The sequence below is a fragment of the Drosophila ananassae genome, chromosome 2R (assembly GCF_017639315.1).
Source record: "Drosophila ananassae strain 14024-0371.13 chromosome 2R, ASM1763931v2, whole genome shotgun sequence".
Taxonomy (NCBI): Eukaryota; Metazoa; Arthropoda; class Insecta; order Diptera; family Drosophilidae; genus Drosophila; species Drosophila ananassae.
Window position 1 is genome coordinate 15,280,037 of NC_057928.1, and position 72,089 is coordinate 15,352,125.

The 72,089-nt window shown below is 40.1% G+C and overlaps 2 protein-coding genes, 3 long non-coding RNA genes and 2 other non-coding genes across 11 annotated transcripts; 2 read left to right on the forward strand and 5 right to left on the reverse strand.

The window, feature by feature from the left end:
• Positions 1-312: 312 nt before the first annotated feature.
• Positions 313-6,887, reverse strand: LOC123257132. Its single transcript, XR_006507105.1, has 3 exons — positions 6,775-6,887; positions 6,024-6,626; positions 313-1,915 (listed from the first exon to the last, which is right to left on the reverse strand). It is a non-coding gene; the product is annotated as an uncharacterized LOC123257132 (long non-coding RNA).
• An 18,218-nt stretch (positions 6,888-25,105) lies between these two features.
• Positions 25,106-25,203, reverse strand: Trnai-uau. The gene is made up of 2 exons: positions 25,166-25,203; positions 25,106-25,141 (listed from the first exon to the last, which is right to left on the reverse strand). It is a non-coding gene; the product is annotated as a tRNA-Ile (tRNA).
• Positions 25,204-25,974: 771 nt separating this feature from the next.
• On the reverse strand, positions 25,975-26,072 carry Trnai-uau. The gene is made up of 2 exons: positions 26,035-26,072; positions 25,975-26,010 (listed from the first exon to the last, which is right to left on the reverse strand). It is a non-coding gene; the product is annotated as a tRNA-Ile (tRNA).
• Positions 26,073-29,329: 3,257 nt separating this feature from the next.
• Positions 29,330-38,408, forward strand: LOC26514869. Of its 5 annotated transcripts, none has more exons than XR_006507109.1 (4): positions 29,330-30,210; positions 30,275-31,305; positions 36,490-37,008; positions 37,167-38,403. It is a non-coding gene; the product is annotated as an uncharacterized LOC26514869 (long non-coding RNA). The 5 variants fall into 5 exon arrangements; XR_006507110.1 differs by having other exon boundaries at positions 29,331-30,314; positions 30,373-31,305; positions 37,167-38,402; XR_006507108.1 differs by having other exon boundaries at positions 29,333-31,305; positions 37,147-38,408.
• Positions 38,409-46,325: 7,917 nt separating this feature from the next.
• LOC6493265 (protein extra-macrochaetae) lies at positions 46,326-50,499 on the reverse strand. The gene is made up of 2 exons (XM_001957358.4): positions 49,604-50,499; positions 46,326-47,592 (listed from the first exon to the last, which is right to left on the reverse strand). The coding sequence occupies exons 1-2, from the start codon at positions 50,156-50,158 to the stop codon at positions 47,557-47,559; spliced, it is 591 nt and encodes a 196-aa protein (XP_001957394.1). The 5' UTR covers positions 50,159-50,499; the 3' UTR covers positions 46,326-47,556.
• Positions 50,500-61,799: 11,300 nt separating this feature from the next.
• Positions 61,800-63,302, forward strand: LOC6506702 (putative uncharacterized protein DDB_G0271606). The gene is made up of 2 exons (XM_001957357.4): positions 61,800-62,023; positions 62,180-63,302. The coding sequence occupies exons 1-2, from the start codon at positions 61,891-61,893 to the stop codon at positions 63,091-63,093; spliced, it is 1,047 nt and encodes a 348-aa protein (XP_001957393.1). The 5' UTR covers positions 61,800-61,890; the 3' UTR covers positions 63,094-63,302.
• A 3,099-nt stretch (positions 63,303-66,401) lies between these two features.
• On the reverse strand, positions 66,402-67,339 carry LOC123257133. The gene is made up of 2 exons (XR_006507111.1): positions 66,659-67,339; positions 66,402-66,604 (listed from the first exon to the last, which is right to left on the reverse strand). It is a non-coding gene; the product is annotated as an uncharacterized LOC123257133 (long non-coding RNA).
• Positions 67,340-72,089: the final 4,750 nt, after the last annotated feature.

A 72,089-nucleotide genomic window follows, 5' to 3' on the forward strand; every position in this document is an offset into this window, starting at 1 on the left:
CGCCCATTAGCGGTCGCCGCCGCTACTAATGGCAGCAGCAACAGCAACAGCAACGGCAGCAACATGTGGTGCACAGCTGCAACACATCAGCGGCAGAGTTGTCAGAGTTGCCACCCACTGCTGCAGGCGACTTTTAGTGTGTCATCAGGCGTTTCCCTTCACCAACAGAGAAGTCGGCAACAGCCTGTCATTTTCCCAACGTCGTCGTCGTCGTCGTCGCCATCGTCTGCACCTGTTTTAATGCATTTCGCTTTTATTGATTGCAGCCCATGAATTCGAATCTCAGCCTCCTTTACCTTCGAGTATCTGCATTTGTATCTTTTCTCTTTCGTATCCGAATTCGCGGTTCGCAATTGCAACTGCAACAGCCACTACAACTGCAACTGCTGGCTGCGGTCATTGAGCCGCTGATTTGTGGCGTTTCTAAATTGTTTTTCATGTTTCGACGGCAGCTGCATAATATGTGCACTTTATTGACAGTCCGCTCTGTCCCCCCACTGCCAGTTTGATTTAGATACCACTCAGCGCGTTTTTCGCGAGTGCGTAGATTGTTTGGCAATTAAATGAGCGATCGAATCGCACAAAAGATGCCAGTCTAATGCACCGGAATGCATTAAGGTGTTGGGCTGTTTTAGTTTATTATTTTTCTGCCATTGCCCCAATGATTGGCTTCACATCCCAGAAATTATATGTAGTATATGGCTGCGTCATCAACTGTGACAAAAGCCAGCAGCAACCATTGCTGCCCACCCGCAACAACTTGTGGTGATAACAGAGCCAGACTCATAATCGTAAAATTAGTGCTCCTATATACAAACATAAATATATAATATTTTAATGTACGAATTAAATTGATAAGCCCTTTAAGTTCACATTCGAAAATTATACAAAAGTTTATTGTATTTGAATTGTAGCATGAACTTCAACAACTTTAGTTTAATATTTATGGCTAAAAACTTTTCCAGATTTAAAGTAAACTAAAACATTAAATAGATCTAGATTTGAGTTATTATTTATACTATTTATACTGGTACCATAATTTAAATAATGTGTTTCTTGTATCGCTCTCAGAAGTACTGTCTTAAAGATACGATCTTTACTACCTCTAAAGCACTTTCTGCCAGCATTGATTCCGACAATGCTTTTTTAATAAAATTATTATTATATGTGTATTTTAGTCTTTAACTAATATTCTCCCTAATAAGCTCCATTTCCCCCTAAATTATTCATAGGTATGTGTGTGGTTTTTATTTTTTTTGGTGGTTGGGGATATACAACGGATCATGGTGGAGTAGTATAGGGGCGCATGGTGGCATTGCCATGACTACAAATACTATAAATACAATACCGCAAATTCAAGTGCAAAGCAAATGGGGCTCGCACTCGTACTCGAGTTGTTGTTGGCTTTGTTGGGTCTTTATCGGTGTGACGGTTAGTGTACCCGTCCTGCTGCGCAGTCGACGAAGGCAGCGCCAACGACAGCGACTGCAGCTGTGACGCCGACAGCGGAAGCGTCGCTGATAGCCCGATAGATGATAGCGTCCGGAGTCCGGACCAAATGCCGAGTGCAAGGTGGGCGGTGGAAAACAAAACGGGGCGTGGCCACCGGGGGAGCTAGCCACACACCATCCAGCCACCTGTTCGAACCCGGTGGTGCGATATGCGATTCGCGATGTGGTGCGCAACTTGTTGTATTGCCAATGACGAGCGATCGTTAGGCATTCTTTTTGTTGGTGCGCTTAATTTGTTCAGGTGTTATGCACCTGATTTGCGCGCTATCGACCGTCCGACTGCCAGATAGAGATAGGGTCGCATCTGGGACAGAGAGGAGGAGCAAGCACACGCAGAGAAAATATTGTGATTCGCACAAAGATTGTGGAACCATTTTCAGCCGCAAGCTCCTTAAGCCACTCGTCTGAAGCAGAAATAAATGGAAAGTAAAAAACATGTAATACTTTAAATATTTATGGTTAAAAACAATGGTGATTTCACGAATAACTCTTACAATATTCTAATTTTAATCGATCTATATTTATAGTATTATTTTTACTTTAAAATTTTTTAGGAAAAAATCCCTAAAATATTAGCTTTCCAAGTTTTTAGCTAAAAAGTATTAACACCTTAAAAGTACAATAGACATAAACACTGTTAATTAAAGAGTTAAAGGTACCATAAAGCTGTTTAATAAAGTATACATTTTAAATCTAAATTTTAATATATAGTGTCCCTCACTTAAACCTTTTCCGAGCAGTGGAGCAGGTAATTACTCAACTAACTCAGGCTTTGTTGTTTGCTCATCAATTTCCATATGCAGGGAATCAATTACCGGGTGGGGCAACAATAAAATGGCGGTCTATTTATCTATATATTTACGTATATTCAATTTCTATAGATTTCCAGTGAAGCAGGAGATTCCCGTAATTTTTAGTTCCAGGAAATCAACAATGAAATATTAATAATTTTAGACAACTAGTGTCAGGTTTATCTTTTTAATTCCACCAAGAGCCTTTGTTTTCTAATGATAATTGCTCGATTGTTCCTTAATCTCTGTTTAGCCGTTGAGTAGCTTGTGGATTGATAAAATCTGGGTGAAAGTGCTCAAGTGGCGTCATAAAAAAATAAGTCACTTGTTTGTTTTTTGCCCCCTACTGTTTGGCTACTTTAGTGTTAGTCAATGTTACTATAAAGTCCGGAAAATTACCCAGAAAGATGATTATAGAAATTATAAATACAATCTTGCGTGTTTTATTTATTTAGAGAGATTTTTTTAAATTAAAAACGTTGAAAAATAGTTACGAAGATTTTTATCGCAATTTCGCAATTTTTAAAAGGAATTTCGCATAATTTTGGAAAAAACTTGAACCAAATTTTGTCAATCTTTTGATGCAAATCTAAGGGGAGTGGTTCTTTCGTTCTTATATGGTATTCTATTTTACAATCGCATCCATAACAAAAGTTTGGACTTTGTCCAAATAAGAAAAATCGAGAACGAAGTTAAATTTTTTGAATGTTCTTGAGGGAAAAATGTGTATAACTCGGCTAATACTTGGAAGATCCAGAAATGTGATACCTTCCCGGTTTCAGAACTCAGAGTAGCATAATTTCCAATCAAAACCTGGCAACAAAAATTTGGACCCATTTTTCGAAATTTTTTAAAGGGGTACCATCATGATTTTGGCCAAAAAATGGTCCACATTTTTTTCGTTCCATTTTCCGATATTTTAATGCAGATCGAAGGGGAAAAGTTCTCCGATTCATAATTGGTATTCCGTTCGGCGATCGGTTTTAAAATAGTTAAGATATTCGCTAAAAACTGAATGGAAATTTCAGATTTTGGGAAAGTAAAAATATATTAGTAACGGTGTTCCAGCTTTTCAATTTTCCTGGTGGAAAAATCTGCATAACTTGGCCAATACTTGAAAGATCCATAATTGCTTTACCTTCCCGGATTTAGAACTCCGAGTAGCATCATTCTGCATCAAAACATGGCAACAAAAATTTGGACCCATTTTTTGATATTTTGTAAAGGGTGTACCATCATGATTTTGGCCAAAAAATGGTTCAAACTTTTTTCGTTTCATTTTTCCATTATTTTGATGCACATCGAAGAAGAATGGTTCTAGGATTCGTAAATGGTATTCCGCTTTTAAATCGGTTTAGAAATAACCAAGATATTGACTTTCAAAAGGAAGAAAAAAATATGATTAAAGAATTTCAGATCTAGATGATTTTTTCATGTAAAATGAAAATGTTTAAACATAAATATAAATAAATTATGTTTTTTTTTTGCTGTAACTTGGTTATGATATTTTCAGAAAATCCTTTCTATTTGAATGCAGGTGTAGCTCAAATTTTCCCTTCAACTGCTGCCTTTCGACATGGCATAGTTCCAAAAGTCAAAGATTTATGGATCGATGTAAATTCCCGGCCTGACTTTTGACTGACTAACTGAATGACTGGCTGGCTAGTTGGTTGGTTGGTTGCCTGCTTGGCTGCCTGACTAACTGACTGAGTGACTGACTGACAGCCTTCGTCGTTGACTGGCAACAACAACAAACAAATGACACAAAAGCGAGCTCACAAATGTTTAACAAGCAATTCAATGTGGTTGCTAATGTTATCACTGTGGTTGTTGAATATGTGTTGGACATTTTCATTCGGCCAGAGTGAATATAAAAATTGGTATAAATCTAAAACAAAGTTTTAAGACTTTGCCAAATGTTAATGCGTTGAACACGTCTTGGCCATTAACTGAAATCGAGATGGCTAGGCTGGCTCGCTGTCGGGCAGGTGGCAGGTGGAGAGGCCCACATGACGTATGCGTTATGACAAACCGAAGCTGCTGTTTCGACTGTTTTCTGTTTTTCGTTTCTGTTTCTGGTTTCTTGGCCAGTTTCTCTTAGTTTCTTAGCGCACCCATTCAAATGAGTCTCGCTAAGGCACACCTGTTGTGTGTTGGCCATGGCAATAAGGTTTCTATGCGCTTATAAATTGCCACATGTGTCTCGGCTAATGCCATTGTTTTATGCCTCTCGAGATCTATATGTGTATTTTATATTTTCGCCAACAGCTGACAGCATTTTTCGGCCTGCGCCCCTGATGATGACATAAAATGGAACAAATGGCCTATGAACGTCGCAAATTAAGGCAATGCAAACACTGAGATATCCAATTGGGAAACAAAGCCTCGCAGGCAACATTCGGGCATTTGTTCGAATAGCACCAGCCAGCTTTTATCTTGCCATTTTTGTTTCCCACCCCATTAATATGCTGTCATCTGCCTTATAACTCGTGTTAAATTTATTCAAAACCTCTTGACTCCAATGCCATGAGGAAGGACTACATGGAGGAATACTACATCATATCAACCCCCTGACAGACAGTCCGTTCTAATGCGGTTGTTTCCTGTCCGCGCCAGTTGGCCGAGGGGTGTTGTTTTGTGTGTTCCCAGTGCTGTTTTGAGTGCTTGAGTAAGTGCTGCTGGTGCTGCCCCTGCCACAATACCCACTTCACCACCCTCTTACCATTCACGGCTTTTTTTTTTTGATTTTCGATCCCCTTCTCGTCCTGCCTGATGTTATTATTACGATTGTTTGCACATTTGTCGCCCCGAATCGGCGGACAAATTGCGGGGCGAGTTCATAAATTTACGCGTTGCGGCAATTAGATGACTGCCACGCCCCTCACGCACCTGCCATTCGTACACCTGTTTCCACTCGAAGTCAATAAATCTGGCCAGAAAGAGTATCTGGAATGGTATAAAGTTGAGTTCTATTTCGAGATTGGTACTTTGTAGTTTGGCAAGGTTAGTTAATCAGTTTAAATCCACACAAATCATTATTTAACAACTTTTATCAGCGAAAAACTTATCGCAAATGACAAAACAGAATATGCGTTCTAAAAGTGTTTAACAACCCAAATATAGCTTCTTTTTATGAAATTTATTTTAAAGCTCTAGAGAGTGAATACTATTTCGGTTTAATCGTAATACTTAACACAATTGCGTCATTGTTTCTAATCTCTGGAATATCATATCTTTAAAGTGTTAAATTCAAAAATCCCCTAAATAAAATATTATATTTCATATCTTGACTTGAGTACCTGTGGACGAAAGAGCCCCAAATACCAGAAATACCAAAATTTGTTACCATTTCCGTTTGCCCTCACTATCGATGTTGGCCAAATCTCAACCCGAAATGTATTCCGGATTGGCTGGAGAGGCCATAAATTAATTAGAGTGACTATCGAAGAAATAGTTTCGATTAGTGCAAAACACCTGTAGGCCAAAAAAGCAAACCGGACCCGATTGTAAGCCTGTTTGGCCAGACGACAGCCAAAAAGCTGCTGACGACAAAAAAATATACAAATAAACGTACAAGTGAGGAGATAAAAAACAGATTAGAAATTCAAATGATGACATGTCTGGGGCCGAACGTTCGCGCCCATTCTGATAGCACTAGCTTACACAAAAAAAAAAAGTATATGGAGTATGGGGAGGGCAAAAAAAATAAAAACAAACAAACCGAATGCGTGGCCATAATGTGAATGGATCGGAGATTGCCGGTTAGACACCTGTGGCCACTTAGGGGCCTTTTATGACCACATCCAGGCCAATCTGCAATCACCTTCCTGCCGTCCCGCCAGCTCCATCTGCCTTCGTATTTTTTACCTTCTTCTGGGTGCAAAGCAATTCCAATTTCAATTCCAATTCCCGGCTCTTGTAGCTTTGGAGTGTGTGTAAACAATATTTATCAGTTTGCACTCGGGCTCCACGCGGCCGCCTTAGCTACTTAAAATAGACCAGGCCAACTCATTCTCCGGGTGCAGCCTGGGTGCTCGGGCACCGTGTATATCGTATCCATTGTACTCGCACTCGATTCGGTTCTCAGCACTCGGTACTCATCGCAACACCTTGGCACCTCACTACCCTGGCACCTTGGTACCTTGGCTCACCTGGCTTATCAGCTATACGCATTACGCCCGCGCAATTCCAAAGGCAACAGCCACAGCCAAGAGCGCCTTCTGATAAGCGAACCGCTGCCAGATGGCCGAGAGCCAACCTGCTGGCCCCAGTAAGTGGAGTAAAGACAACTCACTGTCCATGGCGTAGTACACTTGAAATTATTCTGAAATAGTTTTGTTTTAAAATTGTTATCTAAGTAATGATCAGTCCTTTAATTATTCAGAAAACATCTAAATATTACTCTAGATACACCCTTTATTTTAATATTTTAAGCAAACCCCCTGAAGTATAATTTTTAAATTATAAAGTACCTCTATTTCTTTTCACTGCATAGGCTTCTTCGTTATCAGCTCTGATTCCGCATGTGTTGTGACTTTGTGAGTTAACCCCATTGCCACAATGGCCAATCCCACTACCAATTCCCATTCCCATGCCCAAGCTCTTGCCAACATGCCAACAGGTGGTTGCACCGAAGAGCCGCAGAGCCATGACTGTTTTTGGTTGTTCGGTCTGGCCCCCATCCAGGCCCAAGGTTCATTACGTAGGTTCCTTCTTATCTGAGGCACGTTCTTTTCTTTCCGCTTTTTTAGCTTTTTGCTTGCTTTTAAGTGCGTTCCCTCCCCTGGCTCTGTCTGGCCCCCCAGCACCGTCCCGCTGCGGTTGTGTTTGCCCGTTGTAATTAGGCTGATGAATTTATGGTAGTACGCCCCACTCCGCCTCTTGACCCTAAGTGTTTGCTTATTGCCTGATATGGTTTGAAGTGCCGTGTGCTTTGGTTTTGTACATTTTCGCATTTATTGTTTTTGTATTTAATGCTCATTTGTTGTTAGTGCGACTGTAAAAAAAAATAAAAACGAAAAATTTAATTGAGTTTGCACGGATTGTTGATTTTTTACATTTTGGGTACAGGTATACTTTTTTTTTAGCTCCAACAATGTCGCACGCCTTCCCCAATTGATAAAGTGACAATTTATAGTCCCTTTTAATTGATATCGTCATGCGATGAGTGCCCCTGCCACACTCTGCCGGATTTCTGTTTACATGCACCGAGAGTTATCAGTGAAAAATGTGCACTTGAATTTCCGACAGGCAACATGGAAGCTTAACACGATCTGTATATCATGTGGTGTGTTTTCGATTCGATTGGAGTTCAGTTTCGGTTTCGATTTGGTATTTGTTTTCGATTTCGATTGCCCTCTAAGGGTGCCAAAAATGATCTTGATGAAGCTTTTAACTGACCGGATGTGCCAGAGATTGATCGATCGACTCTAAATCAGTATAAATAAGGTGGTTTTTTTGATTAGAATTATTTTTGGACTGGTGTAAAGCGGTGTCGTTAGGGAAAAGCAACATAACTACGGGTACGACATCCAAGAAAAGTATGTCATTCTTAAAAATTGCGGATCTACACATCGAAGCCATTTTGAATTTTCTTTGTAGGGTTCTTTGATTTTTAAGTATTTTTCTAAAGATATTGGTGTTATACCAAAGAATAAACCAATGAACTTTTATAAGCCAAGTTTATATCAAAGATTTCAATGTTTAAAGTACATATCTTGTTTATTTTATGTCTTGAAACGCCATTATTCTAAATTATAGATTAAAATAATAATTCTACCAACCGGATACAAGCCAAAAAAGTTGTATTCCAGTTTCAACCAGCAACCCAGTCGCCCAAACAATTCAATTTAAATATCTCAATGGAGTGACCAAACCGCTAACGGCAGCGATAAGTCGCGAAACAAATTTCTTTCAATTAAAACAGAAAAAAAACTCAGAAAGTCAGATTGCATTTAAAAAGCAATTCCAACCGCTTTGGCTCACCTACAGCTGTGGTCTGTATACAATATAATAATTACTTACGACTGCATAAAGATAAAAGCCAAATTAGACGCTAATTTTCAGCCAACAACAAAAGCTGGCCATAAAATTCGAAGCTGAAACTCTGAATTCGAGCAAGCCCGAATTGAAATCGAAACCGAAAGCCGAAAACTGAAAAACTGAAACTATAGCAGGAAAATTAGGAGGGGGAATTTGGAAACGTTTACGAAATGTTTTACGCCACCATCGAGAGCAAATAACTCAATTGAAATGCCAACGGAACTGACGCGCAGCGACAAGAAATTGAAAATTAAAATTGAAATTGCGCAAAGTCGGTGAAAAAACAATTGAAAAGGTTACGGGTCGGAGTCGGGAAGGAATTCGAAACTGAAGTCATGGACTAATTAGAAAATGCAAAAGCCAAAGCAACGGCAGCAGCTAATTGCTGGAAAAAAGTCGATCTCAGATCACTGAAAACATTTTGGTTTCACTTCAGAGACTCTATGTTGTGTAGCAGTATCGAAAGATAAAAAAATTTTTTTTTCTGTGTCAGAAGGAGAGCGGCGCCACGTTAGTGGGCTGAAGTAGCAACAGCAACATCGAGGCAGCTGGCTGGCGATTGGCGCAGGTGCAGCTGCCTGGCGCTAAGCTAAAAGCCAAGCTCCAAAGCTGGCTAAAAAGCAGCAGCTCCAAAGCCAAAACCAAAACTGAAAATGAAACTGAGACCGAGACCGAGAGACTGAGACTGAAACTGACGTCGTCGCTTGGCGCACAGGTGGCTCGAGCTTGAGCGGCTGACGGGTGGGTGACTCACACAATCTGCGAGACTCTAACGCCAACCCAGCAAACCTGACCACATTCTCTTAACTTATTACAACTAAAGGATACCGTATTTTAAGGATGGTATTTAAATTATTTAGAAAGAAAAGCTTCAGAGACAAAAAAAAACTTTTTGAAAAAATTTAGAACCTGTCTTGAAGTCTTAAACAAAATTTGTTCGACAGTAGTTTATGTTGTTACATTTTTATTTAAAGACTCTTATATATAATTCCATAGAATATTGTTTTAAAAGCATAAGTTTTAAGTCCAATCCTTTCAAATACTTAGTTAAGTTGGATTTTATATATCTAACATACATTGTATTATTATCTAATATTTAATTTTATGCCTCACTTCAAACTGATCACAAGTAAGCTCACCAGCTACCATTTCTCCTTGTAATCAATACACCCGACACTGAAATTAATTTATAGGTATCTTAGACATATAGCAATTATCGCAGTTGCTGGCAGGCGGCTCCAGCTCAGACTCCGAGACTTGGCCCCTTGGCTGCCCCCTCTTATTGTTTGCTATTTGCTTTGCATTAGCCGACATTTAAGCACGGCTATCGATTTAATTTGAGCCCCGATCCGATCCGATCCGTCGTCCGGCAGGCCTCCCCCGCTAACTGAATTTCTTGCCAACTTTGCCCGCCCGCACATCGGAAAAAAATAAAATAAACAGCCAGTCCAGACTCTAGCCCAGACTTTGGCAGCAAACAAAAAACAGAAAAACCCCAGTTATTGGAGTCTTTGGTTTGGCAATTTGTTAACTGCACCTAGTCGAACGCTTTTGAGCGGAGTTCTCGTAAATCTTGGCCCAGTCGGCAGGTTGACAGATTCGTTAAATTTTATAAGACGCTGCCTCCGTCCCACTAATTTGTGTTGCGTTAAATGTCGCAGAATTTCTGGGAAATTTTCATGCCATTGGCATGGGCACATTTTGAAGTTTTTATGAGCCCACGGTTCAAAGGTCAGAATTGCAAATTAAGTGACGGCTCGTGCGATTTGTGGGCGGCACACGAAGCGACAATCATTATATAATTCTATTTTGAGTATATAATTTTCTGGGAATTGTTTTGGTTTAAAATCTTTGAAATTTACTTATTTTCGTTCCTGGAATTTTCGAATAATAATGCCCTTTTGGAATATATGTATAATTTCTAGGTCTTTTTCGAAATCAGAATAATTTTTGTGTTTTATAAACATTTCCTAGGAAAATGAAATATTGGGTCCAAAGTCTTCTCCCCAGGGAAGTGTAAATTTCAATAATAATGGGCAATGAAACTGTTTCAGATTGTGGAATAATAAAGAATTTATTCAAAAACCGCTACTTTTTTATTAGAGAGATATAGTCCGATGTTTTGATTAATTAAATGTGAGATTTGGCATCTCTTGGAATTTTAGAGTAAAATAATAAAGTTTCTAATAGTTTTTTGATTTATAAAAAATTAAACTGCATTTTCTTTCTAACTCTTGACCTTTGACAACTGAAGCTCAAGTGTGCACTTTGAAATCGTTTTGATTGAATGAAAAATTAAAGCTCAAAGAACCGAATTCGTTGACTCTGACAAATTTGCTAATTTCGAATTTAAGATAAGGCACGAGGGCAATCAATAATGAAAAATCTCCCACACTCGGATGGAATCGAATTCGCAGGAATGCCGGAGTCGGCGACGATCATCAAGGTTTGGAGAGCGTTTCCGCTGGCATTCGCAGCTGCCAAGACAAATTGGCTGCTCATCAGCTCATAAATTTGAAACAACAAGCGTAGTTGTTGGTGCTTTTTTTATTTTGTTTTTAATTTTATTGCATTTGCAACTGCAACGGCAACGGCAACCTTCAAAAAGCCAACATGAACATGAACACGAACGTGCGATGCACTTTTCCGCAATGCAACGACATGGCAGTCGCCGCCGCCGACGGAAAGTCGAGCTTACAGTGTCTCAATGAGATGAAAAACAGGTGAAAGAGACAGATGTATACCAGGAGAAAGAGACAGAACATTGAAGATGATGCATTTATAAATATAAATTAAAAATTCTAGCTATAAATTCAATTCAAATAAAGCCAATTAGTAAACAAAAAGTTTTATTATCTTAGGTGTATGTAATAAATAGCCTATACATGTAAATATATTTTCCAGTGTAAATGGGCGTGGGTTGATGGCAGGTGCGTTCCACAAATGATTGACTAACTGAATGACTGACTGAATGACAGATGGACAGACAGAGCCGACAGACAATGACATTGCAATGCCGACGTCGCGACTTGCCAGCTAAAATGGTTTTTAATTTTTTTGTTTTTCTAAACTACCTTATGAAAATAACAAAACAAAAAAGCACAACAACTAATGTTAAATATGCAAATTTTGCGATAGATAAACAAAACAATTAAGGCACGTGCTCCCGTGGAACAAGGCTGGTGGCCGAATGACCATAAACCCATCTCATCTGACAGCTGACAACTTTATCTTTATCAGCGATGTTGCACATCCCAACCCCGAGCACCGAGCCCCGAACCCTGAACCTCAGAAACCCTTAGAACCCCTCTAAACCCTCAACCCCCTGAATGCCTCCGCACCTTTTCATCTCGCTAAGCGGAACACGTTTCATCGCTCAAGAGTCCATTGGGAAATCTTAGAGTTCTTAGCTCGAATCTGAATAATTCATAACTGTCGTAATCGGGAGGTGAGATGGGGAGGAGGGAGGCGGATGCCAAAAAGCTTTTAGGGGTTGCCCCGGAGTTGTTGTGGCAACAACACCGCCATATGTCGCAATGCCAAGAGCTGCTGCCTGATAGCTGAAAGTGTTGCCACAACACAGACACGAGGCGTATGCGTAATTCAAGACTCTCTTCCACATTCGTCTAATTGAGTTGCAGCAAGCGGCGAGTAGCAAGTAGCAAGTAGCAGCAACATCTGCAGATCAGAGGGTTGAGGAAAGGAGGTGAGGTGGCCAGGGAGGGGGTTACTTATTGGGTTACAATTTGAATGCAGCCAACGATGAACCGATTATGACAGATGGCCGGCCGAGTTGCCAGGTCTCAAGTGCCCAGGCTCTGATGCACTTGGAAAAATAGTATGTTTTAGATTTTTAAAGTTTTAAAAACTGTATATGATTTTTAATAGTCACTTCGTAGGTAACTTTTTTAAATCATATTTTTTACTGAGAGTTTTTTGTGGGATTTCTATGTGAGAACCATATGGGACTTACCCTTAACTCCATTTGGTTCATAAGGATACGGTATAATCTCAAATAAAAACGTGGATATTTCCCGAGTTTAAAAACATTTCCATACTACATATATATTAGAAAACCTCCACTGAATAAGCCATTTGGATATATTTTCCCATTTACTGATTTTAGCTAATATTTAATAATTCAAATATATTTTTAAAAATCCCCTATTTTCAAAGTGTGTACTGCGCTTTTTTTGGCATGTGGCAAAACAGCAGCTTTGAGATGCCTGCTGCTCACCGAGGCCCCGCTGCTGCTGACACTGCCCCGTGCCCCGTGCCACTTGCGACTCCATCTTGGCCACATGTTATGATTGGTTTGTGGGTGTGCTGAAGTGACTCATGGTACGTGCTACTGTTCGACATTGCAAAAAGTTATTAAATTTTTATGTACAATATATGCATTTATTGGTACGGATATGCACCCGATAGCCCGCTCCCCCGCCCTGCCCATCGTCCTTGGGGACCGTTCACGGTAATGGTCGGAAAGGGTTAAGCCAGTTCGATCCCAACACGTGTCGGACGTAGCCGCCATTAGTGTAAACATTTCCAATGCGTTCTTGAGGGTCTGCCAAAATGCAGTGCGATTTTGTTGATTTGGCTTTCGTTTTGTGCCGGGTCAGAAACTTAATAACATTGCCAATTTTCCAAAAAAGAAAAAAAATCAACATGGAAAAGCGAAAGGATGGTTTTTTCGGGGTGGATCGGACGAGACATAAACAAATTGAATTTATTTCAGCTTCGAGGCCTTTGGGACTCCTTCGTCAGTTCAAAGTGTTCAAGGCGGAATATAATGGAGTCAAGGGTCGAATTAAAGGTTGATCTGCGAGATAAACAACTTACAAAAAGTGTAATAAACGAATGGAAAATAAGATAAACTGAATTTGCATAAAAAGATAATGAATGTGTGGGGGTTGAAGATCAAGGTATCACAGTTCGAACCCAAAAGTTTCTGCTTTTAAAAGTTTCATTTTAATTTAACATTTTATATCACTGTGGACGGAAGTCCACGAGGTGACGACCTGCATGCCTAGGCGTGCGCGAGGAAACTCTATATATAGCCGAAGAATTAAAAATTTTCTGTAGGCAACCGATCTAAATGAATGATATACCAATCGAAAGGTATTGTTTCAATTAGATAATTTTTGTCAAAACATATTCCAAAAGTTATTTGGTTTGGGAGAAATTAGGGTGAAAGTAAAAAAAATTTTTATCACTAAAATGAGGCTGGTGGACACATTTTAGCCCGCAGATAGAATATTTTTATATATTCGCATTCTAGAGCTAAATACGCGTCGATTGGTACCTCAATCGACCCGATCCGACATTTCTTTCAGAAGTTATTCGAAAAATTCGATTTTTTCTTCTTCTTCAAAATGAAGCCAGTTGTCTGTTTGTCGGTTTGTCTGTTTGCACTATTTTTTACTTAACAATTCTGAAAAAAATTGGAAAATGTTTATTACTATCATATGAGCAACTATTGTTCTACAACTTTTTGAAATACCTTAAGCTTACGTCAAAAAATTAAAAAAACTTTGTTAATGAAAAAATTCATAACTTTATAATTAAGAAAGATATTAAAAAGAGCTTTACACCGTTGAAATGGTTTTTTAAATATCAATTTCACTTTCTTTGAGACCAAACGTCTATATAGTAAAAAAACAAAAATACACTGAAAATAAACTTTTTTTTTTAGAAAAAAAATTATTTTTCAAAATTTACTCGACTGATCCTATTTTTTTATTGCACGTGTAGATAGCTTTTGAGATGACGCAACTTTTGATATATCGCTCATATCTGGCAAAATCCGTTAACTCAAGATATAGTCCTGTAAGTGCAGCTACCCATTTTGTCCAGCCTCCTGTGAAGCTTGCATTTACTTATACATGTGTGTGTATTTGATTGGCAACTTTGCTTTTTGGAGTCTGCTTATATTTGGTCAATACCCTACAAAATACGGAGTATATCTTTTCAGATTTTAGTTTATTTATTTAAAAATAAAATCCAAATAAAAAAGGGCTTAAAAAGTAAAACGTAAACATTGACTCAACTTGGACTCGAACCCAGGCCCTCCGTGTTAGGAACCACGACGCTCTCCACTCGGCTAACCTCGAACTTTGTTGCATGTTGGCAACTTTTGATCTAATTCTGCTTTGTGTTTCAGTGTCTCATGTCTTAATGAGAAGACTCAGAAGATTGGTACTTCAACCGACCCGGTCCGACATTTCTTTCAGAAGTTATTCAAGAAATTAGATTTTTACAGTTTTTTCAAAATAAAGCCAGTGTGTCTGTTTGTCTGTATTTTTTTCTTGGCAATCCTGAATAAAATTGGAGATTTTTGTTATTGTCATATGAGCAATTATTGTTCTACAACTTTTTGAAAAAGCTTTAAAATTCTAATTTCTTGAATAACTTGTGAAAGAAATGTCGGACGGTCGGTTGAGGTACCAATCTTGAGGTCCCAAAGAAAAACAAGAAAGGAAAGCTAACTTCGGAGTTAAAGCCGAAGTTGATATACTTTTGCAGTTGTGCCATTTCCGATCGTTCAGTTATATGGCGGCTATTGAATATAGTTGGCCGTTCCCTATGAAATTTGGCCAATAAGATTATTTTGCCCAAAATGGAATCTGTACCAAGTCCCATCTTTTTAACTTAAAAAACACCAAAGTTATGCCAATTCCGATCGTTCTATGACAGCTATAGGATATAGTCGGCCCATCCTTATGCATTTTTGTACATAAGATATTTTTGAATATTTCTAAAATAAAAAATCCAAATAAAAAAGGGCTTAAAAAGTAAAACGTAAACATTGACTCAACTAGGATTAGAACTCAGGCCTTTCCGTGTTAGAAACCACAACGCTCCCCACTCGGCTACAAATGCACAATTTTTAGAAAGCTTTATATGCTTATGCCCCCACTGAACATATAATGCAAAAAACACTGCTTAACTTAAATTACAGCCACCACCATTTTTGGGCCAAATCATGAATTAAAAGCTAAAAAAAAACTAGGCAAACCAATTCCGCCAATACTTTTCTAATATTTATTATTTTATATCGCACACCAAAAATAAATTGATACATTCAACAATTGGTTTAACGATAAAAACTGGAAAAACATTTTTTTTTTTAATTTTGCGCATTTATTTTAGATATAATACATTTTTATTATCGGTAAGCCATAACTTTGTCTTTTTTTTTAAGTTGGAAGGATGGGACTTTCTATGAATTCCACTTTGGGAAATAATATCCGATGTGACAAATTTTGATAAGGATCGGCCGACTATATCCTATGGCTGCCATATCGGAAAGGCCATAACATTGTTGCTGTTTAAGATAGAGGGATGGGAGTTTCTATGGATTTCACCTTGTGCAAACTTATTCGAGGAGTAGAGCGCAGATCAGGAGCAATGAGCACTAGCAACTGGAACAGGAGCTGTTGTTAGCTAAGCATGGTCCAGAGCTGGAGCAGCTCTAGGTGGTGCAGAAGTAGAAGTGGTCAGATTTGGGTGGGCCATAGGCCTCATGTATTTATTTAGCCCTTAGGCATACATATGTATATAAATAAGATACATTATACTCTTATATCAAATTTAAATGTAATGTAAGTAATATGTATACATATATCACTGTGGACGGAAGTCCACGAGGTGACGACCTGCATGCCTAGGCGTGCGCGAGGAAACTCTATATATAGCCGAAGAATTAAAAATTTTCTGTAGGCAACCGATCTAAATGAATGATATACCAATCGAAAGGTATTATTTCAATTAGATAATTTTTGTCGAAACATATTCCAAAAGTTATTTGGTTTGAGAGAAATTAGGGTGAAAGTAAAAAAAAATTTTATCACTAAAGTGGGGCTGGTGGACACATTTTGGTCCCCAGATAGAATATTTTTATATATTCGCATTCTAGAGCTAAATACGCGTCGATTGGTACCTCAATCCGACATTTCATTCAGAAGTTATTCGAAAAATTCGATTTTTTCTTCTTCTTCAAAATGAAGCCAGTTTGCGTCGGTTTGTCGGTTTGTCTGTTTGCACTATTTTTATCTTAAAAATCTTGAAAAAAATTGGAAAATGTTTGTTACTATCATATGAGCAACTATTGTTCTACAACTTTTTGAAATACCTTAAGCTTACGTCAAAAAATTAAAAAAACGTTGTTAATGAAAAAATTCATAACTTTATAATTAAGAAAGATATTAAAAAGAGCTTTACACCGTTGAAATGGTTTTTTAAATATCAATTTCACTTTCTTTGAGACCAAACGTCTATATAGTAAAAAAAAAAAAATACACTGAAAATAAACTTTTTTTTTAAGAAAAAAAATTATTTCTCAAAATTTACTCGACTGATCCTATTTTTTTATTGCACGTGTAGATAGCTTTTGAGATGACGCAACTTTTGATATATCGCTCATATCTGGCAAAATCCGTTAACTCAATATATAGTCCTGTAAGTGCAGCTACCCATTTTGTCCAGCCTCCTGTGAAGCTTGCATTTACTTATACTTGTGTGTGTATTTGATTGGCAACTTTGCTTTTTGGAGTCTGCTTATATTTGGTCAATACCCTAAAAATATGGAGTATATCTTTTCAGATTTTAGTTTATTTATTTAAAAATAAAATACAAATAAAAAAGGGCTTAAAAAGTAAAACGTAAACATTGACTCAACTTGGACTCGAACCCAGGCCCTCCGTGTTAGGAACCACGACGCTCTCCACTCGACTAACCTAGAACTTTGTTGCTTGATGGCAACTTTTGTTGTAATTCTGCTTTGTGTTTAATGTCTTATATCTTAATGAGAAGACTCACAAGATTGGTACTTCAACCGACCCGGTCCGACATTTCTTTCAGAAGTTATTTAAGAAATTAGATTTTTACAGTTTTTTCAAAATGAAGCCAGTGTGTCTGTTTGTCTGTATTTTTTTCTTGGCAATCCTGAATAAAATTGGAGATTTTTGTTATTGTCATATGAGCAATTATTGGTCTACAACTTTTTGAAAAAGCTGTAAAATTCTAATTTCTTGATTGAATAACTTGTGAAAGAAATGTCGGACGGGTCGGTTGAGGTACCAATCTTGAGGTCCCAAAGAAAAACAAGAAAGGAAAACTAACTTCGGAGTTAAAGCCGAAGTTGATATACCCTTGCAGTTGTGCCATTTCCGATCGTTCAGTTATATGGCGGCTATTGGATATAGTTGGCCGATTTCTATGAAATTTGGCCAATAAGATTATTTTGCCCAAAATGGAATCTGTACCAAGTCCCATCTCTTTAACTTAAAAAACACCAAAGTTATGCCAATTCCGATCGTTCTATGACAGCTATAGGAAATAGTCGGCCCATCCTTATGAAATTTTGTACATAAGATATTTTCAAATATTTCAAAAATATAATCCAAATAAAAAAGAGCTTAAAAAGTAAAACATAAGCATTGCCTCACCTAGGATTAGAACTCAGGCCCTTCCGTGTTAGAAGCAACAACGCTCTCCACTCGGCTAATCTCGAACTTCATTGCTTGATGACAAATTTTGATGTCTTAATAAGAAGAATGCAAAATTTTATAAGTAGAAAGCTTTATATGCAAATGCCCCCACTGAGCATATAATGCATATAAATTTACTTAAATTACGTTTTTGGGTCAAATCATGGATTAAAAGCTAAAAAAAAACCAGGCAAACCAACTCCGCCAATACTTTTCTAATATTTATTATTTTATATCGCACACCCAAAATAAATTGTTACATTCAACAATTGGTTTAACTAGAAATTTTTTTTTTAATTTTTTATCTTTGCGCATTTATTTTAGATATAATACATGTTTATTATATGATTAATCGGATATGCCATATATTTTTATACCCTTGCAGAGGGTATTATAATTTTGGTCAAAAGTGTGCAACGCAGTGAAGGAGACATCTCCGACCCTATAAAGTATATATATTCTTGATCAGGATCACCTCCTGAGTCGATATGAGCATGTCCGTCTGTCTGTCGGTTTCTACGCAAACTAGTCTCTCACTTTTAGAGCTATCGAGTTGAAACTTTGCACACATCCTTCTTTTCCTTGCAGGTAGTACATAAGTCGGAACGGCCGGGATCGGTCGACTATATCCTATAGCTGCCATATAACTGATTGATCGGAAATGCCATAACTTTGGTGTTTTTTAAGTTAGAGGATTGGGACTTTCCACACATGTTTTATTTGACCAAAATATCTTGTACAAAATAAATTGTACAAAAATATGTACAAAATTTCATAAGGATCGGCCGACTATATCCTATAGCTGTCATAGAACGATCGGCATTGGCATAACTTTGGTGTTTTTTAAGTTAGAAAGATGGGACTTGGTACAGATTACTCTTTGGGCAAAATAATTCAATATGCCAAATTTCATAAGGATCGGCCGACTATATACGATCCGCTATATATTTAATAATATAAGATGCGTGGCGCCACCTAGCGGACTGCAAGGGTATATAAACTTCGGCTCCGCCCGAAGTTAGCTTTCCTTTCTTGTTTTATTAGAAGTTTTGTTGATGGTGAAATTCTCATAAGGATCGGACAACTATATAGGATCCGAAATATATAATAATAATATAAGCTTCTGCTTAACTGCAAGGGTATATCAACTTCGGCTCCGCTTGAAGTTACTTTCCTTTCTTGTTTTTTTTTTTATAATTTATTATATAGTGGAACTCTCATAAGAATAGGCCTCTCATCTGTTAATTTGTTAAAACAATTTGGTTTCCCACAACTGAAACAATTTTGGATTTAAAATACATTTTTGGGCAAATTTTTAAATAAAATTTTTAAACTAACCAAATTCTAAAACCTTTGTAAATTAAAAATACGTATAACTTCAGATCCACTGAAGCTATCGAAAAATTCTTTACGTCTTTGGAAAGGTTTTTAATTATTCCACCTTTTTGAATGTCAAAATCTATAGAGTTAAAAAAAAAAAGATTTTTGATGTTTATCCTTACAATTAAAGTATTGCTAACTGTGTGAATCGCCTGTCCAGAGGTTACTTCCATATATATATATATATTCTATATATTATACGTTCTGTTTTAAATAATTGAAGATCAATATATACAAAAAACAACTGATATCATATAAAAAAACCTCTTGACGAGGTAAAGTACCGGTGACGAACCTGCATGCGAAACCCAAAATATCTGATATCAATTTTAGTGACGAAAATATGCTATATAGGTGTACAAAATTGCATATAAAAAATATTCTTGTTCGGCACGTGCAAGAAAAACAAAAAAAAAATCAGTCACGTGCCGAACAAGAATATTTTTTATATGCAATTTTGTACACCTATATAGCATATTTTCGTCACTAAAATTGATATCAGATATTTTGGGTTTCGCATGCAGGTTCGTCACCGGTACTTTACCTCGTCAAGAGGTTTTTTTATATGATTTAAGTTATGTTCGTATATTTACAATAATAATAGTATGTTTTTGATTTGAATTTAAAAATTCCTATTCATCCACAAAAACATAGCCCTCTCCCTTCTATAATTTCTCCACCAAATTGATATTGATTTTGAAATATCCGCCTTTTCTCATTGATTCGTCTGTGTGACCCCAAAACGTCGTCGGAAATTTTGCACACTAATTGCACGGGGAACGCCCATGGTGATGACCCAGTGAAGTCGGTGCCAACGAAAACATTTGGCAGAGATACGATCAAAGCGAACTGCGACCGAAAGATCCATATGTTGGGTAGACAAACTGCAGTTAATAGCCGTTTTTCAGTGCCCCCAGCTGGATGAGTTGTGGGGTGTGTGTGGAGCCACCGGAGGGAGCGTGGCACGAGGGGCAGACTCTGCGAATTGGACTCTGCGGCGCATCAACGTCAACAACGTCACTTTTTTCGATCGGAAAGGGAAGTTGGAAGGGGTACAACCTACTTCTGTGTGTTTGCAGAGAAAGAAAAGTTCCAGACAGAGTGCCATGAGCTTAATAAATATTTAAAATTTATTAGATAGTTTTTTGTACAGTGCATTGACCACTGCAGCTGCAGCTAAAAGAACATCAATCAAAGCCTGAGCTTTGTGCCTCTGGTGATGCGACGTCACATCTGCGATCTATCTAATGTTTCCAAAGCGCCACCTACTGACCGTCGCTCTACCCCTCGAACTACTCGTAGAACACTCCCCTTCAATGAAATATTCACACACGAAACGTTTTCATCAAAATTTACGTAACGTAAAATTGGAATAATGAACATCTGTGCAAACACGCAGGCGAGTGAATTGGGGATCTCTGCCCCCGAAAAACCTCCCAATTGGCGCGCGAACAGATGCGGAATGCGCCTCGGACTTTACCCATTTTTTTCCCCGGCACGGTCCGGTTCGATATGGTCCGGTCCCTCGCTTTTCCATCCCCCAGACGGTATCCGGACTGTTCCCATTTCCAGCCAGCTGCCCATACGTATAGCCAGTCGATCCATCCATCTGTCCATCCACCCGACGGTCCGCCGCTTTGGCGTGCTAATGAAATCGAGCGCGTTTATTTATTTATATGGCATTTGTCAGCGAGCTTAGCATTTGAAACAGTCCGACCCTGATATAAGAAATGCCTCCCAGCATTTTGACGCGGAAGCTTGAATTACTAATTTGAAGAATGGCTTAACCTAACATACTTTGAATACAAAGTAAATATGCCTTTTTTTAGGAATTGGTCTAGACCTCTAGCATTCAAAACTCTACCTTTAAAAAAAAACCATATATACTTTTATTAAATAATCATAAAGTAAACATTTTTGTTCGCAAAATATTAAGAGAATTATATTCGCAAAAATTGTACTATTTGAATAAAAATAAACATTTGTAATTTTTACAACTAGATAGTTCAGATTAAAAATTTTGATACTTTATTCCGTTTTCAAACGTAATTGAGTCTAAAGCTGTCTATGAGCCGTTGCTTCCGCCAACTCGCCGGTGGTTTTTTACGAGTATTACCATATAGCTGGCTGGGTTTTAGCCGTCGCTCTGAATTGGCCACCAGCGTCGATCGTCACCCGTTGATTGGCCAGTCCGTCACTCGAATTAGCTTTATGTCGCCGAAGCCGATGCCGAGATGCTGATCAAGATCGGTATCTGTGAGTGCAACTGTATCTGTATCTATCGGACGCAGCTGTATCTTGCCAATGCAAATTCTCTAATTGTTTATTAACAATTGCCGCCGGCCAGTAGTTAAGCAATTAAAAGGCGCAGCCACAAAGCTTGGTAATAGTCTTGGGCTTTATATTTTTGGAGTTGCTGCAATTTGTCTGCTTTGATTTTAAGTTTGCCACCATTGTTGGTGTTTGTTGCCGGTTTCTGGCCATTTTCGATTGAGTTTTCGGTTTCGTATTAGCGCTGGGATTATGTCATGCAATTAACAATGGCATATTGTAGTGGTTGTTGTCGTTGGTGCTGCACATGTTGCTCGTGTGCCAGTTGCTACCGTTTTTGGAGTCTTTGGAGCTGCGGATTTGCCTGTGCTCGTTGAATTGTCGTTGTTGCTGTTGCGTGCACTTTGCTGAACTTTTGCCGAGCAACAGCAGTTGCCTCTTGGCTCAGTTTTTGTTGCAGCTTCTAGTATGATTACCCCAGCAATTGCTGTTGCTGCTGCTGCTGCTGTGCATGTAATTAACCAACATTGACATGTCTAGTTATGCGTTGCGACAACAAATTGACGTAAGCGCGTGCGTCAGCGCCAGCCATCCCGTGGGTCTATGGGGGCTATATGGGGTCTGTGGTTTGTGGTTCACATCTGCGATCGGGGCGTGACTTATTGCCATATTTCTTGGCACCTTGTTAGCGGACAAGGCTGGCCGAGCACGTTCATTAGATGAAAGTGCACCTGGTCTCACCCGCACATAACTGAGTGGCTACCTCACCGCGCCTTAGTCGAGTAAAAGTTTCAAAAATACTGTTTCCTAGAATATTCCCTTTCAGTTTTTAAACTTTGTTTTCACTTCAATTAAAAAAATCCCCATGTTTGTAAATATAATATCCCCATCACTTGTGTATCAACCTCGACAAAAAACAAAATGGAAATAAACGATCAAAATAATTATGTTAATGCAAACCAATAATTTAAGACAAAAGCACTCGAGCGTAATTCAAGAAAACGAGCCAGTACAGGCCTTAATTAATGACAGTAATTGAAATATTCCGATTGCTAACCAAATTGAATTTTCATTCCCATGACAAATAAATATTGTTTTTTTCTTTTCAAAAAAGTGTGTTTGAGCAAATCATTTTGACTGTGCGATCGGTGTAAGTGTCAGTGTCATCTCCCGGATTTTCACACATCTCCCCTCCTTGAGAGTTGGTGGATCAGACACCTTTACCTTCGATTTGACACCTCTTCGGTGTGGTGTTGCAGAGGCACAAGCCTGGCCGCCACTTCCACTTGAGATGCAACGCACCGCACGTTGCAATTAGTGTTAAAAGACACAAACATGCCGCCGCAGACGCCGCAAGCTGATGTTAGCCAGATACCAGACCCGATAGAAGCCACATAGCCACGATGATAGCCGCGTCCCAGAGCCAGGAAGAGGAAGAGCCACTAATTGGCCTAATTCTCACTTCTGTTTCGGCCCACGCAGCATAAATAGAGATGCCCATGGTGGTGCAGAGTGAGAAAATATTAGAAACAAATACTTTCTTTTGCCTGGGAATATTTAAAAAAAGTTTCAATCCATTACCAGGAGGGTTTTATGATCAAGTTGATACCTAAAATTTCTTTCAGTGCCTTTTGGGCAGCCAACTCATCCTCATAAATAAACAACACGGCAAACACGAAGCAGAACAAGCGGTGAACACGAATGTCAGACCGCCCAACCGCACAAACATCCCCCCCAATATGCAGATGAGGATCTGATCCGATCCGATCGGATTGGAATGGGAAAGGGGCAGAATAATCCACGCGATCATGTTGCGGGCGGATCCTCGATCCGTTCCGTATCGTTCCGGTACGTGTGATCTGATGGGCTGGGTGGTCTGTTCCAAATCAATTGCTGCCCTCGGAAGAGGAAAAGTTTAACATTTTTTTTTATTCTGGGGCCTGTGAGGAGTGAGAAGCCATGCTGCGGCCCATGGCTCTTATGGGTTGTTTATTTTGCATAAATGTTGCCCCAAATATTGCAGCTGTAAACACATAATGAACGCAGTTGGACCAGATTTCGATCCCAAGTCAGATCCGATCCCATCTTTTATGCTGCCTCCGGATGGTGGGGCATTCCTCGCATCTCTCCATCTGCATCTGCCCCAAAAGTTTCGGCTGTGTAAATATTTGTTTAAAATTCCGCACGCCTACCACTCCAAGTCCAAGCGGACCTTAAGCCCTCGAGGGCCAAGTACTGCCTCCACCCCACCCGATGCCTCCTATTGCCAGTCCATCTGCGGGGACCACCAAAGTTTGTCGGACCGTTGGAACTTGGACTGCGATCGGCTGCAGCTGCTCGGAAAATATGCAAAGTGCCACGGGAACAGTGGGTGGATCATCATTATTACAGTGAGATATATAATAATATATTATTATTTAAAATGAAATGGTTTAAAATTTAATAGAAGTATACTTTATAAAATTGTATTACAAAGTATTACAAAGACCTAATAATTTAATATTTATTTCAGTCCAAATAGGATGGAATTATCTACACATTCTTGATTTTTTCTGGGAGTTAAAAAGAGGATATATCCTTTTTGTAAAACCACTGTGCCATCGATCGTTACGGACGTTGTCGTCATCATCGATGCTGTGTAAACAAATCAGCCGCCGGACTGCAAACATTTTATTGGTGTTGCCTGGCTGCGCTTTGCTCTCGCTTTTGGCCATTGCCGCATATAGCTCTTGCTTCTGCTGCTTGCTTTTTATTGACTTCACTCCAAACACTCGGCACTCCACAACGCCCACACCCCATCCACAGCCACATCGACAGCCACATCCACATACACGTCCATATCGAAATACCCATCCCCATCGTCATGCCCATCGAAATGGAGAGGGGATCTCTTTTTCAACACCTTCTTGTGGCCGCATCTGTTTGGCGTTTGGGAATTGTTGTTTAGATTTAGCCTCCTTGGCTGCAAGATCTGTTCATAATTTCAATTGACTTGGACCGGGTAGATCGTAAAAATTATTTATGTAGATAGACGAATACTCGCCGGAGCGGATATTGTTCGATTTCCAAGTGATTAATTGCTGCTTTCTACAACTCAACAGCGTTCCGGAGATCTCCATATCCACATGGCCAAGACTATGGCCACATATGATTATAATGTTTAGGTCGGATAGAGTGCCGTTGATGTTGTTGAATTTTCAAACAAACTTGCCTGTCTGCCACTTGATTTGTTTGGGTGGGATGTACAGCCTCAGCCCAGAGACTTTGGGAGTAAAAGAGATACATCTTCAGCGATAACTTTTGGAGAAAGATAGTTTTTGACAGATTTCTGAAATGTTTACAAGCAATGGGGAAGTGATTGGAAAACCCTTTATTAAATAAATGGCTAATTTAAAAATATATTAATTAATAGTTTTTTGCCAAAAAGGATATATGAAAGAAGGGCATCTAAGCAATCAATTCAAAAAAAGTTTTTAAGAACCCAAACCTTTTACTCAAATAATTCACACTCTTATTAAGATATCTATAAAAATCCGCATTGTAGCTCATGAAGAAAGGTATTCTCAATAAAGTAAAATAAAAGTAGGGTTATGACAAAAAGGATATGTCCCCCATATGGACTTGCTCCAGGTGAGGCTCGAACTCACAACCCCGGCATAGCTCATACACACATAATACTGATTATAAGTACCGTGCGCTAACCAATTGCGCCACTGGAGCTGTTGGCCGGCGGCCGCCAAAAGCTCCTGGGAAGCTTCAGTGCTCAGGCTAGAACAACCTGATATCCTTTAAGCTCTCCCAAAAACTTTCTCTTTCGTTTCTATCCCCAATATACAGATTATACAACAAAGCCAGACTCAAAACATAAAATTTGTGTCTCTTCAAAACAGCTTATCAGTAAATGAGTGTTATGAAATAGTTTTTAGAGTACAAATTACAGCCCAAGCACATTTAGAATTTTTCGTACTTAATTTGGAATTATAGATTTATTATTTTAGTCATGAGCTCATTAATTTTTAACAAAGTTATTGGCTTTGCCTACTTATACAAAAAATTATGTAATATTTGAAAAAGAACATATTCCCTATTTTATTTTTTCAATAATAATTTTATTAAATTCTTTAAAACTTATCATTAGTTATATCTTATATAATATTAACCAAGAGTAATGAGAAATTAAAAAATAAACATTGAAAATAAACTATATTCTTACTCATAGATTAAAAATAACTTTCATATTTATATTTTTAATATATTTAATTTCAAAAATATTTTTTTCGAAAAATCAATAACCAATATTATTATTACTTTTTGTAAGTGTATAAAAATCCGCAACAAAAAATGTTCTACCTCGAATCAATATTATAAAACTTTCTTTAAGCTGCTCAAAAAAAGTCCAAAACTACTTTATATTATAAATAAAATAAAATAAAAATGAAAAACTAAAATAAAATATAAAAGTTTAGTAAAAAATTAAGTCACCATGCGACTTGCTCCAGGTGAGGCTCGAACTCACAACCCCGGCATAGCTCATACACACAGAATACTGATTATAAGTACCGTGCGCTAACCAATTGCGCCACTGGAGCTGTTGGTTCAGCGCCGCCAAATGCCCAGTATGAGATTCGACCCTCAAAATAGAACTTTGCTCTCAGCTCTCGCTCTTACCGGCGCGCTCTTGCGGCAGCTGTTTTCTCTTCGCCATGCTCTTTGTGCGAATTCTGTGTGCGTGGGGATGAGCGAATAAATTTGAATCTCGATGTGGCGCGAGGAGGCTCTCCCCAACTGTGATAAGAAAATAACATTAAAATTAAGCTCATTAATCCGAAAATCTGGGCATCATCCGAATGTCGGAATCTGTGCCAAGTGAGTCAACGAACCGGGTACAACATTACTTTTCATTTAATTAAAATTAATGCATTTAATTAATCAACAATGGCAATCGACGGCAATAATGAAACCGAAAGCCAAGAGATTGCAAAAATTATTAATATGGATTAGGGCAATGAAAAGTGAATTTGGTCGGGTTTTTACTTTCAATTAACCAGCAGTAGGTCTCCCATTAAACAATGCAAATTATTTGCTTTTCACTTTCGTTTGGCTTGTTACCTAGAACAGGTGTGCTGATTACGAAGAAGCCCGTGAAATTGCGGTGCCCCCTTGGCCAATACCATTACAATTGCCATTACCATGTCTACAGTCGGAAAAAACAATAACAACAACAATTTCAACAGCCGGACTTCATATGAAATTCATATGTAATTGCAAAATCCCAGCTCAGATTAATCGGAATAAACACAAAAGGCATTATATTCTGAAACCGATTTCTCAAATACACTTAAAAATTAAAAAAATATTATTAAATTATTTTATTATAAACAAGAAAGGAAAGCTAACTTCGGGCGGAGCCGAAGTTTATATACCCTTGCAGTTCAGTCGCAGTCCGATAGGTGGCGCCACGCATCTATATTATTAGATATACAGCGGATCGTATATAGTCGGCCGATCCTTATGAAATTTGGCATATCGAATTATTTTGACCAAAGAAGCATACATTGAAAATCCCATCCTTCTAACTTGAAAAACAACGAAGTTATGCCATTTCCGATCCATCAGTTATATGGCAGCTATAGGATATAGTCGACCGATCTTTATGAAATTTGGCAGATCGTATAAGTTGGACCAAATAAGAATCCATAGAAAGTCCCAACCTTCTAACTTGAAAAACAACGAAGTTATGCCATTTCCGATCAATCAGTTATATGGCAGCTATAGGATATAGTCGACCGATCCCGGCCGTTCCGACTTATGTACTACCTGCAAAGGAAAGAAGGGTGTGTGCAAAGTTTCAACTCGATAGCTTTAAAACTGAGAGACTAGTTTGCGTAGAAACAGACAGACAGACGGACAGACAGACAGACGGACAGACAGACAGACGGACAGACGGACAGACGGACAGACGGACATGCTTATATCGACTCAGGAGGTGATCCTGATCAAGAATATATATACTTTATAGGGTCGGAGATGTCTCCTTCACTGCGTTGCACACTTTTGACCAAAATTATAATACCCTCTGCAAGGGTATAAAAATAATATTTTATATTTTTCAGAGAAATAAACCACATATTATTTTCTATTTTAGGAAAAAATTTTATATTTTTTTATAAAGAGGAATAACCGCATATTATATTCTATTTTAGGAAAAAGGAAAAAGTAATTTTGAAAATTTCCAAAGAAAAAGCTACCATCTTTGGAGAAACCCCAGAAAAGCCAAAGCCAGGAAATGCATATTTCGCTAATTAACGCTGCAGTGCCTTTGGTTTTTGTTGCCAATGTTGATGTTGATGTGGCCATAATCGCTTCTAACTAAATAAAAAGCATGCAATAACAATAAAGTACAAAAGGCAATCCCCGTTAGCCAAACAAAAACAACAACAATTACAATATTAGCGGCAACACCTGAAGCCATGACAAATGACCACCATATGACATTAATAATCATAACTCAAAAGTTAACACAAAAAAAAAAAATACAAAAATATATGTATAAAGTTTACAGCGGAAAAACTTGGCGAAGCATGCAAAGTAAATCCCTTGTCATGTCATGTTGTAATTAAAAATTATTAAAAAATTATTTCCATATGACAGCCGCCGTCTCAGCTCCAAGTATTACTCGGCAATTATGTCCCGGGCGCTGAGAAGTGAAATACACAAAGTGACGAGAAACTTCCTCACAATGGGTGACAATAACAAATTCATAAAATGTTAATTTATAAATAAAGATCGATGTGCCACATACCTAAATACTGGACTTTAATGCTCGTCTAACGGCTTCTATTGTGTAATTGTAATTCATGGAATTGAACGAAATCGAATTAGAAGCGAACTCGCGGCAATCAAATCAGAGAGTGTATGTAAATATCAGTCCCATGAAGGAGCAAAGTAGAGCACGCTGCTATGTCGGAAGCCAAACGGGGGCTTACAGGGGGCGGCGGGCGATCGAAGGTTACCATTGACGATTCTGAGACTGGCGCCAACGGAATAAAACAAAAAAAATAAATAACAATGACTGACAACAACAAAATAGGCACAAATTGCAGGCGCTATAATACCCATCAAGGCGGAACAATAGACACCACCAAGAATCGATTGGTGGGTCAATCAAAGACAGTTTATTCCTGGGCAAAGATCATCCAATTAAAAAAGTTTATTTTCAATTTCAGATTTACGGAGAGTCGATCTACAAATCGTCTTAGGTATTCCGCTTAAGAATCTGATGGTTTTTAGCAAATGGCCTTCTCTGTGGGCCATAATGTCATTTGCAGCGGTTTTCATAATTTTGAAGGGGACCCCCAGGACCCCCAGGAAAATATCGAAAAAATCCAAAAAAAAATTTGTTCCCAGATTTTAATGCAGTTTTATGGACAATCTTTCTACAAATCGTTAAAGGTATTCCGCTCAAGAATCTGATGACTATTGGCGAAGACATGGCCTTCTCTGTGGGCCATAATGTCATTTGCAGCGGTTTTCATAATTTTGAAGGGGACCCCCAGGAAAATATCGAAAAAATCCAAAAAAAAATTTGTTCCCAGATTTTAATGCAGTTTTATGGAGAATCTTTCTACAAATCGTTAAAGGTATTCCGCTCAAGAATCTGATGACTATTGGCGAAGATATGGCCTTCTCTGTGGGCCATAATGTCATTTGCAGCGGATTTCCAAATTTTGAAGGGGACCCCCAGGAAAATATCGAAAAAATCCAAAAAAAAATTTGTTCCCAGATTTTAATGCAGTTTTATGGAGAATCTTTCTACAAATCGTTAAAGGTATTCCGCTCAAGAATCTGATGACTATTGGCGAAGATATGGCCTTCTCTGTGGGCCATAATGTCAATTGCAGCGGATTTCCAAATTTTGAAGGGGACCCCCAGGAAAATATCGAAAAAATCAAAAAAAAAATTTGTTCCCAGATTTTAATGCAGTTTTATGGAGAATCTTTCTACAAATCGTTAAAGGTATTCCGCTCAAGAATCTGATGGTTTTTAGCGAAGATATGGCCTTCTTTGTGGGCCAAAATGTCATTCGCAGCGGTTTTCATAATTTTGAAGGGGACCCCCAGGAAAATATCGAAAAAATCAAAAAAAAAATTTGTTCCCAGATTTTAATGCAGTTTTATGGAGAATCTTTCTAAAAATCGTTAAAGGTATTCCGCTCAAGAATCTGATGGTTTTTAGCGAAGATATGGCCTTCTCTGTGGGCCATAATGTCATTTGCAGGGGTTTTCATAATTTTAAAGGGGACCCCCAGAAAAATATCGAAAAAAAAAACAAAAAAAAGGCAAATATACATACATGTATGTATTGAAAAACCAAAAAAAAACGTGCTTCCCAAATTTTAAGTCAGTGATTCATTTGTTAATCATTTTCTTAAATTATGAAAACAAAATAAAACTAAAAAATATTTTTTTATCAGTTTAGTAGAAAGGCAGCTACGGCGGCGCATGTCAAATCTTCGAAACTTTCTCCACTGATAACGAAAAACAAAGAGGAAATGGGGAAATGCTTTAGCAAATTTATAAGCAAGCAAGCCCATATCGTGAGCATTAAAGTTCCATTACCTTGGTAATTGAGATAAAATTTAGCTGGCCGGATGAACTCCCCCTCGTAAAGAATTGATAAAGCTACGCGTTGGATTAGTCATGCTACCGAATAATATTATTTTTGGAGGTCAGAAATTATACAAATATTATTTCAATTTGCCAGAAGGTCAAATGAATGTATTGAATTTTAGTTTGCTTTATTTAGGACTAGACTGTCAACATCCCGGAAAGGTAAGCTCTTAAGAAAAAAAAATATTCAAAATATCCCGTAAATAGTTGTTTAAATTAGACTTGGCCTAAGTTGTTTTAAATTCTATATATCCAAGCTTTATTATTCTGACCGCAATTGTGGGTCGTTATATCGAATTCAGCCCACTCCTGCAGCTGCAGTCGAGACGCTGTTGCTCCCGGAGACCTTCTGGCCGTGCAATCTCAAAGACTTTGTGAACTGTGTGGAGCTGTGAGCTATGAGCTGTGAGGCTGGCACACAAAAAAGTGCATTAAGATTACAGCTGGCGACTGTCTGACAGTTGTTGGGGCCGCTGCAACTTGTCCGAGGAGCTTATCAGCTGTCGATGCACTTGTAGCGCCACTTTCAGTTTCATTTAGAGCCGCAGATGCAGATGCTGTTCGAGTTGCACTTGGAGCTGGGTGAAAGAGCTCCAACTGAAGGCGACTCATTGACTTGGGGTGGGTGTGGGGGTGCAGCTGGGAGGCATTCGAGCTTGGAGGAGGGCGTGGGGCCACTGGACGGACAATGCTATTGATTATTGACTCAGCTGCAGCGACTTGCCAAACAGATGACACAGAGAAAAAAATCAAAGAAAGTGCTGTCTTTGTGTGCAGTGTTCAAGTTTTGTAGTTAGGTAATGACGGGGTTTAGGGCTCTGAACTAAAGAGGAAGTTCCTCAAATGAAAAGAGAGTCCTAGAAAATGAAGATTCTGATGGTTAATTTTTAATAAATCAGCTTAGAGTTTGTAACTATGACATAGTCTTTAACTATCATAAAAGGTTGGTCTATTTGCCCAAATACTAGGAAAATCGCATCCCGAAAATCTCAGTGTACTCTAGGCTTTTTCCCGGGGCCGCTTCAGGGCAGCTTCACTTAATCACGGATCAGATCAGCCGGCAGCGGCGGCGGAGCATCGCCGGATTGCTGTTTACCTTCTCACGCGTCAGCGGTTGAAACGCAAAATGCTTTACGGCAACAACTGCGCCAAGGTATGTAAACAAATACAACAATAAATGGAAATAAAAAATTGCAGCAAATAAAGTAAAAAAAACGCCTGCGCAACTTGCTAAGCTCCACTCATCCTCCGAGGCCCCGCCGCCTCCGACGCACACCTTGGGGGACTCTCACTCGCACTCTTACAGCCAAGCACTTTGCATGTTATTTGTTTCGTTTATTTGACTTTCTCATTAACTTTTGCTTACTTTGCATCGTTTAACTTTAGTCATACCCTTTAAAATTTATGAGGGAACCTTAGCTAGTTAAAGGATCAATAGTTGTAAGGTAGACATTGAGTGCAGTATAATATTAAAGATCAATTAAAAGCAGATCGATTTCTTAAATAAAGCCCCATAATTTATATTTATAACTTTAAGCTTATAAAAAAAATATTTCCTACCATCCTTTCAATTTTTTAAAACATTATCGTTAAGTCCTAACCAATACACCATAATATCAAGAAATAATCAATATGGAGTGGGGTAACACTTACCACAAAAGCTTTCTTCTTTATAGAGCATCACTGGTTCGGTCATTGGTGCCATCTTTATACAATTTCTTGAGCCTCTTTTTCAGTGTACATTGCTCTGTGCGAGTGTACGATTTTTTTATTTAACTGAAAGTTGGCGTCGTAAGATTTGTATGCGCACCTGATCAAACTTCACGTTCACGTCATTTGCTTGCGTTGCGTTGTGTCGGTCAAGCAGAGTCAAGTTTGTGGGAATTTTTTTTGTTTTCCCTCGGCTGTTATACGGCCTTTTTTACTGATTATATGATTTGGCAATTTTTAAGTCTCTGGGTTATGGTTACTATGAAATATCTTAGCCGGGCATAACTCTCGACGACCATTCGTTGGGAGCATTGCCACCTGTCTGTTTCTCTACGATGGCAATTAAACTCGATTAGCTAGAATTTATAACCGGCAACAGTTATAAATTAAAAAATTTAGTCAAATTAACGCAGCCGGTCGCTGCGTGTGGAGCATAAAAAATATGCAAACGAAAGCCAACACATCGAGTGCATTGCAGGTGTTTGAACTCGATCGTCGATTGTCGTTCGTCACCAAAAAGACGGGCCAAATAATTGGGCGACATTCGCTGACGCCGTGATTGGAACGCCAAACAGGTCCGCATTTTTGGTTTAGGGGGGTTTATTTTATAAAAATTATATAAGTATACCAAGAGTATTTTCTAATAAATAGTCTAAGCCATGTCTTTGATAACCATAAGTTTAAAGTTAATAGGGAAAATTTTTCAATTCTTGGATTCATCTCAAAACAAGCACCAGTTTTTATTATATTTAGTAATATGTTTTATACTGAATTAAAATGTTATTCCTATTTGTTTGGCAGGAGAATAAACCTTAAACTAATACCTTTTTCGTGACTATCAAATTACTTCACATATGCTAAAATATGCTAAATCAGTTCTTAATGTAAAATGCCTCATCTAAACCTTGGCTATGGCCTTGTTTGTGTGACAGAAATGAAATAAGTTTAAATTTATAAAATTTAAATATACAGAGGCCCCAAAAGTATTTGTTTCAGCCGCCCCTGAATGGAGCGGTGAACATAAAACGCCAAGTAACTCGAATTGTGCGACGCGACGGCGGCGCGTGCAAATTCGAAATGCAAAACAAACAGTTTTCGATATTGAAATTGTCTCGATAATTAAATGCGTTCAGCGGTAAAAGTATGTCACCAACACAGATACATATATATATTCGCACATATAGGTGAAAAGAGAGGGCAGGCTAAAAAGTAGAGGGTCTTACGGTTACTGGTCCAAATGGACAACACGTGACGTATATTTTCTTAACATATTTAGGCCTGAATAAATTTTCATTGTTATGTTAAATATTTGTAGAAAATATATCTTGAGTAACCCCATCTTTTTTGGGACATTTTCGATTGGGGGCCTTCCCCTTTTTCAGCTGGAGCTCCATTCTAGGGCGTTGACATTTCGAGGGCGCAGCAATTGTCCATGTTTGTCCAATTCGTCACCCAGCCCCGGACCAGATCATGTCACCAAGCCGCCACCCATCGCCCCATTCCCCCGGGCCACTCGCTTTCCGTGCAATTTGAATTTGAGTTTCGTCAACTTAATCAGAGACGGCGGCCCAGTTGGCGCATGTGCACAAGACCCGAACCAACAACCTGGTGACAAATCAGTGTGCTCTGGAGTTTTGGAGTTTAACTCTCAACTGGGAGTCTAAAATGCAGTGAAAGAAATTACATAAAACAAACATTTCAAAGTACTATTAGAAGAAACTATAACTAATCCTTCCTTCTAAAAGCAGTTTTTATGTTCTCTCAATCTATTTTCCCAAGTGTATAGATTCGGAACTGGAGCCGTGCCCATTGTCTTGGAGCATATGCATCTGCATGTGGGCGTCGCTTGGCTCCAAGCCGATTCCAAGCGTCGAATAAGCCCAGATCCGACGGGTCAAAGCCAGAATGCCTTGGCCAGAAGGGTGTGACAACGTTTGTGGTGACTGCCTGTCGCCTGCTGGCTTCGTTTCGATCTCTTTTCTATTTCCCTGGCTTCGTTTCTGGCCCGTTTCTGTTGTTATTTTTGTGTCGCATGTGGGCTTAATTTATTTTGACTTTTGGCCATTTAACTTGAGATTTATCTGGCCTAAACTATGCGCAAACATTTTCCCGCTGCCCGGCTCGTTGACGCGTGGATTAAATGTGCCAAATGACTGAGCCGGGAGATTTCTGTTAGCGGATTACTCAATGGGTGTGGTCTAAGGCGTCCAGTTTCTGTATCGGAGGGGGTTCTCCGACTCCCTGAGATCTCTGCATTCTGCAGATGTCCAATTGAGTTGTCAGAGGCTAATTTTTGCTGCTCCCCTCAGATCAACAGAGTGAGTAGTCAGAGTGAGTAATCATCACTGGGTGTGTGAAGAAAAGAAAAAAGAAAGGAACAAGGATTATTTCTGAATTTTAATATTACGAATTGGGAAGGTAGGGATAACCCGGAAGCGGACTAATGAGTTCTAAAAGAAAATAAGACTTTGTGTCTTTTTTTCTTTTTGGTTCTTTAAATATGAAATATTTTAAACTCATTTCTATAATCCGATTACTGACTTCCGCTTCCGAAATATTTCCTGTTCCAATTTTTAATGTCGTTTGTTAAGAAGGATGTTTAGGGTTAGCTAGACAGGTGAATGAAGATTAAGATCTTTAAAAAAATTAGATCTTTTCCTTGTTCCAATTTTTATGCATTAAATTTCAAATTAGGAAATTAGGTTTTACTTATATAAATTTCATGTATTTATGAATCTTTTATTTTTTTCTGAAAATTACTTAGTAATTCTATAACCCCTTGAAAATCAAGTTAAGCTTGGGTCTCTTTCCCTTCCAATTCAAAGCAATTGAAGAAATATTGCTTTGTAGATCGTCTGTATATTTTCTCCAGAGTTCAATCTGCCACTTGAACTGCATTTCACTGCTCGTCACATCTGCATCTGCAGCTTGAACTGCAACTGCAACTGCAACTGCCACTGCCTAAAGTCTCAAGTGCCGTCAAGGGGTTTTCAAACTCTGCTGACAGTTTCGAAATATAGCAGTTCGATCGGATGGCAATCAAGATCGAGATCTTTTCCGCGTCGATACGTAGCATGTCTCAATCGACGGTTGAGATTTCCACTAAATCGCTGAACTATCGCATTCCCACATTAATTATGGAACAATTAAAGATGCGGGGATCTCCACTTGAATGGCTGTCAATAGGCCGAACAATGGGCCACTTGAATGGCAAGTTCCAATCCCTTTCGTGAGCCCCTTTCGAGCCCTATGGGTTATAGTATGTTCTTGTATCTGCAGACACCCGCATGTGTACTTCTGAGATGTGTGAGCTGATGATGACCTCCGGCGTGGACAAATCTCGGTGGTGAAGGTAACAGAAAACAGAGAGTTTGGCAAGAGGGGCAACTAATTTCGTGGAAATTACCAACCAGCTGTGTGTGTTACGCATTTCCTCTCAGGTGTGCCTGTGCCGCACAAACAAAAGCGATGAAATGTATGAAAAGTAGGTGCAGCTGAGCTGAGATCGGGAATGGGAATGGGAATGGGAATCGGAATCGCAGTCAGAGCCCGGAGTGGAAGTTGAAGTCGGAGCTGAGTCTTGGGATTAATGAGCAGCAAGCAACAGTTGCACCCAGCAAAGTGAGTGGGAAAATGGAAAGGCTGCCGCCAAATAGCAACAAATAAGTCTAGCACAGAGAACAAATACCTATTAGTTGTATGTTGGTCGTTAAAATGGATTAATATTAGTCTTAAATTTGGAAAATAGACTATGGAGATATTAATAGATGTTTTAAAAAATCCTAAGCTATTAAATAGTTCTACAAAAAGGTAACTGAAAATTTTCAAACTATAAGAAGAGAGAAGCTTTCTAAGAGAAGTTACCCCTTTCCCGAAACACTAAGAACTATTAATTTTAAAACTTTTACTTTACAACAAACAAACCATTAAACAAAACATAAATGAAGTTTGATTAGCTGAAAGCTAGGTAATTTTTTCCCAGTACTCTCAGTCTCTGTCTCCACCTGGGATTGGGATTGAGACCCAGTCTGGTACGGAGACCTGGCGGTTTGGCTAATGATGCCGCCGCTACGTGACGTTCGTTGCCAAGTGGCTGCCAAAGAATGGTCTCAGCTCACCTCTCCACTGTCTTTTTTTCCAGTTTTTGGTTTATATTTTTTGCTTTTATTGTGGCTCATGGTTTTATGAATTGTTTGGCATTCTTGCAACGCGGCGGTGTAGACAGAGAGCACTCGGTGTCGTCGCTGTGGCTGCGGGTTTCTTTATCTGCAGACGCACCTCATTTTCCGGCTTTCTGTACAAAATGAAAAATTCACAAAACACAAAAAAAAAGAAAGGTAAAAAAATTGAAAGAGCGATAAGTACGGGTAGCTGCCGCTTCTGTCATCTGGGCACGGTTGCGGTTGACGATCTGCATGGCTACCGTTTCCACAGCCTACGCAGAGCAATCATGACAACACAGAGAGAAATTTATAGACATCTTTAACACATATATTATTTAAGATAATAAATACTTTGGGACATATATTATTTAAGATGTACTTATTTAAGCTACATAAAAACCCATATCCATTTAATCCCATTTAAAACCCATATCTTGTATTAAAAATGTTATTTAATTTTGCAGTGCATCATTTCAAAAGTTTCATCACCAAAAGCATCAACATCGATCGTTCGCGGTTAGGCATTTTTTAATTGAGCCGCCGACTTTCCACTATAAATCAAAGGTCTTGCGATGATTTGTTTGCAATTTAAATGCAAATAACGACCACCCAGCAGCAGCAGCAACAGATCCAAAATTATAACTTAATTTTGGCAGAAGTCTGCAAATTCAAGCCGGCCGAACCGAAACCAGCAATGAGATGAAAATGCCTTCGAGCCATGTTGGCGATGAATTGCGGCCCAAACCGAAAAGGTTGGCTTCGAACAAAAAAATAAGGTGGAAGAGTGGAGCCTGGCTAACCGCAAGACAAAGCCACACAAAGCGATTCAATGCAACCAAGGGGCATGATTTGTCTTCAAAATACTCAAAGCACCCCTTGCCAAGTCTCCCGCTAAAAAAAATGACTCCAAAACCGACAAAAATATATATCATATGGCCTGAGAAAGAGATCGAGTTTAGGACTGTACAGTAATTGGATGGAGGGTATGTAAATTTTAAATATTAATAACAAAATAAGTTTATTTTTTGTTTATTCCTCTCAACTTATTTGTTTGGAAACCATTTAAAACCATATTATAAATTATATATATCTCTAATACACATTTAAGTCCTTTTTTATAGGGAATCCTTTTATTTTTCAGGAAAGAGGGCATCTCTGAAAAGCGTTAAACCGATCACAAGGAACGATTCCGAGAAACGCATCGCTTTGTCCGATACTCTTTTTATTTTAATCTTCCAGGTTCCAAGTCCCCTTGCCTGAGCTGCAAAAAGGCCCCAAGCCCAAAACCAATCCCCGAAATATTAATAAAAGTCGTCATCGTCAAAAGGAAGCGCAGTCAATCCCTAAAAAATTCAACAAAAAAAATTGCAAACCAAACCCAGCGAAAGCAAAACCAACAAAAAACACGAAAAAAAGAAGTTATGCCACGCCGGTGTTCAACAAATTTCAATCTCGGCTCAAAGGCAAACCCTCTCTCCAGGGACAACTGAGGAAGACGCGAAGAAGGTTCGCTTTGGGCCTGCACGTGCAGCATTGAAATGCGCCGCGCGTTGGACCCAAAGGATCTTTGCCAAAAAAAAATATATATACCAAAAAAAAAGGGAAGCCACAGAGAACAAGGAACGGCAGAACCCAGCCGAAACCAAATGAATTGAAAGAATTCCTTGCGGGGCATACAGATACTGATATTCGGTCTCAGACTGGGATCAGCTTCAAAATAAGAGTGCACACAGAAAAATTTATTTTAGAATACATATTATATTTAGAATTTAATAAAATTAAGCAATCGAACTATAGTTAATAATAATAGATAGTTTCCCTTATTCTTACCATTTTCGAAAACAAATGTCGTTACATTTATCAGATAGCTCAATATCCTGATCCTTTAAGCCTTAAATAATCCTTTTTTTTCAGTTCACTTTTGAATCTGAGAATCAGAGCCAGTCCAAACCTTCGACGAACCGTCTCAGATCAAACGCTAAGATAGCTCTGGACGGATCGGCTGGATGACCATTCCGCCTCGTTTTGGCCAAAATGCGCTAAAGAAATTCTTTGGCTTCGCGTTGGCCTTTTGGTTTCTGGTCGCTTCTCTGGGGTTTTGGTTCCCTTTTTTCTGTGTGAATAGTTTTTTATTTTATTTTCCTTTTCTTTTTTTTTGCGAATTTCAGAGCACTTTGCTTTGTCGCTGGCCTTTTGTTTTTGCGGACTTTGAGAGGTGGCCTTTCATTACGATTTGAATTTCAGATTGAGTTTTAATAGCCGCAACTCAGTCGAACCACACCTGCATTTTCCCTTCATTCTACCTTTTGGCATTTTTTTTTTTGCCTTTTGCACACACTGTCTGTCTGTGTTACTTTTGGCAGTTTTTGTTGCATTTGCAGCAGCCGCGGGAAAAAAGAGACGATGCCGTCTAGATTTGTGGTTCGGATCCTGGGGTGTGAAGATTGCGCATACGGGTAAGAAATTCAATTTCACGCTTCTTTATTAATTGGCCAAGCTTTTCGTATCGTAAGGGGTGTTTCATTTTCGGTGTGTATTTTTGGAACTTTCAGCGTTAATGAGATTTTTGCACTGCGATTATGAAGCCAGGATTTGAATTGGGTTTGGGTCTTCAGTCTTCTGTCTTCGATTGGATGGCTTTGGAGATGCCGCCGCTGCCTCATCAACTTGTTGTTTCCAATGGATGGCGGCGATGAAGCGTTAATTAGACAAGGGAGATGGCTGATAGACAGGCAGCTGGAAATTGAGGGGAAAAGCTTGAAAAAAGTGGATAAGTTAACTTCAATCGAGTTTCTCCACAAACCAAAGGAAGCAAAAAAACTTGGGTACTAACTTGAAGCCTGAAGGTCTCAAGATATACAGCTTAGTATACTAAACAATTTATAAAAACCACAATTAGTAATGTTTTTTATAGTTTCGGTAATAAATTTTCATTAAATTGTGACGAAAATCTCCTCCAACCGAAAGCTACAAAAAATGAACAAAAATCAATAGACAAATGCAAATATTTATGCAGAAATTGACGCACTGAAGGCGTTGCAGTGTTGACAACAAAGTTGCCAAAATGCAAAAGAAGCTGCAACGTTGGCTGCCACCCCTCCTCCTTTATTTTTGTGGAAGAGGTGTTGGCGGCATCTCTACACTTTGGAGGCTGTTGAGGCTTTTGGCAGCTACTGGCGGCAACGCGTGAAAAATAATATTTATGGCAAACAAATTTCCATCCATCGACAGCAAACGGCGCCGCAACGCCAACATGGGATGCAGTTTCGCGAGGTGTGTTCTGGTATGAGTGTGTGGAGTGTGCAACTTCAACTGCAACTGCAATTGCCATATAAAATAATTAGCCAGTCATGGGGTTAATGGCGGAAGGGGTGCTGAGCGGGTCGCTAACTGATTGTCAACGTAAATTTAAAAGTCTCTGGCTGCTAAGTGCGTCCATCAATGGCTCCTTAACTTTGTATTGGCGGCAACCTAAATCAATCCTTGGAGGCAGTACAATGCACATGAAAAAAATTGGGGTATGATAGGAAAAGAGGCAACGCTATATTAGGAAAACTATAATTGAGCCATATTTAAATCCCTGAAAATTGTCTTTTTATTTTAAACAAATTTAACTGCCTTCCAGAAGCATGTATATCTGATACATTGTTTAATTATTGCATATAAAAATCGAGTCTTCATGGTTACTTAACAAAAACTAAACAATTGTATAAATCTTTAAAAGCTACTGCATTATTAAATTATGATCCAATAGATTTTCATTTAATACTATTCGATTAAACATTTTTTAGTGCATCCCCCAAACCATATTCGGCTGGGGCCTCCAACATAATCGTAAATTATATGCGAGGTCTGTTCCTTCGTCGCCATTTTTGGGCATCTTTGGACCGCAGCTCTCCGCTCTGACATGGCATGACAAATGGCAAATGTGCGACGGAAGTTGGCCCGAAGTCGGAGTTGGAGTTGGAGTCCCGTCTCGATCCGGCTTTTTGGAGTCTTTTCTGAGGTTTGGAGTCGGCGGCAACCTTTGTGATTTTTGTCTCGGGCCTCAAACTGCAATAGAGGAAGAGGCTTGTGGCATTTTGACAAGCTGGCTGGGTTTCATTGATTGCAAATTTAATTCGTTTCGCCGGTGACAGATAAGAATCGAAACGAATATCTGATGGCCACGCCTCTGACCGGCAATTAACCCGGCCGGGCCATATCGATCGATACTTTTTCGTATCTTAAACCGAATTTGTATTTGCTGATCTAGCATCGAGATAACGACAGAAATAAAATAAAACCAGCCCGCAAGACCCAACCAAGAGCAAAATTTATTGAATTTAATAACGCGCCAAGTTTATCGCAAAAAGTTTTTGTCAATTTAACAAATTGCAGCTACAACAGCAAAACAGCAACGGCAGCACCCAAGGAACACAACAACAACAGCATAATATATAATACAAAAAAAAATAAAATAGACAAAAAAATAGGAGAAAAAAATGGTAGAAAAAAAACCTGACCAAGCCCCCAGAAAAGCCTCAAAAGCCAGTTGGCCGGGCCGACAATGGAAATGGAATTGAATTCCTAGACGGCTAATAATGTCTTTGTGCACAATTGACGGCCAAGTGGACAGGCGTGCAAATGAATGCGACTCTGGACTGGACCCACAGCTCGCCAAGAGAATTATGTTACGATCTGCACCAGGATCGGTCCGGTCCGGTGCGGTACGGTCCAAGCCAGGCCAAAAGCGACGCGGGGGACAGGAAGCCTAAGCTCTGGTCACCGGGGAGCGATATCGCCAAGATCAATGAATCAATTAGCAAAACGAAATGAAAATGAATGAAATAACCAATAGCAGTGGCAGCAGCAGCCTGGTCAGTACTTTTTATTATTTAACATTTTTTTATTTTTTGGCCAAAACACCAGCAAGGCGTGGGATGGCATTTATCAATGTCGGATTTTGGGCTCTTGTTGGTTTTCAGTTGAGGGTATGATGGTTTTTCAATAAAATTGACGGCTAAAAAAAAAGACAGTTTTCAAATCAAAGCTTAAGGAAGGATTTTATAAGCCTTATCACTTAAGAAATTAAAAAGTAAATCATTTTCTTCAGGATATGGGGCGTATGAGCAATATGAAAATATTTGTTGCCTACTTTCCAACGTTTCCTATGTAAATTGGGTTCTTCCCTAAGATCTTTTAAGGGGCTTTTAAGAATTTGTAAAAAAGTTTATTTTAAAAGTATAATTCATATGTACTAGATAGTATAAACTGCAAAATATCAGTTTCTGTAAAAGAAAATCTTTCTTAAGGATCTTCATATATCAAAAGATATAAGTACATATGAATATTTTGTAGATTTTTTTGAAGGGTATTATAGACTTGAGTCTTTTGTGTTCTTACCAACTTGCAGCTGCTGCTGGTGGTCCCCAAAACTGCTGTTGCAGTTGCAACTAAGCGGTGCCGTGTTCCCCATCGCATTATCAATCTCGGCAACTCGGGTGGCGCATTAGTCAGACCCTCGGGGCCCGCAACAAAAAAATTGAATAACAACAATTCAATTGGAGATAAGGAATTGTGCATAATTCTATTTAATTTACAGCTTGACACTCGCCGCAGTTCGTCATCGATGGCGGGGCCTGTGACCCATGGCTTCTGCGGCAGCGCCAGTCTTTCGATCAAATGTCAGGCAGCAACACCAATTGCAACTGCAACTGCAACTTCAGCAACAGTAACTGCAACTGCAACAGCAGCCGCACCTCGTCAGCAGCTTTTGGGTATTGTCATCGCCATTGTTGGCCATAAGCTGTGCCCGGGACTGAGGCTTAGCAGTCAGAGCTGTCATTAGGCCAACATGTGGCAGCAGCGGCACTACCACTACCACCACCACCCCCTTTCTCGGCCCATGACAATGCCACAATGGGTGGTGACGCAGCTGAAATCAATGCTGCTGGCCGGGACACAGGCCTCGGCTCTGGTTTCTAAGCCAAGTCCGGCTTTAACCCCAGCGCCCGATCCCGACTCCGCTGCAGATGTTGCAACTTCCGCCAGCTGCTCCGATCCGTACACCTGATACTACAAAAAGCTAATAGTTTTTTACGGAAAGCTAGAATATCTTTAGATACGTTTAAGCCCAAAGAGGACCTATTGGACTCTTACCATCTTGCCCCCAAGTGTGTCTTTGTGTTACATATGTTTCCCAGCCCCGACTGTGAGTGCAACTCCGATTTCGACTTGGTTTCGATTTCCTAATTCGCATGGAACTCTCACCCAGTTGGCCCGCTTTCCGTTGACCCCCTTGCGTGGCACTCCCCTTCTCCTCCACAGAGGCCCCACCAATCCGGAGACAGATGGCTGCTTCAATTACACAAAAGTCATGCGGCAATCCCCTTAACCCCTTTCCCAATGGGAAACCCCCTCCCGAAACCCCTATCCGCTCCACGAAAGTTGCTGAGCCGTGTCCGCGTTGCTTTTATTTTTGTTGTTGCTGGCGTTGGTGTCTGACTTTGTTTTAGTTTTCGTTGCCGGTTGCTGTTTAGCGAAACAGGTGCGTTTTGCGTTTTGCAGGTGTTTCCCAAAAGCAACCACCAACAGCAGCAGCAGCAGCAGCAAAAGCAACTCACTTGCCACCAACACCGTCACCGTCACCGGCACCGCCCCCGCTGTAGTCCCCTTGACTCATCCACCTGGCCAGCGGTCTCGGACTGTTTAGTAGTTACGCTTTACCGCTAGTTACACAAATTGCCATCAAGTATGCAGCCCCCGACACCCCATGCCCCCTTTACAGCCCCCACGCCTCTGCTAAGCAGCGGCGCCAGTGCCAGCGCTGCTCATGCGCATTGTATTTCGTGTGAAAATCACAATTAAATGCGATTTTTATGCGCACCTCGCCAAAGTCGTCGGCGATGTTGATTGTGGTTTAGCTTTCGTTTCGGAGACCTCAGCCGAAAGACACTTTAACCCTATAGAGCCGCTTAAATAGAGAGGAAATAAAATTATGCAATTAAAAATATTATGACATTACATACAGGGATTAGCCAAAAGAGACATTGAACTTTGAACATGAACTTTTATGGAATAAAAGTAGTTATTTTTTAACAATTTCTACAAAAATAGATTGTTTCAGTAATGAAAAGATTTATCCTAGGATCCTTGAGTGTTAAGATGGGAGAGTTTCGAACCCGATTCGGTTTACCATTCAGCCAGAGAGCTCAGGCGCTCAGGAGCTCGGGAGCTCGGCTAGTTCAGCTGTCAGCTGCGTGGTTGGAAATGTCAGCTTGACAATTATTATGTCAAAATTTTCCGGCACGGCCATTGGAAGGCTGAGCCGGGACTGAGACTGAGACTGAGGCTAAAACTGAGTCTGAGGCGACGGCATTCGCAATCGCGCAGTTGCCGCAGCTGTTGACTGCTACACGAGTTTTTATGGTAATTCAAGTTTCACTGATTTCTCGTCTCAACGGCAGTCGCACCCAAAAAAATCACTATATGAGAGAAAACCGAAATGAACGCCGCGGCGTCAGAGGAGACTACAGGCTTGTGGCTACCCGAACAAAACAAAAAAAACAAGAAAGGAAAGCTAACTTCGGGCGGAGCCGAAGTTGATATACCCTTGCAGTTGAGTCGCAGTCCGCTAAGTGGCGCCACGCATCTTATATTATTAGATATATAGCGGATCGTATATAGTCGGCCGATCCTTATGAAATTTGGCATATCGAATTATTTTGCCAAAAGAGGAATCCATTGAAACTCCCATGCTTTTAACTTGAAAAACAACGAAGTTATAGCATTTCCGATCAATCAGTTATATGACAGCTATAGGATATAGTTGGCCGATCCTTATGAAATTCGACAAATCAGATTTTTTTTCCCAAAATTGAATCTGTACCAAATCCCATCTATCTAACTTAAAAAACACCAAAGTTATGCCAATTTCGATCGTTCTATGACAGCTATAGGATATAGTCGGCCGATCCTTACGAAATTTTGTACATAAGATATTTTGGTCAAATATAACATGTGTAGAAACTCCCAACCCTCTAACTTAAAAAACACCAAAGTTATGGCATTTCCGATCAATCAGTTATATGGCAGCTATAGGATATAGTCGACCGATCCCGGCCGTTCCGACTTATATACTGCCTGCAAAGGAAAGAAGGGTGTGTGCAAAGTTTCAACTCGATAGCTTTAAAACTGAGAGACTAGTTTGCGTAGAAACAGACAGACGGACAGACGGACAGACGGACCGACGGACAGACGGACAGACGGACAGACGGACAGACGGACATGCTCATATCGACTCAGGAGGTGATCCTGATCAAGAATATATATACTTTATAGGGTCGGAGATGTCTCCTTCACTGCGTTGCACACTTTTGACCAAAATTATAATACCCTCTGCAAGGGTATAAAAACAGCGACTAAGGTGAGCGCGCTAATTGCGCGTGGACCTAGCCAATAGCTAGGTAGTATCTCTCCCCCTAACCCAAAGCCCCAAACACCCAAAAAAAAGCGCCGAGCCAGGCTGGGGGGCCCCCGAGCTCGGCAAACAATTAGCGCATACCAGAGTTGGCTCCGAATCAGAGATCATTGGCCCCCAGAACGGGCAACGTCGACAGCGAATAAAACGCACTGTGCCCCAATGAGGCACTCAGTGTCCCCCCGCTTTAGACAATGCATGTGAACACCGACCACGCCAGCGTTTTTGTTTCTTTTCTCATTTTAACCATTGGCTTGTGATTTTTATACCCTAACGAGAAAATAGTAATGCGGTTTGACGGTAATGGAATGGGGAGTTTTTTTTTTGATTAGATAATTGCTCAATTAATGAGAGACACAGTCATAAGTTCATGCAACCCCAGATACAATCTGTATTTTTAAGATACTTTAAGACTTTGGAACAATTTTTAATAATTTTGTCATAAAAATGTGGTTAATATTTTTGTATAGTATTTAATATTTTTAAGGTAAGATCAGAAACAAAAGTATGTCCTAAGACAACTGAATTGACTTTTAGAGGGAAACTCTTCCCAAAAAATATAAATTTGTGAAGGTTTTGTTGCCAATGATTTATTTTGGCAACAATAGTAACTGAATAAAATATTTTGAAAATTTGGATAAACTTCTATCAATTCAAAAATAAAAAAATATTCAAAAATATAAATATCTTCAAAGTAAGATAACATAAAAAAGTGTTATAAATTGTTTAAACTTATAAATATTATAAAAGCTTTAATTTTATACACCATTTGGACAAGGATAATTGCCATTCTTTGACTTTTATTCTTTTAAATTTAACAAAAAGTTGTTTAAGAAATCAGTTAAAGGCTTTTTCTAATAAAATAGTACTCTCTGGTAGAGCTCACATAGAGCATTACAGATTTGTCGCTTTGAAAGAAAAGTGCTTCGAAGCTATTAAAAAATTGTTCCTGGTGCTTCGCTCTACGTCTTGGGCTGGCTGACTTGGGACTTGGGTGGAGGGGTGGCCCGGCCCGGCCCGGATCCGAATCCGAATTGACATTTGAATGGGACGGCTGGCACCGAGTTGCGCCGATGCGAGCGACTCCGGCAACCCGAGACTAGTCGCAATTGCCAATTGGTCATTGCATTGTAGTTGCAATCATTAACGCTAATAGGCTCGCTGGTCAGATAGCGGGAGCGAGACGGCGAGAATGTGGCCGAGAGTGGGTCCAAGTGGGTGGGAAGCGCAGCTGCGGGCAAAAAAAAATAAAAACCCAGAAAACCAAAATTCGAAAACCAAATCCACACCCAAAGCGGTCAACAGCGGTGTTGTCCCGAAAAACAAAAACCAATAAAAGTACAAATAAAAGACTGGCCGAAAAGTGAAGGAAAATTTTTCTCAACGGAAAACGGAAAATGTTTCTGACCGTAATTCGCACACGTGCAGCCTGGGACGGGACCCTTTTGGGCGGGTTTACCTGCTCGGGTGGGAAAACCCCTAATGGGCAACAACAATGCCCTGACAAAGGCGGGCGGCTGCGTGAGAAAACTGGCTCAGAGCTATAGAGCTACGGCCTAGAGGCTATGAAGTCCCGGGGCATTAAGCATTATCATCCACCTCATTGTTCTCCGGCTGCCGTTGGTAATTCGTTGCACTTGTTTACATGGGAAATGGTATTTCGTTAGACTGTCGTAGGCGGAGGCCGAGGTATTCGGCTACTTGTCTTCCAGGTATCTCGAAGAATCCACTGCCAAAGAATAGCTTCTAGAACATTTTCCCAACCCAGTCCAATGAAAATTCCATATTGTATTTAATGTTTAATATTTTTTAATTTTTGTAATTTATTAAGAGCTAATATTTCTTGTTTTTTTTTTTTGTATTATTTTTCATTTTTTCAGATTTATGTTTTTTTGCATCATCAAATGTTTTCTTCTTTTACATCATGATAGAGTTTAACCACCGAAATGAGAACAAAATAATTAATTTGAATCAGGATTGGTTAATTGTTTCGATTTCGTGTTGCGGATCAAATCATAATTATAAAATCGCATAATTATGCTAAAAAAACATTTTGTACAAAGTATGCTACAGATCACAGAACATATATTTATTATATATTTATAGTTTTTAGTGTATATCTGATAATTATTATTATGCATTAATCGTTAATTCAATTAAAAAAAGAGGAAAACGATCCAAGGGACTCGAAAAAAAAACTATAAAATGAGGTTGCATGTGTGTTTGTGGGTGAGAGTGTTATGAAAATTAGTGCTCGGAAATTAACTTTCTCAACTTAAACACTAAACGTACTCGATACTCGATATAAATTAATGATTTTGAATGTGTGTGCTGAGTTTTAGCTGAGTTGTTCTTATTTTCTGGTTTTTTGTTTCTGTTTGCAGTTTTATTTTATTTATCGGCTGGCTATTCAATAATAGGAAATATTCTTCATCATTAATTAAAATTAATAGGAAAATCTATTTGGAGAGAAATCATAATACGAAATTCGAATTAAATATAATTGCAAGTTGTTTGCCATTTTAATGCGTTTGTGTTTGCATTTCATTTCATTTTATTGCTGATCTCTGTTTGCTTTGCATTAGTAACATTTTTTTGTTGTTTAAACCAAAACAAAACTAAAATTAGGAAAACAAAAATATGCCTTAATTGATTTCAAGCGATAAAGGAAAAATTAAATTGTTTAAAGCTTTGCCAAGTTTTTCATTCTTTCATTCATTCTTAAGCGCCATCCTACAGTTAATGTTAAATTGGTAATCATAATGTTTACTTTCTTAAGATGCTCTAATTCTACGTTTGTTTGTTAATTCTTTAAACTAAACATGTGTGTTTGTGTGTGTATTCTGTGTGTGTGTGTGTGAATGGACCAAGCCGAGCTCCGTCCAAAGAAGAAAGCTGTAGCCTGGTCTTCAGTTTATCTTGAGAGTTGTTTACACGTTACTTTATGTGGAGATCTTCACACGAAGGTTGCGAGTGGAGTTTTGACTGTACTTTAATTACACGTTTTATGGTTTATGCATTTAGTTAATAAGTTTATAGGTTTATCCAGCTTCTGGCTCCTCCTCAACGCTTACGACTGCCGGCTATCCTTCTCCGTGTTCGATTGCTAAAACGATAAAGAAAGGGGGAAATTCAAATTAGTATTTATTGCCGATCATTGATATATAATAATTTGTTTATTTGCCGTATTTATTTCGCTATTCTATGTTATCAATTAATTCCCAGTTCGCTGTTGAGATGATTTTGAGATTCTGGGCGAGAACTGGGAGGCGGGAAGGCAATATTTGAGGCGCCAAGAAAATCAAACAAGCTGTCATTGAGGTTTTGTTGTTCGCCTTTGCGTTCTTCTGCACTCAGAGAAATATCTTTTTTTGTTATAGGAAATAACTAAAATATGATTTAGTTATTTTGTATTTTTTCTCTAATGCTCTACTTTGCTTGGAGAATCTTAAATCTCAGTCTATAATTTCTTTTCAATAGAATTTTTTCCGAGTGATCTGTTCTTTCTCTCTCTCTGTGCTTTTTTTTTGTGCTCCCTTACTGGGAGGGGGCGGCGGGGGCAGGATCAGTGGGGGAAAGCGACCGAGTGGCGACTGGCGCACAGCTGCGCGAAAAAAAAAATTTCAAAAAAAGAAACAGCAACTCAAACAACCCACAGAGAGAACATTTTGAACACGTGCATTTCTTTTTACAGTTTTCAAAGTGCCCCAATGGGTGTACGAGTGTGTGTGTGTGCGTGTTTTCGAAAGAATTCTGAGGTTGATATTGTTGTTGGTTGTGTTGTTGGTGACACATCATACACACATTTTTTTTTTTTTTTGGGGCGTGTAGGTTGCAGATGTTTTGCAACAAAAACAAGAGCCACACTACGCACAACATATGGTGGGGGCAAGGAGCTCCAGCCTGTGATGGGCTTTTCAAAGCATTATTAATCAACTTAGCAGATCTGGGAATAAAATTAACAACACTTTTCGGGGCCACCCAGCTAAGCGCATTCAAAAATTGTATTTTAGGTATTGTTGTGCGATCAACCTGTTTCTTAGGTATAAAACAAATTTTTTGCCACCATCATTAATAACCAAAAATAAAAAACGAAAAGAAAAGAAGCTGCGCTAATGAAGTAAGCCAAAAACAACAAAATTATACGAAAAAAAATATCAAGACGCAGACTGATGATTCCCCAATTTCAAATTCCGTTTTCAAGCTCGCCTGTGCGTTTCTCAGTGTGTGTGTGTGAGTGAGTGAGTGTGCGAGTGGAGCTGCCCCACACACATGTGGGTCTCTCACCGTGCGAATGTGTATGTGTTTGTATGTGAAATAAATTTAAGTATCTGCAGGTGTTCATTTAAAACATCACAACAACAGAAAAAGGCCGCGAGAAAAAAAATTAACAGCTACGTATAGGCAACACAAAAGAAAGAAACCGATGGATGGCGACAACAACCGCAACTACATATAGATTGGGGAAAAAAAAAAAACAAAAAAAAAACAAAAAATTAAAACATACATTCACTCATAAGAAATGTCTGTGAAATGTCTATAAAAACGAAAGAAATTTGGATGAGGGCGGCTGGGAGAAGGTCGTTGGCGCAGATACTACTGCAGGAAGACTTCAGAAGTTAAGTCAAAAATATTAAAATCCTTGTCCACCAAAAAAAACCTTCAGAAATAAAGCCAATAAATTTCCCAAGGAAAATGTAAATCCTTACTCTCGCCCACAAAAAAAAAATAAAAATAAAATAAAAACAATTGGCAATTGCCTTATGAATGAGGTCACTTGAAAATAACAACAGTAAAAACACTGAATACTTTGACACTCAATTGTCTGCTGAATTTGCATTGCAAATGTCAACAGCTGCGGTCACAAAAATCACACAAATAGTCGCCTCAAATCCTATTCCCATAAACTTGTCCCAAACTAGAACAAAATCTCTAAATTTCCCAACCATCTCATCAAGCATTATTTCATGTGATTTTTATGGCTTTTAATACAAGCTGACTATTAAATTAAAATTCTCATCTTTCCAGGGAGGAAGACCTAAAATTGAAACCTATTTTTCTCCAATGACTCCCTAGTCTTCTGCTGAATTCTTCAAATATTTGACCAGTCAACTCACCGTTGATAAACTGTTGGATAGTTGCTGCTGCGATTGCTGCTGTTGCAGTTGCAGTTGCAATTGCTGTTGCTGTTGCTGATGCTGCTGAGCTGGCGCCACGAGGGTGTTGGGCGTTTGGCGGTCGCTAAGCGGAAGACGGGCGGCGGGACTAGAGACTTTGGCCGGCTGTTCGGCGGCTAAGCGCTGGGCTAGCACATCCGCATCCGAATCCACCTCCGCGTCATCATCCTCCATATCGCTGTCATCGTCCCGGTGCAGTGCCACACTGGTCAGGGCGGCAGCGGCATCGAAGTTACCGATCTCGGGATGCGTTTCCAGCTCTGTTTGCAGATCGCAAATGTAGTCGATCACATGCTGGATAATCTCCAGCTTAGAGAGCTTCCGGTTCTTGGGCATGAACGGGACGAGATCCTTCAGCTTGGACAGATACATCTTCATCTCGGCGTTCTCGCCGTCGCCGCGGTGTGGAGGATGGCGGGTGATACGCCCGCTGGGGTTCAGGGCCGGCATTCCGGAGGCACCTGCTGTCTGACAAACGGCCGTCAGGGACTTCATTCTGGAGATGATCGCTTTACGCTCCTTGAGTAGAATTTTGGCGGTTTTTACACGGTCGTACCGGTACTTGCGAGGTTTTCAAAAAATATTCTTTCTTTCGAAAAAGCGCTTTCTATTTGGTTGGGTTGCTTGCGTTCGATTAAGCTAATGCCTTTTGCTTTTCTCACTTCACTTTGCTTTGCTATTGCTTTGCACTTGATGTTGCTTTGAAAACACTTTAATCCAGTGTGTTTGAAAAATTTCAGAATCGATATGCGTTTGGTTTCTGGCTGCGGACCGACGTGTTGCGAGCGAGCATGTGAATATAGCAAGAGCTGTTTTTCGATTTTTGAATTCAAATCATGGGTAGTCGGCTTTTATACCCGCCGAACGGCCACGAAGGCGGAGTCTCTGGCACTCGGCTCGACTGGAGAGAGGTGAAAAACCACCCGATCGCTGTTCGGAGAGATTCGTCGGCAAGAGAGCGCCAAACACTCGTGGATAGGGGAAATTTTTACTCAATAATCCCCGATGTGGATGTGAATCTATGTGGATGCCTAAACCGGAATTGGTTAGGGGAAAATTGGATTTTATACATGATTTTTATTTTGTGGAGACTTTGGAGAATAATTTGTTTTATAAACACAAGCTAAACATTATTCAAGGCGACCAAATTTTTGTTCCAATATTTCTCGACAAACCCCTCCATCAACCTTAAGTCTGATCCACAGCTTGTAGTCGAAATTCAATCTCTCCACTTTGAAGAAAGAGTAATTCCCCTCATTCTTATTTTGATAATATTATTCTCAAGACAAAAATAAAAATGATAAACAATTTATGAATAAAACATTCATTATATTGGAAGAATAATAATTTCAATTTTGAAATTAAAATTATTGACAGACTTTTAACTTTTCAAGAGCAACTAGAACCCAGTATTAGCACCCGAAAGAAGATCCTCGAAAACAGTGCCAAGAAAATGAAAAAAAAAATATTTGAAATTAGTGATGTGGAGTACATTAAACTCCGTTGATTCTGTCAAGATCCGATTAATTTTATTATCCCGATCCACAGCTTCAGTCCTTTTATCTTTGGAGAAAACGAAATTCACCTCACGGGACAAATGTTGATTTTGGGTTCTAAGATTATGTTCCACAAAGTCCAGTGCTTAAAAACAACCCAAGTTCCAAGAGTTCCCCTGACAAAAACTCACCTTTGTAGACCCGGCTTTAAAAACTCTACAAAAAGGCTCTCTGCGAAATACATTCCATTCACCACCATCCACAAAAATCACCTTAGTAGACAGGTAGACACTTCGGGTTTCAACAAAGGGGAAAGTGCTCTGTGATTGGTCGGCTGCATTTCTCTTGTCAGTTTTAGCTCTCAACACTCTCGCGAGAGTTTTTCTTTTTTCCCATAGTTTTTGAATGAGCGTGAAAATGAATGAAAAGTGTTTTGTGGGAAACGGGAGGTTCCGCAATGAGTTCCACAATAAATACCCGACAATGAGATTGATTAAACGAGGGCTTGATTTATTACGAATTTGTGAGATTTCTTAATTTTGAAATATATTTTAATTTATATTTAAATTTATTAGGAAAGGTATATCAAAAAATAAGACTTCTTTTTTTTTTAAGATAAAGACTAATCGTTAGGAATGTAAAACATTTTCGATAAATCTATATGACTTTACGGAAGCCATATAATTTGTCATACTAATTTTTCGAAACCCAAATAAGGTCTTCAGATAATCTCCCAAAGACTTGGTTTCGTTTTCTTGATTATCAATATATTTAACAAATTCATATCGACAGGCTGATATCCAAATACTTTATGTATCTTAAACTTATCTTAATTCGGGTTTCCGATATCTTGAACACCCATAAGTGTTCGAGGCGCCTTGACTTTTCTCCCACTCGAAGTTGCAGGGTTTCTGGGCAAAGAAATGTACGATCGTATTACACACACATGAGACCGACAATCCCATTGAGGAAATTGTGGAAATTTTCATTGAAAATGAGCGGGCCGAGCATGCGAGGCGTTGTTTGTGAAAAATGACACGTCTCTGGCTATCGTCTGAGTTAGAAACGGTTTTGAATTGAATCCGATTGGCTTGTCTTTGTAAGATATCTGAATGGGCGATGTGTAAGGCGAAGCATGCTTAGCATCCAGCCGTGAATGGACTTCTGTTTATTATTACTTTGGTTTTGTGTTTGGTTATTTTTTAGAGAGACTCTGCCTTTAATTACGGCATTTCGTTCGCCAATTTCCCGCGAAACGCAGTCCAGGAATGTCCCGGCATAGGTTCCAGGAAATCAGGGGACAAGGTGTTGCATGAAATACAACAGAAATCCATGTTCCATGTCGAAAAACTAAACTCGAAAATAATTAAAAAATGCTGGCAAAAAAAGCGACGCAGTTCAAATTTCCCAGAGACCCGGCCCTGTAGTACACAAATAAAAAAAAACATACCAATCATAATTTTATGACTGCAGCGACTGCGTCTCGAGATTATTTCCCTGGTCTTCTGAATGCAGAAGACTGGAACGGAATGGAGCTTACTTTACGACTCCTGAGTGTTTCGCCTGAATGACAAATGAGCAGCAGCAGCTCAGCAGAAGAACCAACAACAGGTTAACCCAGGAGAGGAGGCCTAATGACAAAATACAGAATTTAAATACACTTTTTCTAAGGGACACTTCTAATAGAGGCATACAAAATCTGTCTAGTTTATGGATAAAAATACCTTTCAGAAACTTATTATTTTATCTAAATAATTACCAATATGGTTTACCAGTTATACACCATTTTAAAGTCCACAAATCCTTTTTTCCTAAAAATAATATTATTAATCATTAATATTTAAAAACCCTCTTAAAAGGGTATTCAAAAAAAGGATACTACTACTAGTGCAGCAATGCGATTTGCAAGCCATAGAAACTTTGTTGAGGATACGATGAAGATGAGGATCACATGTCAATCAGCGGGCGGGCACTTGCGGTGGAGCAACTTGTTAGCCAAGAGGCAAGTCCGGGAGGAGACTGGGGACGAGCAGCCGGCCGAGATACCCAAGTATCTGAGAGATGGCGTTGCAGATATGCAGCCGCATGCCGCGCCGCGTGCATCGCATGTTGAAATCCAATACGCGTCACTCAGTCCCCGATCTTCCCCTTCTCTCAAGTAAAATCCACAATCCCCAATATACTAGCTTCATGCCATAATATACAAAATATTCCATTCCCGATTCCATTCGAATCCCAGTTGAGGACATCTAGTTCGGTTGCCATTAAAGGGGTGCTCTGGTCTGTCACTCTCCGGTGACATCCCATTAATGAATTCGCCTTGGAATTCGGAAATGTTTTCGTTACGTTTTAATGCACTTGAAGAAAATTTGATTTTATTTTTCTAAAATATTTTAATAGGTGTATAGTGTTATCCCTACTATACACCTATTACCATAACCCATATATCAAGGACAGTTTAGTACTTATTTAAAATTCAAAACTTCGATTTTAGAACCCCTTTGTTTGGTAAATCTTTCTTTTTTTCAGTGAAATTTATTTTTAAACTTATTTTGCATATGCAGAGATTATGATTCTTGATGGCTGATCCCAGTTTCAAGCTGCCCAGTTGAATCCAAGGCTCTCCTGGCCCAGACTTTACTTTGGCCGCATCCGGCCTGGTTGTTTTTTGCTTATTTTTTTTGTTGTTTAACTTGCTGTTGTCCGTATGGTAACTGAATACTAATTTCATTGCGAAAAAAACGATTCATTGAGGCGTCGATGATCGCTGAGCTTTTGTTTACTTACTACACCCCTCTGACCCTCTTAGTTTCCTCATTTTTTAACCGCCTTCGAAACAATAAACAAAATTGCGTGGGAATGGGAACTGAAACAGAAATGATTTTTTTTGCTTAGTCAAGCGTTGGGTGGGAAAAGGGGGTGATTAGTAATGAAATAAGGGACATTACTGCTGGGATCAGCACAAAGCCAGAGTGCGTATAAAGTGCTTGAAGGCAACCAAGCCGCTTTTGCAATTGTTACCCTCGAAAATGATTTTGAAAAACTCACAATACAATTTTGAAAACCGAATCACAGATCATTAAACAGTTTACCATGAAAAATTTTTAATAATTCCATACTCGCATTGAAATCAACTAAACCCTTCATTGACTTTATAAGATTTTTATAAATCTATGAGAGAATTAAAATACTAGTTTTCGAAAACCCCTGTATAATTTTTCACTTAATCTTAATAACATTAAAAACCCCTTGATAATAATTTTTTGGCCTTTTTATTTGCCGCAATCTCTGGCAACTGGAGGATATTAATGACTTGTCCAACTAAAGAGATGTTAATGTCCCAAAATTTAAATGTCTATTAGTCAAGCATTGCAAGCCATATCCAACAACAAGAGGCAACAAAGGAGCGCTAAACAAATGCAGTCTATGGGAAGCCAAATAAAAGTCGACACATCGAAGCCGAGCTACTCAAAGAAAAAAAAACATACCCAGGCCCCTGATCGAAAGCGAAACCAAACTAAAACCCAAGACCCCGAAGCCCACAACTATTACACTGGGGGAAAAATTAGTGAAACTGTGGGGAAAAATTTATTTAATATATATTGTTGATTTTTGATATACATCTATCTATTTTGATATATATATATATATATGATTTATTGTATCTGGTTAATAAAATATTAAGATACTTTCCAGAATCGAAGTATTTCTTAAGAAAGTTCTGAAAGAAAGTCTATAGAAATATTTTCAGAACCTTAAGGAAACTATAGAATCCTATATATTTGGAATCTGACATCAAATTAGAATATTTCTTAAAATATTTTTAAAAAAATTATGAAATCTATGGCATAAATAATTATCCCATCAAAGAGGTAAATAAGAGAGGTAGAGGTTTAGAGAAAGAGGTATATCTAAAATTTGTGTTGTATTTTATAAAATAATATTTAGAAAACTTTATTTCAAGTGTATAATGACAAATGCTAGAGTAAACCAGGAGTTGAAAACGGCAGCAGAAGGCAAATGAACTGCTGTCAAAATAACCCCAGCCTTGTTTTGGGAAAAAAGGACACTCGGCGACAAAAGGCTCACAAAGGATATATATCGATGGAAGCCAAAATGCGAATGGGAAATGGGAATTGTGCAGCCGGCGCGCCGGCTTCTTGCCAAAAGGACAGACAGGGAGGGAGGGAGAAAGAGTGTGTCAACCAGGTGAACAGATCAGATGCGATTAGGGATTATTATGCTATTACGCAGGATACGATTAACAATGCTCGCCAGGATAACAACTGCGCCGCACGCCGTCACATATGCTCCGCCAAGCTCCCTCTTCCCTGCGCTCCACGATCGCCAGGATCTGCTTCTGGAATCAGCAACTGGGAAATATGTGTTTAGGCAAATGTGCGCTGTATTTTTTTTTTCATTCTGTATTTTTTTTTTTGCTACCCTAATTGAGTGGAAAAACGGAACAGGATGAAAGTGCGGGGAAAGGGAGGAAAGTTGGGCAATGCATCGCATCTGCAGGATAACTAACTGTGCCGGCTGCCGTTATTTGTATTGCATTTACCGTTCGGCCGCACCGGGCTTTTTTCCTCACTCTCTCCCTGATTCGATTTTGGACGTAACGCCGGCGTGTTAATTGGGAACAGCTGGGTCGGGGGGCAAATGGGAGAAATGGGAAGTAAATATGCCATAAAATATTGATCACGATTTTCGATGAATAAATGAGAGGTAGTGCCAGATGGGCTGGTCTGTGTGGTAAGCAATTTTTTATCCCAAGAGGTTCGCCATTTAACCCTTAAAAACGGTATCTAAAAATTCATTAATAAAAATAGAAAAAAATTATAAAAATAAACCCTTGTCACTATTTTTGGCACTTTATATACATAATTAAATAATGGCCAATGGTTTACCTTATTCTAAAAAAGGCAAAAAAAGGTATAACTTTATCAGAACCAGATCGATCTCTAGCTGGGAGTAGAACTATGCAGCCTCATTAGTCGGCCGACATGAGCTCTGGGATCTGTCTAGACGGAAATAATGGCCAAGACATTAGAGCCCTTGCCAAAATGAGACATTTGGCTGGTGCAACTTCATTTAGGAACCGGGACAGGTAGGCAGCAGCGCCTCCCGGCCCAAAATATTATGGCCACAATCCACTTTTCTGGTCACAACACCAAATCACCTCCCTGCCCCTGCGTTTTTCGCACAAAATCTCTGCAGGTGGTCGCTGGTGTCTGGGTCTCCTCGGATTCTGGTGTGTTGTTTCGGTTTTTGTTTCGGCCTCGTCAATTTGTCGCCAGTTGCTAATTGCTTGCATTCTGTTTGCTGTTTTTGAGCTGAGAGATGATCAAGCCAGGGAGGCCACTTGGCCCGGCTCTGTCATATCTGGCATGATGGATGGGCTCCGAGTCGGAGTCGTGCAGTGGCACTGGCCAAATGGCAAATGGCTTCTTGAGCCTCTTAAGCCCGCAAAAGAGCCCAAAAGAGGTTGCCTCTGATGACTTCTTTTCGATAACCAGCTCGGGAAGGGGCTAAGCTGATGTCTCTAGCAATGTAATCACTACTTAGAGGACGAACATGCCAGGATATGTTTTATGATTGAGTGATGTATAGTGTTGTTACAAATAATGTAATATTTAAGGAGTTGTTATCACAATGTGTGATCAATAGAGTTTAATGATCAGCCAACTAAAATATATTTCCCAGGGAAAGCTGGGGGAAAAATCTCAGCTTGCCCACATAAATCTTTCGTCTAACCATACGGGCTCTCGAATCGGGTTTGACTTTTGAGTTCCAGACCGGGGTCCAGGGTCGGGTACATCCTACATACTTCTCTCCTTTATCAGCTGCAAAACTTCCGATGGCAGAATCCAAGAGCAGATACGGCACAGCTGCTGGAGGCATTCCACGCACATGTCCACCACGCCGTGCCCGATCCCATTGATATTTCCTTGTTGTGTGTGTTTTGTTTTTGGGGTTAAAATGAGGAGAATCCGGTGGCCATGTGCTGCTCTTCACTTCATCGACGGCTGCTGTTGCTGCTGCTGCGGCTGTTTCTTCAGTTGCATGCCATAAAAATGATGAGGCGAACTGGTTGCTGCCAGCCGGCGTTTGAAGTCACTTTTCCGCTTCGGTCCAGCCCTTGGTTTCTTTGCAGAAAATTCTGAGGGTAATCATAAAAAAGAATCAAGCTAAAGAAAACATGTTTCTCTCGGCAATAGCTTAGAATAAATTATAAAAAATAATTTCTCACAAATTAAACACTTCTCGAAGTAGTTAGTAGCTGCAACATGGCTGGGCTTTGCAAACTCTTTTGTTTTTGCCACATAATAGCCCTTACCTACTTGTAAACCGTACTCTTAATATTATCCCGTCCCCTAAAAACCGCCATGTGTTCCGTGATAATAGCTAAGCTGGCATTCCAGATTCCCGAGGCCGGCTGCATTGCATCTGTGGGAGAGGAAAGCGCACACATGCCATTTGGACAGCTGGGAGGTAGAAGGGCCCGTCGAAGGGGGTTCCGTGTCAGAAACGAAGGGATGTGTGAGGAGGGCAGGGAGGTAGGGTGGTAGGGAGGGAGGGTGAGCAGCAGGCAGAAACAAAAACAAAACCATACCAGAACGTCCTTGCCCCGCAGCAGGAAGCACAATCATAAAAACTTGAACGATCGACACGTGTGCAGAAATTCCGCGCGCCAAGGAAATGGATTGGAGTTTCAGCTTCTGCGGCTGCTGCAGCGGCTGCTACTGCTACTTACTGCTGGGAAATGCATCTATATCTTGCGCATATGTCGGGTAGCGGACAGATGGAGAGCAATCCTGGCAGCAGTCGTAATCCAAGTATCGATACCCATACCCATACCCATACCCAATCCCCTAGGCAGCTGTTCCAAGCTGGCCGCCAAAAACGGTAGCCGTGCAACTTTCTATGCCCATGCAATCAAATCGCAAAAACGCACCACAAACGCTCCTCGGCCGATCGAAAGGTGCCCCGGGGGGAGGCGGATCGGCGGGGTGGGATATACATAGATATAGCAGCTGCCAATGCCGATGGACAGACGCTTGACTTTCATTAGCATTTCTAACGGCCAACGCAGCTGCCAAAGCGAGACGCGCAGCCAACTGATCCACTCCACAGATGTTGCTGACCACTGGATGCTGGACACTGGATATTGGATGTTGGATGCTGGATGCGAACTGGATCGATCCGGGGAGACACTGCCAAGGCGGCTGGGACAAGGTGAGATCAGTCCAAGTACATTTGGAGAAATTATAGATGATTCATATTCATATTTTTAGAGTAAAGGTGTAGGGAAGGTTTGTGATATATCTTAAGAATCTGGATACTTGGATGGTGATTCGGAAGTAAAAATAATATGTTTAATATATGTCTTATAGAGACAAAATTATTTCCCCCAGTGCCTTACAGCAGCTGCACACAGACGTATCTACAATATGCCCCCTGGCTGCATTTGCGTTGGAAATATTTTTAATTGCTATTGGAATTTTTCCATGTGCGCCTCGTGGACATCTTTCATTCGCATTTTGCCGTTTTGGCATCTCGGGATGCGGATGCGGTTTCGTGTGGGTTGCCAAACTGTATCACAGCAGTTGGTCCGATTCAGAGTTGTGTGGTAGTTGCAGCCGTTGCTGATGCTGTTGCTGTTGCCGTTGCAGTGGCAGTTGCCGCTTTGCAACATCAGCTGCGTGACAGTTGTCCGGCCGGCATTGAATTCAATTAGGCCGCTTGGCCAAAAGCGAGACTTACGGCTGACCGTTTGACATAATAACTGGCCACATTAGCAGCAATTGGCATTGGTCAATTAACTTTTTTCCACTCTCTCCTTCTCGTCCTCTTTGTCTTGCAACGCTTGTCGCGCTTTTCCTTATTTGCAACATTCATTGACACCTGCAATTGCCGTGTTGCAGCGTTGCAGTGTTGCAGTGTTGCAGGTTGCAGGTTGTTGGCTGCTGGTTGCTCCTTAACTGTTGCTGTCGCTGTCGTGTTCATGTTGCTGATTGGCAATCAATTTGTTGTCAGTTTTTATGATTCGCAGTGCGTCAATGTCAACTAACTGTTTTTCTTCAAGCCACAGAGTCTCTCGAGCTCAGTTGGTAATTTATTATGTTGTAGCTGACGGACATAAAACAGCAACATCGGCAATTAACACAGCATCGAACATCTAAAGTCTGCCAAGCTCCGGTAGCATCGGCCATAACAATGGCATGAGCAACATGTGGGTGTTGCAGTGGCAGTTGCAACTTCCATTGCTGCTGTCGATCCGTGGCGCGTGTTGGTGACTTCCACCAAGTTTTCAAGTCAGCTGGCCTCAGTCTCTACTCTAAGCCCAGACATGTGACCAAGATAAGCGGCATAATTATGCAAATTTGTTATAACAATCAACAGCAACCACAGCAACAGCAACAGCGACGGCGACGACGGCAACATTTTATGGCCAGTGTTAAATGCCGTCAACAGCAATTGCAATTGCCATTTATGGGGCGTTAGAATCTAAGTTATAACATAATCGCTTGTGATAGTTTTTATTTATTTGCTTGCTTTTTATTTAGATATGGGGAAAACTTTGATCTGGAAAGGTTTATTGTTTCTGCTTCTCTAGGCCTCGAACAAAGCCATCATAAATCGGTTAGAGCCAGGCCATAATAAACATGAGACCTGGATCGTCGAAATTTGAATACAAACATTGACAATTGACGGAGTTGGGGCTGAGGCAGAAACAATTCAATTGCAGCGACAAGCGATATAGAATCAATACAATGAAAAAAACTACTAATTTTAAATTTAATATTCTGCAAACCATTTTTATAAATCAAATACAAAGTTGCATAGTTTTCTTAACAGATTCTAAAGTAATGTTTAGCATGTTAGTTTAACTTATTAAGTTAAAACCATAAGCCTAAGTTCTTAGTGTACTTGGTATTCAAAATACTGGCATGGCTAGGTCGAGATCTTTGTTCTGACTCTGAGACATTGACTACGCATGCATAAATGCCTTTATAATCATTTTGCTGAACAAAATTTAGACGTCACTTGGCTGTCAGGTTGGGGTTTGATCGCCTGACGAGTTGGACATGTGGAAGAGTCCAGACTGGAGACAGGAGCAACATCTGAGAGCCAGGGCACACCAGATCATGTCCATATTTGCATTTTTGAAATGACACATGGAAATTTTCGTTGTTTTGTCTTTTTGAAAGCGGCAACAGCAGCAAGCGGCCAACAGATTGACGGCAGCTGCAACAAGACCAAGTTGACAACAACAACAGCAACAACAACACTAACAACAATGACAAACAACGGCCTGGAATGGTAAGCGAAAGTCGTGCGCAAATCCGAGCAGGCGACAGCATATGGGATATGCTATATGTATGTAGATATATATACATACTATATCCATATCCATATATATGCTATATGGCTATGGTCTGGTCGTTGCGAGAGATAATTGCTGTCGCATATTTTCCACGTCCACTTGTTGTCGCTGTTGCAGCAGCAGCAGCAACAGCAACAGCAACAGCAGCAATAGCAATCGAAGACAACCGGCTGGCAGCTTGGCAACATGTGTTGCTCCTTTTGGGCACTTTTGCAACTGGTAACTGGCAATCAGCATCGGCCGCCCGGCTGTGCAAATATTTGGAACTTCCCCGATATCTCCGGCGATAGCAAATTACTTTACGACCCATCAACATCGTCACATGTGCGCCATATCGCATGCGTGTTTACTGCATTCTGTCCCACTGTGCGGGCAAGTTCAATGTCTGGGCAGCAGCAGCAACACCAACAGCAACATCAGCAACTGAAAGAGCAATAACAAGCCGCGAGAACTGCAAAAAATAAGCAAATAAGGGCAGAAAGCAAGTGGAAAGCATTTCAATTGAGAGCGAAGAGAATAAAATTATTGAATAAATTATTTTAATATTTAAAGCAGAAGAATTAATGCTCTATAAATTAATACAAAAAATCATGAGAGGCCTAGATAAGTGTCTTAGAAGCATGCAATTTAAAAAATTATGGTTTGTAAGAAAAAGCAATGCTTAAATAAAAAATAATAAGATTAAACATTAAAATATTAGCAAACACTCCGCAATGATTATTAAAAGCAAATACTTTTTGCAAAATGATAAACAAATCACTTCAAAGCCATTGAACTTGGAAAGCTTTTAATTAAAGATAGTTGGAATTTATTAATATTTATTTGATAAGAATGGACTAATTAAGAGTAAGGGAGAATAAATTAAATAACTTGTGGTTATGAAATTCTTTGGGATTAAACTTTGAAGAGTTATTTGAAATATTAGTTTTGAAAATAATTCCTATGATATTTATAAAGCACAGTTTTGGCGAGTTCCATTTTTCATGTAATAAAAATTTTTCTGTAAGCCTTTTGGGAATGTTGGTATCCCCAATTAAACGGTCGTCGCCTTCGTTAAACCAACCCATGTAAATCATAAAAAACAAAAGGGATAACAAAGAAAAGTGGCCAAAACAACAACCATTGACTTTTCATGCATTCTGAGCACATTTTACGTTTTCCCCCCCTTTTTTTTGAAAGTGCTGCCTGCTCTGAGAACCGCTGAGAGCGCTGTTCACTGTTGGACTCTTCTGCGCGCCGGCTTTGTGTGGCTTGTTTTATTTGCCGGCTGCCTCCCCAGTTGGCTGGAAGAGTCTCAGGTCTCAGGCACAGTCTCTGGAAATTGATAAAGACGCAGACACATGGACACGCACAGGCTGATCGCCGAGGTGAAGCAGCGTCCGGCTCTCTGGGATCTCGCGCACCCGGACCGCTCCAACCGGACGGAAACGCAGCGACTCTGGCTGGAGGTGGCCGACGCAGTGGGGCTGAATGGTGAGTACACTGAGAGATGTTCCTCAGATTTTATTTAACATTATTGTATGTATATTGATTATTACAACCTTACTTTAATCTCTGTGTAAAATGCAACCATGACTAACTTTACTTTCCCGCTCTATCTGTTTTTGTTTACCCTCCTTTCGCTTGAAGTGGATTTGTGCCGCACCAAGTGGAAGAATCTGCGCTGCAGCCATCGACGCCTCTCCCGCCGCAGTGGCCTGAAGCACCAGCACCACAACCCCTCACCTGGCCACCAGTGGTCGTACGCCGAAGCCATGAGCTTCCTGGACGGACACTACACACCCCAGGACAGCGGCACCAACGACGAGGAGTACATGCCCGAGACTGATGTGTCACCCGACTCGATGCTGACCTTCAAGATGGAGGAGAAGGATGAAATGGAGGCGGACAACGACGCCTTGATGCAGGAGTTTCAGAACGCAGCCACTCCGCAGGCTATGAGGAGGCTTTCGCAGAGCATTTCCCTGGCCAGTGCGGCGGCTGAGGAGCAGGTTACGCCGGACTCCCAGGGATTGCGACAGGCCATGGGACTGGGAGTGGGATTGGCAGTAAATCCAAATGTCGTCCAAGGTAGCGCTATGGCGGCAGCGGCGGCCAGCAGCTGCCACTGCGCCAAGCGGGTGGACGAGCAGGTGAACTTCCTGGAGAACCTGGAGCGGGAGGAGCAACAACTGATGCAGTCCACCAGCCAGGATCTGGCCAGGTCCAAGAACGTACTCCATGTGGGCGATTCCGACTACAACTACCTGATCAGCTTCCTGCCCCTTATGAAGCAGATGACGCCCATCCAAAACGTCTACTTTCGGGCCAAGATGGGCGAGCTCTTGTTGCAGACGATGCAGCAGGCGACACTGCAGCAGCAGCAGCAACAGCAACAGCAGCAACAACAGATGATGCAGCAACAACTGCAACAGCAACAGCAACAAAGGCAACAGCCGCAGCAGCAACAACAACAGCAGCAGCCCTCGCAAATGTTGTTGAACCAACAGCAGATGGCCTTGGACCAGGCCCAAGTAAGCACCAGCTCTACGAACTGGAGCTGAAGCGGAGATTGGAGCCAGGAAGTGGAGCGGGAGAATCGAGAATTGCGAATTTTGAGAACTATGCAACCAGAGAGCGCAAAATGATGAGCACGAGAGGGCGGCACTGAGAAATGCGCCTGCCCTGTGCACAGTGACACAAAAGCTGATATTATATTTGACGATTTAATTATTTACATTTCAATAAAGACGATTTTGTACTTTTTTATAAATAATTTGTTTCATTTTATTTTTATTTTTTTAGAAGATATTGTGAAGGATATGGGTATACTAAAGTATCTTAAAATTTGAAAGCTAAATAACTTTAAAGTCACTAAGATATATAGAGTAGAATGTCGCCTGATAAGGAAGGCTTGTTCTCCTCAGATCTTCCAATTCCTCAACCAAGATTCTATAACTAATTTGAGCTTGTATAATACAGTATAAAATAAAATACAGGAAAATAATTTTGGACCATCTATCTTAAACTTTACTTTAAATAACTAATAGAAATTGCTCTTTTTATAAAAAAGAATCTTGAGACTTTTGGATTGTAAAATCCATTTGGAATATCTGCAATAACATCACCAAGGAAGGCTATCGTTCTCGTTATTTTTTTGTTCAACTTGGGAACTTTATGTTGTAATTTAGTGATGGAGCCTCTGCCATGGATCAATGCCCTTAGGTTCGCCCTCAGCTGCGCATAATCGGTGACTCCGTAACTCTGAACTGAACAAATAATCCCAGGCCAAAGGCTGGAGCGAGAACGAGGGGAGGAGATAGTGACATTCGTGTGGGCGTTCGAGTGGATTTAGCTGCAACTACAGATACTCGACTGTGAGGCTGAGCTTTGCCTTTTGCTCTTGCCAGCTTGCCAGTTTGCCAGTTTGCCAGCTGCAGGCTGCAGATGCCAGTTTTCGAGATGCAAGGGCATCCGACGTAATCTCGCCTCCGGGCTGCCCACACATGTCCGCATTCAGCCCGGGCATCCGGGGGTAATCAGGGAGGGGAATCACATCGCGTCGCGTCAATAAATTACTATACACTAGAATGAGCCCCATCGACGATCGCCGGTGGTCCTGATGTCCGTCCGTCTGTTCGTCTGTCGGCCTTTCCGTCCTCTGTCCCCATCGTGTGTTAAAAGCCAAGACCAAACTTAACATGGCCATAAAAAAAAAGAACGCGGCTACAAAAGCAAACAATCGCATTTTGTGGCAAGGGGGGGAATACATAGGTCGCTCGAGAAATCAACGCAGCTGCGGATGACGAATCGAAATTGACATTGAACTGAGAGAGGCTGGAACCACAGAGTTAGCCCCACAAAGTGGCAGGAGGCAGGGTGCAAGAGGCACGACGGCATGGGGCCAGAAACCATCTGAGGGAGAGGCGACAACAATCGACTTGGTGGCTTTGCGACGTCATGTGTTTGAACTTGTTGCAGCCAGTTGGGGCATAAGCATGGGCCTGGCTCTTAACTCTTGGCTCTTACCTCTTGGCCTGCCCCATGAATTCCAATTTCAATAGCAATAGCCACAGAGGTTAAACCAAAAACACCGGAAAAATCAGTAGCTGTTAGGGGGCAAGGTTTTGAAATTAAGATTATTTCTGAACCACTGGGTACCTTCAAGAGGAATTTTATAAAAAAATCGTATAAATTATTTAATAAATAATTTTTTTAGAGTGTACTAAACGTTTTGAAAAACAGTTTAAGGTGTGTTCTTGAGCTTGAACAGCGTCGTCGAGCCCACAGTGGCAGTTACCAACTCCCGTGATTGGAAACAGTTGGAAGCTGGGAAACCTATGGAGTGGGAGTCTGGGAGGGGGTGGTGCAATTAACGGCAGCCAAAAGAACATTTGCAAATCGAATGCAAATTGACATTTGTCACTCGAACGTGCCCATGGCCAAATGCTGTAAATTCCATGCTGCCGAACATTCAAAATCAATTCAAAACCACTCATGGTCAGACTTTCAGTCAAGCCGAGATAGACAAAAAAAAAATATACCCATACTGCATACTGACCAAAAAAAAAAAACAAGAAAATCTGTGATGGATTTTCGCACCTTGCGGATGAAGCTAATCCTGGACGTGTTAATTATGCGGCCGGCAAGAAGTGCATTTACCTGTTCGCTTTTGTTCTTTCGCCGCCTCGGCAAATGCAAATTTCATTCTATTCAGCTCACGTCAAATATTTGTAGAGATTTCCAGAGTGCATTCTGGCACACAGGTTTTAAATCTCGCAGCCCATTGTTAATGCGTGTTGTTGCAGTTGAAAGCATTGTTGCCGTTGCATGGTCCGTTGCCGGTACATCCTCTTCCTCACTCTGTAGCCACCGTTAAAATGTTGCGGAATTTCCAGAATTCGCTTAATTCATCATGCCATTTTCCGAAAGGGTTTCCACCTAAAAACCTCACCTCTAACCCCTTTTTCGGCCGTATTTCTCCATACGAAACAGGTGCAAAATAACGCATATTTTAGATTTTCAAAGAGCTAGGCCAGTAGAGGGTTCAAAAACAAAAGGGATTGAGTAACATTTGGCCAGCAATTGGCTATGGTCATGTTAGGGAGATTTCTTATACGTAGCCTTACATTTATTATCTGGAATTACACTGGTGACTGGAGTATTAAACACATTCCGCCGAGAACCTTATGGCCGGATTGGCAACTCCATAATTTAGTCTCATCATTAATTTGGCTTTTGTGCTTTGGCCGGAACGGGCTCTTTCCTTAACCATAATAAATGCCTGTGACACCTCTTAAGAAGATTATGCACATAAGGTTGCACACCCCCTCTAAGTTGGTGCTTCTTTTTTGGCGTTGGAGTTCTATTCATGGGCCATAATCTCGATCCGTTTTGGCCGCCACAAACCAATCAAAACATGCACTTAACATTTCGGCCGAACCTCTGAGTCTGAAACCTCCGAGCCAGACATCGTTAACACACAAAACCCCAAAAAAATGAGTGTATAGATGCTGAGTCACTGGTACGTGGTCCAAAAATGTACCGCCCTCATCAAGCCCCTCCGTAGCCCCCTTGTGTTTGCTTTTCACGGACTAGCAAGCAATCAAGCGGAGCTGGTGAGGCTTTTGTGTTGCCATTGCCTCGCAGCAATCAATGCTGTATGACAGCTGGGTTAACTGCCACCTCCAAGCCCCGGCGAGGCCCTCCGAGACTCGGGATTCTCTTCGTCTTCTGTCCCCTCCACCAAGATTCTACGCTTCCTCTTGATTTCGTTAAGTAAATCTCCAACTTGGCTGGGCAACCTTCACGTGCTCGTCGTCGAAAGCCTCCTACAATAGCGGTCAAAAATGTGAAGATTTTGAATACGTCCTAGTTTTGTAGGGTTTTTTATTTTTAAAATCATATACATACATATTACTATTAAATACCTTAATTTTAGGGTGATTTATTAAAGAATGATCGATTTTTGGTCATCTACAAGTAGCGGGTATAAGTACTAAGCCTGAAAAAGGGCTTATACCTTATAGACTGAACTTTCTTTAAATGTTACTTCAAGTTCCATTGAAACCATGCCTAAAACATAGTATGTTTATTTTTTGGGAGTAAGATCTCTATAATATCACCCACTATTGTAGATTGGCGTCGCCGCCAACTGTCTGTCCAATCCGCCCGCGGTTTCCATGGCTCGCGAGATCATGATCATGGCTTTAACTGGCTCTTGGCATAGTACCAGTACGAGTTGGAGTATTTTTAACTCTTCTTTTGGTCTTCAACTGCGGCCTGCGTTTATTGTTGTCTCGTTGGGATCTTGGGTCCCCCTTTTTCTGCTCACCCTCTGCCGCTGCCGTCGGGTCTGTTTTCTTTTTAAACGCTTTTAAACACCTGAGAAACTTGCTTTTTAATGTGCGCACATGTGTGCGGCGGTCTGAGCTCGCCACGATGGAGTTGATGATGATGATGAAGATCGCTTCGCTCCACCACTCCATCGTGTCCAGCTCTCCCTCCTCCAACACAACGAGCGCGGCTTCAACTGCCTCGTTTGTGGCGCGATGATGAAGCAAATATAACAAATCTCAGAGTTATCAACCGGCGGGACGGCTCACAGCTCGGCTCTCAGCCGCACAGCTGAGTAAATCAATTGACGCGCACAATTCTTGGAATTTCTTGTCGCCCTGTCCACCCGGATGATCTCCTATATATATTCTTCTATAGCTTTTCGAGCCATTTCTGAATTGGATTCATTTGCATGGAGTAAGTGCACTGAAAGTGGGCAAGCGTTATGGTAAAGGTTTCATAAGGTTCAACCAGGGTTACGTAAAAGTATATGATAATATTTGGCTTATGTACATTAGAATTCTAGATTTTGTAGAACACAGCTATAAAAAGGACATGCTTGGTGTTATAACAATTTCAAGAAACTTTGTCGAACTTTAATCGATCTTAAAAAAATAATACCTATCATACCTTTCTTAATTACCTATTAAAAATAGACTTCCTTATACCTTGAGCCTTTCTAACTTTATACATTATCGGATTAAGAAAAGGTTGAAAGTATAGATCTAGTGATTTAGAGATCTTTTCTTTTATTTAAAATTTTATAAATTATTTCGGAAGTAAAGGCTTACAAATTACATAAACATTTTGGGTTAAACCCTTGCTTTGATGTGAAATCAATTTTTTTTATTTGAGAGTAAACCCATTAGACCATTTCTATGAAATTATTTTTTCTAAGCCCGGCTTTCTGCGCCAGTGTAAAATTACAGCCAGACAAGGACGTTAATGGTTCGATGTGCCATGGTCGATGGTCGATGGTCGCTGGTCGCTGGCTTGGAGCCCCCATGGGCAATGTCAGACAAAGACGCGATCGAGATTTATACCTAAATGATTAACCATTTTCCCGCACCCGTCCCTGGCCCCAGGAACCCTCTGGCCTCTGTAAATGTATCTGAATCTGCGGCTGTGGGTGCCACTTGGTGTGAATTTGTAATGCGTCTGCCTGGGTTCGGTTTTCTTTTTTTTTTGTTCGTCGGCTGCCTTCTTTTTTTCATTTTTTTGTTGGTATGCACTGCTCGGGGCCGCTTCCTCCGCTGGCTGCTGCACTTCTTCTGGCCATTCTTCGGCCGGCGATTGACACCTGCATGCATTTCTCGTTTCTCAGGTGTGCAGTCCGATCTCAGGTGTGCGTGTGCGTGTGTGTGAGTGTGACTGGGACTGGGACTGAGACTGGGACTGAGACTGTGTTTCTTTATTTCATTTCTTCATCGTCGTCTTCGGAGCCTTCGCCGAGGTTGAGTCATCGGCCATTAAAAACCGATATTGTTGCTGTGATTGGAAAGGATTCCAGTGCTCATCTCAGGTAGTTTGTTTGTGATTATTGTCCCAACAGGCATGACGTGTCCGGTTTTATCGGTAACCTTAGACCTTCCCTGGGTCTCCACTTTTCTCACTCCCCCGCCAGCTGTCCTAATGCATTTTAATTAAGCAAAATGCATTAAAGTAAGGTATTGGCTCAGAAAGAGTGTCTTCGGGCAGCCGAAGACAACATTTCGCCACCAGACAATCTCCACCTTTTTTGGCCCAGAAACAAGGTTACGGTTACATTACCGTTACTGCGCCTGTGCGCAGGTGTGCGAAAGCATTAAAATTCCACTCGAGGCCAGAAGAAACTAAACCAACAACAGCCACAAAAGCGACACAAAAAGATCGCTAAATGGTCGAAAAATTTCACAAAAGCTCCGAGCTCTCGTAGCACATTAAAATGCTGGCGATCACTCCTCATCCGCCCGACCCGTTTTCTCCCATCAGCTCAGGGTCTCGGGGAAGGAAAATTAAATGACTGCCCAAAGTTCAGGCTTCTTCGCCTCGATGCCAGAGTGCAGCCACAAAATACGCCTCTACTTAAAAATAAGTTGCACAAAAAAATTCGCACGACACTCAAATCACGACCAAAACAGCTAAAACTTAGTCTACACTTGGGAAAAATATATACTAGCTGGTAAATAAATTTATCCTTGAAATAGTACAAGTAAGAGAGTATTATTCATAGAATATTTCTCTATAAATCGATATAAAAAAGAAAAGTTAAGCTTAAACGACAGAAGAAGTATGTCTTAATATGAAACACCTCTATTATTCTGAGAACTATTCAAAAATATTGAAAAAATGTGTCTCTAAAATAAAAAGAAATTAACATAAAATCGTTTTAGACAAAGTTAAATATATCTTCTAAAAGTAATGATTTGTTAAAGAAAGGTTAGATGATTTCATATTTTAGAAGAATTATTACCTAAAAGAGAGACACATTTTTGTTAAAAATTTCCTCAAGAAAATCAATACCGAAAAATATATTTTCAAGTGTGTTAAAAATTCATGTTTCTTCTTTTCGCAGTTGGCAAACAATTTCAGCTTCAAGTTCAATGAAGTTCAACGCGAAAAACGTGCGGGAGCAAAGGAGCGGCCGGGAGCTTGGAGTCCCAGTATCCAGTACTGAGTACCCAGTATCGAGTATCCAATACCCAGTTAAAAGATACCCAAAGGCTAGGGACTTCCATGGCTCCAATGCCAATCATCATAACTGGGCAATCAAATTAGTTGGCATTGTTGCTGTTCAAGCCGATCGGCTGTCATTAATGAGGGAGCTTTAGCTTTATCGTGCGGAAGCAGCAGCTCCTTCGAGTTATTGATCTTGCAGGTGTTCGCCTGCAAAAGCTGCGTCATTGATTAGCCCCAGAAATCGGACTAGACCGACGACGATATACAATATATACATATATTCAAGGAAAGCAAGCCAACAGCCACAAATGAATGCAACACAATAGGAGTAAGCAGGCAACAGCCATTACAACAACATTAAGTGGCAGGCAGAGAGTTACTGGACAGTTGTCGGTTCGTTTTGCAGCTGCCAAAAACATAAGTCACGATTTTCGCTTTTGTTAATTCATCAACGAACAATTTGCATTTTTTCCCAAATCATTTTTTTCCCCGTGAGGGATACCCTTCGCCTTTTCGGGATACTACAGCTGGTCGCGAAGGTTGATACGATTTAATGCTTAAATAATCATAATCCGTATTTAGGTTTTTTTATCTGACAAACAAATCATACAGATTTTGTTTTGTTATCGGGTTTACCCAATCTTTTATTATGTTTGTTTCCGGAATATAGTGTTTCCTTGATTATGATTTGTTTCTATAATATTTAATTATGAATATTTTGTGGGATGCTTCCTTGAGATTTCTTTATTTTGGTTTTTAAGTTGACTTTATACTGAAGTCTAGTAACTAGATCAGTTAGATATTCCATATAACTAAATCCAAAACTTATTATCTTTATTTAAAAAGTAAAATAGAAGAATCTTTGTTGTGATTTATCTAACATTTTCCAAGATTCTTTAAAATCAATATTGTTAAAGATAGAATATATACATATTCTATGTTAGTACCCCTTTTTAAGGGTATTTCTTCTGCATTTTTTAAACTTATGAAAAGTATCAACTTTTATCTGTATCTGTATCCATTTCTTTAACGATTTCTTTGGCTCGTTAATCTTAATTTTTTCTCTTTCGGGACAACCCTTGGCAGCCTCAGTTGTCGTTTTGGACACAGATTCAGTTTTCAGTTTTCAGTTTTCAGTTTGCTGTTGCAGTTGCAGTTGCAACTTTAATTAGCATTTTTACGCCAACAACTACAAAGAGACTGCAGCAACAACTGCAATTATCCAACTCGATTACAGTTGCGGGTGGATTATTGCAGCTCCTGCAACTGCAGCAGCAACTGCAACAGCCACAGCAATTGCAACTGGAACAGCAACTACAAAACTGGCAGCTGCAACTGGAAAATGCAACTTAGTTGGCTAAGCCTCAGACCATTTCCCATTCCCAGGCTGGAATTTCAGTCAGACAGTAGGCCCCTTTCCCCTTTTCTCCATTCGGTTAACGAATTTCAATTAAACGGCCCGTCAAGCGCGATAAGAGCCAAGAAAGAGATCCACTACTTTGGCTTCAACCTCAGCTCAGCTCCATCTCTATCTAGTGGCCTTCTGGTGCTCAGACTCTGAAGATCCCAGTGCAATCCCATACGATCCGTCCGGTAGCCGCTGTGACAGCAATGTGTTAACAATTTTCGCGCCACAGCTGCTGCGGCATCTGCAACTGTTGCCAGTGGGATCCCAATGCCGATCTCTATCCCGATCCCGCTCTTAAGCCCGAGTAGCCTCTGTCAGCCTCTGTCTGAGACAGCACTCCAAGTAGCCTAATTACGAGTCAAACTCTGACATAGATTGCTCTTGGTGGCAGCCGACAGTAGCCAATTGGCCAAGTGGCAACGGCTTCAGCTTCTGCTTTTGTTTTTCCATCTAGCTCTAAAATTAATTCAGACTTGGCCTTGAGGGTCTAAACTCTAGAGGGTCAGGTCGCGAACTTCATATAAAGACTAAAATATTAGCTTATTTTGAGGACAAAGCTATATCTTTAAAGGGTTCTTCCTTTAGGCTTTGATTTCAACTGAAACCCCATGCCCCTTTTTTAGCCAATATCTCAGCCACTTAATTTACTCAAAAGGGGTTAACTCTTTCTGCCCTGTTATTAGGGGGTTTCGTGTTTAATTCTCATCAGCATTTCGGCCACCGAAAGAACCCCAATTTGAAAGCCAAAACAGCTACAGCAACAGCAGCCCAAAATGTTAAACACAAATCAAATTAAGCTCTTGTTACAGAGTCAGCCCCAGTATCGCGGACCATTAAAAGTTTCACCACATGATTCCCGTTAATGTTGCACATACAAAGAAAACATGCAACACGCCGAATCACAAGTAACACCCAATAATTCACTTGAAAAAATGCATAGATATTATAATGATAATTTTAAAAAGGTTTTGAGCCATAATGCCTAATATTCGTTTATAGAAATTTTAAAATATGAGTAATTTTAACACATTTTTGAGCTTAAGTTAGGAGCAGTAATTAATAATGTTAAAAGGTAAAGGTATTCTAAAAATCTCCCTAGAGTTATTCAATTATTTTTGATTAACTATAAACTTCTACTATTATTTCAAATATCTTATA

Coding starts and splice junctions, on each gene's coding strand:
- LOC6493265 (XM_001957358.4), bottom strand. CDS start 50,158: ATGAAGTCCCTGACGGCCGTTTGTCAGACAGCAGGTGCCTCCGGAATG. Junction 47,593..49,603: donor TATCCAACAGTTTATCAACG/GTGAGTTGACTG, acceptor TTATCGTTTTAG/CAATCGAACACGGAGAAGGA.
- LOC6506702 (XM_001957357.4), top strand. CDS start 61,891: ATGGACACGCACAGGCTGATCGCCGAGGTGAAGCAGCGTCCGGCTCTC. Junction 62,024..62,179: donor CGACGCAGTGGGGCTGAATG/GTGAGTACACTG, acceptor TTTCGCTTGAAG/TGGATTTGTGCCGCACCAAG.